Here is a 61754-nt window from a genome sequence, read left to right on the forward strand (position 1 = left end):
TTTTCCGACCCGTTTCCGGAGCGATTAGCCCACTGTGTCTAGATAAACCAAAATGACAAGTTCTCATCCCATTGAATCGAATGGCTTTTATCTTCCATCTTTCAGTCTACATGTAAGTACGTTAATCTTCTAACCTATCGGCCGTATAGAATGTATATATGGTTCGTTTAGGACGAAAAATTTTATAAACCTAGTATATTTGACGAATTCATTGTAGTCATGCCTTAACCGTTTTGTTAAGAAAGCTTTGATTTTAAAGCACAGCTCGGTGTTTGGTGCTTGGTGATATGCTCTAAAAAGTTTATAACCTGACCTATCTATGACATCTTTATAATCCTTAAAGAAAAATTTCATTCACTTTTATCATGGCAGTTTTATATGTAGAGCGCATTCTGTTTCTAAAGTATTTTTACTAGCATGTGTTTGAGTTTTAAAATATTGAAATGCAATACATATCTACCCTTCTTTGAAGAACTTAAGCAGCATTTTCAGACGTCTTGGGCTTTCTAAAGGTGTAGTAAGCATATTCTTCCCTACAAACCCTAATAATTTCAGGCTGAAGAAGCTTGCAATATAACTATAGCCTATTAGATGTCGTCTGCTGGATTGCAATATGGAATTGTTGCGCAATCCACCAGTGTATACCCTATGATCTTCGCGAAAATCGGTCTAAAAAGCCATTCATCATTGATGGTTTGCCTGAGAAAGTTTGCCGGACAAAAGAGATAAGCCAGTGGTAACTCGCGTTCCCTGCAACATTAACCTCCATTATTTGCAGTGTCGGCGGTCGTCTCTAGATGGTTCACCTAAGACATTCGTCGAAGATAGACGGTGCCTTTAGGTCTGTGGGACCGAACACAACAAATGAGCTGACGATGATCAACATGCATCTCCAAGCAACCAAACATTTACTTACGTCTTTACTTAATAAAAGTGTCTCCGGTTGGTTATTTGAACAGAAATATATTGAAATCATATGTAATTTCGCACACAGTTTAGTAGCAAGTACTGAAATCTATCAGGATTTAGTAAATTATACAGAACCCACAACATTGAATGATTGGAGTCTTTGAACACGAATATAGGGTTATCGATCATTTCCTTAAGCACCGATGGCATAAAACCGATCGTTTCTTGAAGTATTTTGCAACGTATTGGCGGCAAATATCTTAAAGGTTAACAGAATATTCTAGAACAGAGTACTAACACAGAAAAAAAACATTCGATAAAGCATATTTATTCGACCATTGTTCAATTGCGTGTCTTCTTAATGAAGAGCAATGCAAATATTAAAGTTTTGAAAAGAAGTATTAAGTTGAATTTACTAAAGTCGCACATGTGTTTGTCAAAACGAAGCGTACAAGCAATTATTTCGATTAAAAAATTTATATAAACAAATACACCTTAATGGAAGATGAAGGCTCCTCAAAGTTCAACTTCGTAGTAATACATGGACATCAACATATGTATTACAGTCTGATCTGTTGTATGAACAATTATTAGTAGGTTTTACTTTATTTAATAGTATTTTCGTATAGTAAATACTGTCAGGTTATAAATACAACGACAAATAATGGGGTTTGTTTTATCGAAAGCTTCTTGCGCCACTGTGTCGTTTCCGTTCAAAGCGTTTCGACCTCTTTACTCTGGTTGCGGTAAATTAATGGTTACGATTATTTTCACTACCTCTTGTTTTTGTTAATATACAGCGTACGATGGTCTACATTCGCGATTCTTGATTGGTTTCGCCCCGCTTTGAGACAAAGGCTTTTATCTATTTTAGGTACAAATTGCATGGTTTTATGACTGAGATGACTAAGCATCCACCCAGAGACCTCTGTCTGAGACGTGCCCCTCAGACTAAATTGAAAGCTTGTTTCCGGCAGATAATCACACTCCGTCGTACACGGAACAAATACAAATTTAATTATACGCTTGCCGATAGGTGGGCAGATGTTTTGCAAACCAGACAATTAACCATCCAAGTGTAAAGATTTTTTTCCCATTTTTTTTGCACTTTAATCTCTAATAAAACCCTATTTGTACGCATAAGGGTTTTTATTTTTATTTTTGCAACGCTTCCAGTTCTTCTAACTGTCTGAACAAGCTCTCTGCGCCATCTCTTCGGTAAAATATCATTTCGAGGAGGTCTGGGCAGGGTGGGTCCTGCTAGAGGATTATCTGGGATTTTTTCAACAGACCTATGAAATCGCATGGCAACCGCATGCCGTGGTAACACGTAGATCGCAACAAAGCACATAAAAATCCTGTTACTAATAGGCTGCCTAGTTTCGAGCTAAGTAATTTCTCGCTCGGCCTTATTTACGTAACAGGGAGCACTTGTCACATTCAAGGCTAATAGAAAGCTTTACATGTAAAAGTGAAAATTATGTGTACCACTTAGTGACGGGCAGTCTATTGTAAAAATATATTGTGAATCACACGGGTTCAAAACAGAAATCATCAGCATAACTTCTTAAAGTACACGTTTTTCATGTACTGTCTCTATTATAAAGCACGGAAATTTACAAATGACTGTAGAGGAGTTTATTAAATTACCATATATTAATATCTAATTTTTGCCTATCTCTGTAAACATGATTCACTATATGGGTTAATTAAAAAAAGCGACGTAGATGTGTCACTTCATTGGTTGATAAATCGGCTGTAGTATAGGTAACGCAATATACTTTTTATTATATTTTATTTATTCGATTACAACTCATCAACAGTAATGTTTAATTTATTTATCATGACATAACTTGTCAGAACTGAGGTAAGTTTGGAGAACTTTTAAAAAGTGAACTAGTAGTTGGGTCTCTAATAAGCAACCGAGTCTGTTTTCCTATTCAATGTACGAATTGGTAATAACATTGACCCTTTAATTCTTTATCTATTGATAAATTATTTATTTTTTATTATTAATTGAGAGATAAGACTTGAAAAAGCATATATATATATATATATATATATATATATATATATATATATAGGGATCCATACGAAAGTCCAATTCTTCTAATATACATGCAATGTATTTACGACTGTTATGAAAAGGCAGCTAATTCAATTGAAAATGTTTTGTTCCTATAATTATTTTATTGGACATCCTTGTGTTATTATCGTTGGATTGTATCGAGATAATTTTAACACTAATTTTTACTAGGCAACACCTATTTACAATTCGTCATCGGTAAAGATCCTCGGCAAAAAAATTACAACGGGAGCATCCACTTCGTTTTCTAAAATTTACGACACACAAACGTATGATCCGTTCGAAATAATACTATCCAACCCCCATAACCGAGAGTGATTTAGCGGATAATAAATCTACACTACTGAGACGCGAGTTTGGAGCGGCAATCTCAGCTCAAACATAGAGAAAAAAATGCTCGGTTTGTCCTAAATAGTTGGGTGACAGGTCTCTGGTATGTCGGAACACGAATCAGTAAAGGGAATTTGTTTTTAACTGGATTCCTAGCTACCTTCATTAAGGCAGCCATTTTGGCAGAGCATATCGAGCAAATAACACCTTTTCCACTATTTTCTTTGACCTTTTCAACATAACGATCGTCGTTTACCTTCTACTATCATTCCATCTATAGCGTCCATTGTCGGACTTCTTCTCGTTGTCATAAGACAATGACAAAGTCAAACTGGTATATGTGCTCAGACCTTGTGAAACATAGAACTCACACAGTGTAAAGGGGGGCATCAAGCATTAGACATCGATTTGTAAAGGTCGTATATAACTAGAACAGTGCAAATAATATGTGTACGATTTAGCAATCCGTCCGAATGCTGGATTGGAAATCTCCCATTTGACAAAAAAAAAATACAGCCAACGATTTGCAATAGTCTTCATTATATCTATGTGTATATTATCAGAAGACCATTTCGCTTTTTCTATATATATTTTTTTGAAGAGATTATATTGATTATGCTTCCTAATAGGCAACATACCTACCTATGTACTCGGCACGCACACTTTCTAGAAAATAAAGAGTCAAAACAAAGTTGCTCATTTTTTATTGTATTTGTATATTAAAAAAAATCGCAAGAGACTTGCTTAACCGGAAAAAAAATTACATAGACACTTTTGATACTCTTCTGATATGTTAATCGCAGAGATTCGTTAGGCAATGTATGCGTGGATATTTTCAACTAACGACCTTTTGCTAATTTTAATCGTTAAATAGTTTAAAACATTTTAACAAGATTGTATTGTTCGATTTTACAGCCGTCTTGAATCAACCGTTTTTTAAGGCTTGTTTTTTTGGTAAGCAAACATTTTTCTACTTTATGACGTAATACTCTTATTACGGGTACCTACCTCAAACTGTCTCACAGCAAAGGAACTTTGCCGCTTGCCAGCAACGTTTACTGCGATCACCCTCCTTTTATGAACTCTAGGATATAGGATTCTTTTAAAATTGGAATCGTTCTTCCTTTAGGTGGAAATTGGTTAAAAATGCACGGCCCCACACCTGTATCATTGTCTGCCCAAATAATAATCATTATCGTGGGGCTGCAAAGCTTATCAGAATCCATATAATACCTTTTTCAAGCTGGCGAAAAATTTGTTTCAATTTAGTCGATAACAACTGTCGATAGAAGGATCACCACATCGAACATTGTCTGTATCCCTTTTCGACACAGGGGTGACTGATCCACTCGGAAAGGTTAGTACTTCCACGACGATGTGAGTCACTAAAGCGTAAGTATTACAGTTATACAATATGCGTGAGTGCTCAATAGCGACACGGTCTGTTGAGGTCGACCGCGTTCCGTCCGACTCACTTCTACCTGCTCCAAACGCGACGGCGATGAGCGGCAGGCATTTTGCCTATAGCCACACCCAGAATAATGAAGTCCGGTGGAGATAAGCAAGGGCGGGAATCAATCAATCGAGATAGCTAGTAGCCTAGAAAAGCCTCGAACCAAGTCCCACTGCATGAAAGAAAGATGCTGCAGCAGAACCATTAATTCACTTTACCCTCGATACTAATTCTTCTAGCTGCTACAGTTAATCGAGTAAGTCGCATGGGAAAATGCGGAAAACAGAAGATTACAAAGCACCCTTTGCTCTTTCTCCTTGTCGAGAGTTCCGATTGTCGCAAGCGGCGGCAACAAAACTACGCAAAAGATCAATGCTTTTTTAGCCCTTCATCCTGCAACTCATTGTAGTGTTAATGGTATCGTCGCTGTCTTTAATGCCGAAGTCGTTGATACACTCGTCTGCTTTTTTCCTTGAATTTGAGCGCGGAAAGAAAATTAGGAAAGTCATGACATCGCTTCCGATTGCAACGTATCGTAAGCAATTTCTATTCTTTATTCAGATTCGTTTCACAACAAACAGCCGTCCCGCATCGACGTCGATAGGGTGTTTTCCTTGACGCTTACCCTTTTCTGCTTACCTGCCCTTTTTTCTTGTCCGTTTCTTCTAATAGCTGCTGTTGGCTTAATGCGATTTGACTACATGTCTGTGTAATTGTAGAGAGAGGGGGGCATTGAACGGATAGGATAGAACGCTTCGGGTGGTAAGAAGAGGGAAGGCTCGACCTTCTACTTATACCGAGTGAAAAACAGAGTAAACCATTTCAGGAGGTATCTCCCACTATTCACCAATTGCCTTTTTTTTTTTTTATTGCATCTGCTTTTATTGTGTCCCTCTGCGCAATCTTGTGCCCGTTTTGCTTCGACTGTATCCGGCGTCCTATGCTACTATTTTCAATATTTGTCATCTACCGTTCGCTGGAGCTGTTCTTGTTCTAAAATGCTCATCTTGTACTTTTTCTTCCTCGTGTCCAGAACTTCAGTGAGCGGCCAGAAAGGGGAGGATGGAAAAAATGGCAAAGTCAAGCGGAATGAACAGACTTACGATATATGAGTGCACTTGCAAAACCTCCCCCTTTAGTCTGTCAGTAGTGACGGCAGAAGCCGCAAAAGCTACAAATAGAAGGACGATTACGTGGCTCAATTGCTCGGCTCCTAATGCAACCGGCGTAGTTGTTACTTCCCTTTAGATGGTGAAACCACCGGCGTCATGATTTGTGCTACCGGAATCCAAAGACAGCTCCACAAAATTCAATCTCAGCTTGAAGCTTACGCCCGCTACACTGCCTTCTTCTAGCCCCATCCTACCCCCGCTACAGTTTACGCTTATCAGCCCTTTTACTTTACAGGCTATAGCTGCTTTATGATATCCTTTTACTCCTGAACCCGTTTAGGAGGACAGATGCCTTCCTATCTGTAAATGGGTAATTATCGCCGTTTCGCTGGCCGTTCTCTTCTGCTTCTGCTAACTTCTATTCCTTCTAAAATGCAACGTGCCAGTGTTTGGCGGTCCAGCCATCACTCTCTCTTTTTTAAGAAAAAATGTACCTAGTTCAATAGAAAACAGAGAAGTCGTAGTCGAGAACGGGGTCTCTTGGTAGCAGGTACAATCGGCAGCCGACGAATACTCTCAGGAGTGTTCACGCCGTTATCGGCGACAGGTAAGCGAGATGTACCACCAGCTGCATCTCTCTTTTTTATTCTATCCTTTCGTGGATCGCGTTGCTATCGCCATCGTCCCCGTTCTCGCTGCTACTAAATCTATAAAAGTTGCCACCGTCCGAGCTGGGGGCCAACAGACGTAAACGGAAGGCTGGCCAGCTGGTGAGATCACGGCGGCATCAACATCCTACGGCCAAAGGATAAAGTCGATGTGGTGCGTTAGCAGCGCAATCCATCGGAACTGCGAACTATCATGTAAAGTCGAGCGAACATGAGGAAAAATACCTCGAGTCGATAGAACGTCTCCGGAGATTTGTTGTCCACTCGTCGCTTTCGATTACACGATGGTGCCGGCAGTTTAAATCCAAGTTGGAGATAGTGTTATTCCATAATACGAAGGCACAAAGACTGTGATAAGAATAGAATCTTTCTATCAAACTTAGGGCAATTTAACTGGGCCGCATACAGGTCGCAGGCAGGAGGGCAGGCAGGCAATTTAATATAAATTATTCGAAACAATTTTGAATAAAGTACTAATACGGCTGGAAGCCTTTTTTATTCCTTCTAAAGAATTGTTGTTGAAAAATTTACTCTGAAGTTCGAACTCCAAAGGGTGGTACGTCGAATGTAAATGGTATTCGTAGCATACATAGTGCTAACGTGTGATTTCACGCTCAAATTGAGTATCTTTTTGTTTTAATTGGAGTAAATACCTGGATGATGTCTTGACTGAAGAATAAAAAGGAGTTTCGAGAAACACCCTTCGCTAGGGTTGTGAGTGTCGATTTTATATATATGTATATTTTTATATGTATATCGTTGACGACCCTCACCTGTAACATTGGCTTTAGGCATTTTTACCTGTCGGATGATGTCAACAAACATAGCTACTGGAACTAGTTTACGGAATGACCTTATATTATTACTAATCGACTTTAATTGTATAACTTTGTCTGTTTTAGTTCAATACGCGACGTACTTACTATAGAACTCAACTCTGTGCTACAAGTAACTAAAACTACCATTAATTATGATATCTTTTCCTGTTTCTGAGCGCTTCACAACGTTTCGCCGCTCGTTGTTGTAAGTCAGCCATCTAACGCAGCACTATTATGCTAAACTTTTTCGTTCTCTCATCAAAGCCGAAGCTGAAGGCGCCAGCGTCAAGAGCTGTTCCTAGCAGCCCGACGCTTTTTCGGTCAGTAAGATAGAACGTCCGTGTGCGACGTTTGGGTAGCTGGGCGATGATGTCCGCTGTCTTTGTCGCCCTCGCCGATCTGGTCGCCCCTAGCAACGCTGAGTGTCACAAGCCAGTAGTGCGTCTCTGGGAACAACATCACAGCGATAGTGTATAATCACAGAACAGAACAAGTGAGAGCGCCTCAGATAAATTGGCCCCGATGCAGCCGCACTGAAACAGCGAGTATTAGGAACGTTCTATAAGAAATTCTCCTATTCCAGACAGCGAGTGACTGACAGACGTCCAACAGACGATGACGTAGTCGGACTGATCTTCATTGACTTTCAGTGTATCGAGAAGATTTACATCGGTGATACCCTGTGTTCTGCAAACGCATAAAACAAAAATAACATCGTGGAATAATGCAGTATTATGCTCCAACCGCCCCCCTGTTAGTCGTATCGTTGCTACCAATTGGTAAGTTGGATCATACGAACGTATCCCCCTTTCTGTTTGAACGCATTCGCAGCTTCTCAACAGGATTTCGAACCCCACCGAAAATAATTGAGCCACTGTTGCTTAATGTAGGATCGAATGGCTCAGTTCATAAAATTCACGTGGATAAAACTCATCTGACAGCGGCGCAATGAAATTGACGGCGCTTGTTTTGTTGCGAGCACGTGCGATCGATGATGAGATTCGGATGCAAAAGAAAACATTTGCATCTGATCAGAGATATTTCATATAGGGCTATCCTGCTGGTATTATTAACCCTGATATAATCATTAATAAGAGCTATCTCTTATTAGTTTATGGTTCGAATTCGTCTGTAGAGTTATAAATTGTTGAAATACGTTGCCAGTATGAGCCTGTTGAAACGTTCGAAAAAAGTAATGGCTGTAAAATGTTTCGTTCCATGCACAAGATACCTTTCATAGAGACAACGAGACTGTAGTTCGGCAAGTGTTTGCGCTATTTAATGGTTTGGGGGGAATGTCACCTGCTAGGTAGTACAACATGCAGAACGAGCTCTTCTGTCTTCTGATTCTTGAAACATCAAGTTGAAAATACGGCGCCTAGCGGAGACTTGTGCATAACTCAATGCACGTATTGGCAATTCTCGTCAGCTAAATTTATTTGCTTAATGTACAGTTATCAAAGTTCAAGGGCTATAAATAGCTGGGCAGTTGCACGACTGAGGTTAGAAACGAACCTTAGTATTCGCTTAAAAATGTGTACTTTATGGACTCCCAATAACCAGGAAGCTATTTCATTTCTTTTTGCAAGTACTCGTAACTCAACGCACCAGTACTATATAAACATATATAACAAGTGGTGAATGGGTAGCGAAAGAGGTCACAGACGTAGAACGCTGCATGTAGATATACCAATACAGTGCTGAGGCCGAAGGTTTCTCGATCCATATAGAATACTTCGATTATTCGAAATATGTCGCTTTTCTTTGTAGGCATACCCGATGGGCTGCTAGAATTCCTTCACCTAAAGTCACGGCACGCATTTCTAACCCGATGACACAGAAGCGACAATTTACTTCGGTCTCAACAGATCGTATCCCCTTCCCCCTACCATATAGGGTGATCAGATGTTATAGAAAAATGGTTAGCATTTTTTCATAGATCTGTTTCTTGTCTCGTAGCAAGTTATCTGTCAAATTATGGCTCCCGTAGCGTTTTTATCATGTGTACATTATATACTTCATGATATCACCCTACTGGCCTGATATACCTAGTCGAACTTGGACATCTCACGAGCACGCACAACTCGGCCAGTCATTTATCTTCTTCCACACAAATGTGCTTTATCTTCGTTTTCACCTCATGTGTATATATGTGCATATTCTTTACATCATGCGGCAGGTCCGCCCGTGTCCTGCCTGAGCTGAGACGTCATCTTTAGCGCGTGTAGGTTCTATCCTAACGGGATTAATTCCTGTGTAGTTATAAGGCTATATGGGTGTGGGGTGGGACAAAGCGATTGGGACAGTACACATCAGTGCCTGTTTCTCTAACACTCAGCTATATCTTTCTGACAAATAAAGCAGACCACCGGAAGGTAATCGAACAGTGATGAGCAGACCCGAAGAGTGATCAAGTACGTTGGTTTATGGCCGGCAATCGTTGTCATGGCTATGATCAGCAGATAGCCTGCTAAAATTCACGAGAGTCAGAGGGGCCCAGGAGACCGGGCAAAATACCAGAGGACCAAACCACTTTTTTGGTACCGGCACTACTTATATTGGCTAACGACTAACTACTAGTCGGGCTTAATTAATGGTAATAGCGCAACAGGTGCCCTGACGACCGCTACTAATTAAATTGGCTATGCGGGCGGTATGTGTATTAGCATTATTGTCTAAACTCAGCAAGATTTGCCCCGCGAATCGCCAGAATTGCCATAGGCATCAAAAGGACTACGCGCCAAAAAAAATTATAGGACGGTCATGGGAGAGATGTCATCAGGCTTTTAGAAAATAACCTCTAATAACGATGCAAGTGCCGTCCACGAATGGCCTGGGTAATAAGCTAGCGGATCAGACTAGGGTATCAGGAAGCCAGCAGTTGGTCAGCGGGTGAATCTCAAGCGAGTTCGGAAAAAGATGACGGAACTGATTTGGATCTTGCATTTGTAAGTAAACCACCTTTTCCTACCTAACAGGCAGACAATCAGCCGCGGATGTGATCAATGTTCCACGCCCTCACCATTCTCCCCCTAACCTTCCCCGACTTGCACTGCGCGATATATTTTAGTAGCTGCTCCAAAAATGTTCGATGGGTGTGGGCTCTGTTCCGCTGGGATCTTCTGCTAATGATGGCGGGGATCAGAGAGTGGTAAAAAAAAGTCTCATATAGTGCATGGGCTGGGTCAGTAAGCACGTCAGAAACGTCGTGGCATATATCTACGTGTGTATAAGCAAAATGAGAAAGAACCTGATTACATTCCGGAAAATCTTTGCGCTGAACGTCATTGTTCTAAATGTTTAAAAAAAAAAAAAAAAAATTCCCGTTGACTAGGTCTAGTTGGCCATATGAAAGAGTCATCTCCCATTGCCAGACATGAGACACTGAAGCCAATCAAATTAACTAATTTGGTTCTCAAACATTTTAGGGGTTTTAATTCGTTCAGCGTTTTACCGGCTTATAAGGTAGCAAAAAGTGTTTGTTGACTAGGTGTTATGGCTTGTTTTCTATGGAAAACGTTCAATGCAATATACAATCAGCAAGCAGATTTGTGAAAAAAATTAATGCTATATAATTTGAATCACGCTTTTCGCTGCTATGCAAACAGAAAAAAAAACATATAGGCCTCCACGACTCTATTTTGCTTTGTCCTTAAACTAAGTCCAGTACTAATATATGATTAATCAGCGCGTCTAAGTCCATGATATCGTTCTTGTCGTATGTTTTAGCTTCGGCGATCAAATGCTACCAGTGTTCAACAAGCGAGGATCCCAAGGGTAAAGATCTTTGCGGAGCTTACCGGTATTTCGATACGTCAAAGAACACACCTGTTGACTGTCTTGGAGAGCAAGCCGTTGCACTTGGCACGTTCTGTTATAAACGACTACAGCAAAGTCCTCGTGGATTTATTTGTAAGTTATTGCTCATATTCTGAACACTGTATCTATATTGTACTATTTATGCACCAAAACTGCTATAGAGTCACTTTTTTCGAACAAGTTTTACCGCAAAATGGCCAAACGCCTCTTTTTTTTTTGATGATAATTTACACACTCGCCTATAACACCATTTTATTTTTGTTCTACTTTCTTTACGGGTGTCTCCTTCAGAGGCCCATTCAAGTCAGGGACCGCTCTAACTCCTTACCGAAGATGAGATTTAAGGCGTCTTTCTTTGCTGGCAGACTTTGATACGTTGTCCTTGCCCTTTTCATTTGCGGACCGATTGAGTAAGCGATTTAAGTAAGCCAGCGATTCTCCATTGCGATTGGGGCTCAAACGGATATCCGCATTTACACCTTTTCAATGCCACGCCTTTCGAGACCGTTTTTCAACGTCAAGGTAGTTCGTATCCGTTGGTCGCGGGCACCTGATAGGGCCACAAGACATGGTTGGAAGAACAAGACACCCTGAGAGGCGGCAGAAGCGAAGAAAGGCCAGTAACCCACCCTGGTCTTTTTCACTGCCCGATAATCAAATTTCTCTTCTTCTTGCGCCTCATATCACGGTTGGGAAAGAGCTACGAAACTAATAGCCTTTCTTTTCATCGTTGTTTTTATTCAGTATGCTTTCTAAGTTCGCGTTCATTTAACGAGATAAGTACGTTTCCTTGATTTGTAACCGGGAAGCAGTTGCAGTATTGTCCCTTTGAGTTTCCTCTTTTGCACCAATTATACCTTATTTAAATAGTGCTCCGAGGGGTACCTTCAGATGCAGCTGAAGCCTCTGTATGTTACTAAGTTTTAAAAAAGCAATTTATCCATTAATTAACCGAAGAGCGTTTGTCGTGAAAAGTTCACGCCAATAAAAAAAGCATTTATTGGTCGCACGGAAGAAGTCTGGAAATCACTAACGAAGGAGACGTACGCAGATAGGAAAATACATACTACTCTTAAAATAAAGCGGAGCAGCAGTTGCATTTATTCGATATAAAGTTCTTCATTTACAGCCGAAGTTATATGGTCGTTAGCGTACTTGTTTTAGTATAGAATACGATAAACAACCTTTAATCGGTTAAATATTTCAGGGGACGGTCGATGGAGAAGCGTAGAACGACGCTGCGCACAAGTTTCTGAGCGCGGCATCAACTGGGGCTGCGATTGGGGTTACGATCTCCAAGGAGTTTATTGGGAGGAGTGTTACTGTGCTGAAGATGGATGCAATGGATCTCCTACACTCATGAGCACCGCTCGAATACTATTTTCCTTATGTCTACTACCGCTGCTGTGGTTGGCGATTCAGCCGATGTAGATAGCATGTTAGCTCTCATAGATAGCTAGCTATAATACTGTACATGGAGCATATGTATAACCAATACTTAGGATTGTGTAATACTGTGCTATATATATACATACATATGCGTAGGCCGCTATTGTGGTGAAGATCTTTAAGTGATTTGACAATGCAGCTCCACGAACCAAGAGTTGCCGTTAGAAAGGTTTGAGGTTGTCAGTAAACTAAACATTAACCAACAAATAAGAATATTTAGGATGCCAATATTATGCATTCTGCTATGCAATTCAGACTGTCAAAATTTCGGAAATCAAACCCAACTTTCGTGAGCACATGAACAGGGAACATCTTATTTCATGAATATCTGTGTTTTTATTTGCAAAGTTTATTTATTTATTTATTTATTTATTGTACATATAGAAAATTAAATTGATTCAATTTGATGTGAGTTGTAACGCATACTAACCGCTAGTCGTATATCTGGGATGCTAATGATGGGATTCTCTCAACATACGATGAAATGGCACCTTTCGAAGGTTTGCTTCGCGGCTGGACTAACGGGACAACGTGTTCGCGGGACATGGCCTAAGATTAAGCATGAGTGCCAGTACAACGTGGTCATACTTCTCCTGAGATCAGAATGCTATTGAAATTCTGTCTATCATCCGTATCTGTGAAAAGATCAGCCTGAGATAGTGGATTCTTAGGGTCCGTCTGACAAGCGCATTGCCACACCACTGATACAAGCTGACCGAATTTGATCGAGCCCTATTCTGAGCAACTTAAGCAAATAAGCACTCGGTCGGATCGGAACTACGGCTTGCATACGCCAGCTTGTCATAAGCCAACACGCTAAATTGGAACGAACAGCTCTTTCAGTATCGCTTTTTAGTCGCAAAAAGTTGTTCGGATGACCTTTAATAACTTATTCGTAAAGTTTGCACACTTTTTTGAGGGAAAGAACTTGACTCCAACCTAGTGAGATCTGGAACTCGCCGTGAGCGTACGTTTACTTGAGGATATAATCATCATCTAGATTGCTATAACAATTTTGTTGTTACATTACATAACGTTACATCATGCATAACAGTACATACTTTTCAAGTCGTATCGACATATAATAAGTTATTTTTATATGTATTTTTTATTGTTTGAAAAGTAAAGTTTCATGATCCACACTTCTACTCAAACTAAAGTGTTATATGTGCTGCACGTATATGTCAGTGCTAAGCTTTCCTTATTTCCACCTAATGAATCTTTTTAGTTAAACAAAGTTACGAAATTTGTTTAATCTGAGAAATCGATTATTTGAAGAAGAACGCGACCATTTGCGTTCGTTACCATAACTTCAGTTGAATTACACCTATTGAAAAATCATTAACACGATAGGAAACTATGATTCTAAAATCAACGATTTTTTTTATAGAATGCTCCGGAAGTGTGCCGATGACATGGCCTCTGTAACAACCGTGTCCGAACGTATAGATGTCCATACACGTCCAATCCCCGCATGTCTACCCAACCAGCAGATATAAATTTCAGCATCAGGATTAAGCGAGTTTTTCGATCTATTTCTTACGTCTGGCCGAACAGTTTAAGTATACGTGAAATTCTCGTTGCAAAATATGCTTTAAATCGGTAGTTTTCACATTGCCCAAGTCATGAGCGACCGTGAGCGCCGCATCAGTATTTGTCCCAGACTTTTCACGCTACTCTGCTGCAACAATCGGTTCAACAAAATCCTAGTGATATGTCTTCAGAATCAGAATTCAAGCACACTGATGTCCTGAGATTTCGTTGAAAATCCTCGGTGTGACCACTATCACAGTTAGTCTTCCCAACTGAGCCACAGAGTTCCTATCTATCATAGTTTTTATGAAAAGACACTTATACGGTCCTTGCTACGATTACGTCATACGTTGCTGGCATAATGTAGTTGGAGGTATAGAGATCAATTCGTTATACAGCATAGAAGAGCTAGAAAAAGTACCGATTAAACTGATTTTGCTCGTTTGAGGTGATTGATAGCGTTGCGATCATATCGAATGTTTCCGTTTAGTTCCTAAACGGAAAACGCCTTAATATTAGCACTGTTAGTTTCTTGACAATGATAATAACAATAACTGAGCAGATCGATCAGAGCGACCTAGACCCAGACAGAGTGACCCATAGAACTGCTGGGACAGATTATTGTTGTACAATTACAAAACATACATATAGACAAGTTAAGCGACCCTGATTTTATATATATATATATACATCGAGTTTATAAAATCTCAAAAGAGGACCAAGTTAAGGCAGTGTTTTTTAAATGGCGTAATACATTTTTATAAGTATAGTATAGAGTACATCATAAATAAAATGAGTAACGTGTGGTAACAAGGAGAAATATTCGCTCTCGTAGTACAGGCTCTTATGTCGAGGTATCGTTATCTCATACGTGGCTCACGTATTTCACACTGTAAAAATTTGTAATTTTAAATGTCCGTTGTCCAAAATTTTCCAAAAATGTTCGACAAAAGAATAAATTTTGTTGTTTATAAAAGTTCTCGCTTTTCCGCAGCCGAAGAATGTGGCTATACTAGTAATGTAAATAAACCCTCTTTTTCATAGGCGTTCAGAAGCACGAGTTATACTCGAAGCGCCATCGTGATTGAGTCTATACTAAAAATACGAGATATGTTAGATACGGCAACGCTCGACTCGTGCACTCACAATCAGAGACGTCATTTAGAGCCTTCGGTACTGTAATTTAAAGAAAAAAACACAATATGTATAAAGTATCATTCAAATATTTATTTCTACTAGTAATTTACTTAATACAAGTACAATAATTATATATATATATAATTATTTTACTTGTATATTGTATATATATGTATTTACATATTATTAGACACTGAGAAGCCGCCTGTTGTTTTTATTCTATAAAGGTGACATTAAAGGAGTTACCTCTAATAGTTGATGTCAGCCATGAATCGATATGATCAACTTTAGGGTTTGTTCATGTTACGTCATACGTTCTGTTAAGGGCATCCCTGTTCTGCCTTATGTGTCAGCCAAGCACAATACTGTATATTCTACTTACATAAGTTGAAGATAAAGTTTGTATGGCGGCTGTTTCGCAGCTGGTGTAGTTTATTTTATGTTTTACATGAAAAAATGTCTAACATGTGGCTTTGTCGTTAGACGTTACGCATGAAACTGTGAAGAGCTAGGAGAATGCTACGATTCTTGCTCTAAATACGGTGGACCAAATTACTTTCTCAATAAAAGTTAACGGTGAGCGCAATGAAAAGGAGTAACTGGGTCACAGAAAATCTTTCAAGGTTATTTGTTCTTTCACTATTTGCCATCTCTCTAACTGTTTTTGATTTTGTAATGACTTCAGATATAGGTATGGCAATAGGCCGCTTTTCCACCTGGTTTCATTCTTTTAAGTTTCGTCTCACGTCCTCTTGTGGTCCTTGAGTGAATTTTGGTGGTGCCCAGAATCGACGCGCTTACACATTGTTGATGTTATCGCCAGATGGTAACCTATCGAACAGCATAGTCGAGTTGGCAGGTTTGGCAGTGGTACGTAGTTGTTTAGGAGCGGTATGTCTTACTGCCGAATCCCGAATCTTCCACAATCAAGATAAGAAAGATAAAAGCAGGAGGAGCTGCCAATAGAGTATCTTCCCCGCACATTCTCCTCGAAATCGTTTGATCAAGCTCTGACAAACCCGTCTTAGACACAATTAGATGAGAGCTAAAAGACGGGTGACATGAAAGAAAAACAAATAACACATATACATGCACATACACACACTCACTCAAAACACGATATTGGCAACAGATTTCTAAACAGCTAGCACATGAAAAGGTGTAGCCGTAAAGGATAAAAGCACCATTCTACTTTCTAATAAAGATGTGCGTTTACATTATCTGATGAGTGTCAGGCTTGACATGGAACCCTTAGCCATAGCTGCGATAGCTGCTATAATTAGCAGGACCAGAGGTGAAGCGGCTGTTGAGTTATGTCCGGCATTACACCCATCTTTCGAGTTGCACGTGCATGTCTCAACAAAAACATCAAACGTTCCCCTCCGCATGAGACAATAATTCTCGTCGCCGTGACCCTCTCCGGGCTCGCCCAAATACGCACAGGACCTGATGACGCGCCAGTTCCCGTTTACCTGTAATTTACAACATCTCGTTATGAATGAAGACGTTTTTGTGCTAATTTAGGTCGACAGTCAATTCGTGTTATCATATTATTTTTTAAGCCGACTATTTAGCGCTAACAAAATTTCAGAATTTTTGAGTGTCGAAAAATAAGAAGCCTATATAAACGGTCTCGATTTTTGTTATTCAAACGATCGTACTTTAATGTCTACTAAACAATGTTAGTGAACATTCACTATATTCAAGTTATAATACATATTAAAATAAAATTACTACTGCTTTGAACAATGTGGTTTTTTGGGGCACAAGTAAGTGTGTGTAGCGCAGAAAGAAAACAATACTTGTTTCAGCAAGAACAGCAAGTTTTCAATTTTGCATGAGCATGGAACAAGTAAATAGACTTATTATCTCGGTTGTTGACCCTTTTCAATCCTCAACAATCGGAACCTGCGCCGAAGATCGAATTATGAAGGCTGCCTTTCTTCGCAGTGTTTAGAAAAATTCATTTTATTTAAGCGCCTGGTTATCTGGACATATACTATGCATAACTTTTCAGACGTTTCTATCTAATCCACCATATACTTTCGTATGAAGTCGATAAAAATACACTTTATTTTTAATCAGATATATCATGCTAATACAGATCTATATCTGCATTTTCGCCCGAAAGCATATCCTCGAGTCACTCATCTGATCAGATCACTAGATGATAGACTGCTAGGTTATAGCAAAGTTATTCAGTTTCTAACGATGTTTAACTTCCGTATAGATCACTCGCACAACGTTAAGGACGAGGCGCAGCGTCATGATATAGTTTCAGGTTCTAAAAAATCTATGGCAAAAGAGAGCATGTACTTTCTCTAACACTTATCACATTAAATAGCATCATCCTAGAATAGTGTGATCTGGACGGATAATTTATATCTCTTTGAGTGCCTCGACGCGGTAATCGGAACTCACAGGTGCGGTGTGACACAGTCCGAACACTTGTTGGTATGAAATCTGTAACTGATAATGCTAAAAGAAGGATTTGTTTATCATAAAGGGATCTCAGCAGAATTCACACCTCTGAGATGTTTGTACTAGATGCTTATAAATAATCACCGTGTGAAACCTAACTTTTCTTGGCCACACGATCTGTGAAGCATAGCAAGACCTGTAGCACAAGCAGCGTCGATAATACCCATGAAGACGAAGAAAGATGCGGGAAAATATGAGTGTGACCTTCGAGGGCGCTTATTGTAAGGCTGAATGCAAAGTTATAACATTAGAAACCCTGAACTTCTGCTGCATACTAATTTCGCTTAATTTTAAATATAATAACAATTAAAAAAATAGCTACATCTATCAGCAGACCTTTAACTACCTCCAAGACGTCGACCTAAGCGCAGTAAGTCTACATCTGTTCGACCAATATGCTGTGCATCAAATAGTCACGTGCGGTACGACACGTGCATACATTTATAAAAAAGGGCACATGATCAGAACAATGATTCTTTTAAAGCATGTGGAAAAAAAAGACGTTCGCAACGATGGGAGCAACTGCTCGGTGTTTGCCCGTATCCGTTGAAATGAAGCTACAGGGAATTTATTCTGTATTGAAGCATCGCAGCGCCTGTGTTAGCGAGCTGCAAATTTTCTAGCAGCAAATGCAAGTTCGTCTGGCAGGCAGCCTTTTTAACTAACAATCTGCAAACAATTTCCTTAGTGGCATCACGGATTCTAGTAAAAAAGAAGCAAACAAACAATGTATATGGGGTAGGATACTACAAAGCTAACAAATTCTTACCCACAATAGAGAGGGAGTCGATGTCAGGTCGCGTAATTACCAAATCGGAAAGACGGATACGACATGCGGTGTTTAACAGTTAGTCCTAGGATCTTTTTTCGGCATTAATGAAACGCAGTAAACAATTGTTAAGTGCAGGTAACGTTTGATTGTAATTGCTAGAAATCCGCTTCAAACGTTCCACGTATAAGGCTCCTATCTTAATTTTATGTGTCAATTCAGGTGCGGCAGTATTTTCAGTGCTGATCCTAATTATCGTATGCCTTAATTAAAATAGGCTACGATTTTTTAGATTTTTTTTTAAATCGCGGATTTCAAGTTAGGCTTACGTAATTACTTTATCTTCCGGGACTGCGTAATAAATCGCAACAATCAATCCATATGTGTAGACCAAAGTTACAAATGGTGCACTATGACCCTGTTGACTAACAACATAACCGCCTTAAGGCAATTGCCTACGAAACGACCGACGATTTAGCTAAACCGGCATTGGCCATTTTAGTTTTTTACGTAAGAGTTTCAGGAGCAAAGGCAAAATTTCTAACAGCGACGGCCGCAGCTACAGAAATAAAACCAGATCGCCCAGTTCAGCTCTACTAAGCTTTGCCTCTTTCCGAAACACCAGTTTTTACCGTTCTCTAGAACGGAATCAATATTAACAACGGTTGTTAGCCATTTCAGGAAACTGTATCTGGACTATATGATACAAATCGGTGCTAGATAAACATAAGTCTTCTTTTGGACCTGTAGAGAAAATACGTACACGATCGGCTATCGTTAACTCATTTTATCCCTTCAGGCCGCAGATTTCTTTGCTTACTGCTAGGTAAACAATTAGGTTAATCCTCGCAATTCTGCCGCCATCCTTATTCCTTCTTTTCCTAAACACAATTCTCGCGCTACGTACGAAGCAGTAGACCCGTTCGCCAAGCAAACAGCTTTGAAGATCCGGCTGATCATTCCAGTAACCTGAAACGGATCTCTAGTGAAATACTGCTATAAGTCTGCCGGGCTAACGAAGGTCAGTTTCCGCACAAATCAGTATTCTATTTTGGCCATCAAAAACCTCTTGCGCGATACATACAGAATTACTTTTCACAAATAACAGACAAAATTTAAACAGAAAAGCTGCATTCAGAAAGCGAATTAGGTATCCGGCTGAGAACTGCATTGAACGATATTTGTGTTACGCTTTGGTTTCAAATCGCTTGCACTCGAAATATAAGTAATGTTAAAGTAAGCAACGGGCAACTTCTTGTGAAGCAAAAGGTGGCCAGCTTTTTAGTACGACCCGAAAGCTTCTCATATCATTTTGGCGATCTGCAGAAAAAGCACCGACGAATCACTTCATACGCATCAGCTGCCTAGATAACACGTCTAGCCATAGAAGCTTCTGTAACAGTAACAGCAGTTCTACTGGAATAAATAGTTTGAGTTTGGTGTTTGGTACTGCAGTCAAGCATCGCTTCCGAGGGCTGACCTTCAGCACGACACAAAGTCTATTCCCAGAGTCAAACTTAGACTACGACATACTTCTACACTTAGTAAGTGAATACGTTATCATTGTAGGATCTAAAGGACCAAAGCAGGCCTACTAAAGCGTAGCTGCCTTCAGCTGGCAGCGGGCAAGCAAAGCCACCACATACGGCGTATGTTTTCATTGACTCATACGGCCGGATGAAACAAAGGAAGCCATTTGAGGTTGGTTATGATCGTCTCAATCGTCTATTAGCTCAAAGTCCAGAGCATCCGACGAAATGGACGTTGCAGTATCTCAGCATCGGTTAGCAGTGGTACCATTATATATGCATTTCACCGTCCATCGCCCCACACAATTTTTGCTTCGCTTTGCATAACGCTGCGTAGCGTTGTAGGTGGTGACGATGGTCATACAGCCACCATCTGAGATCCAGTCGAATGGGAACTGATTGTGGACAAGCCTACGAGGACGTTTCGGCGACAGACATAGGCGACTAGGACAAGTAAAGATCATAAAATTTTATATTGCTTACCCACCTCGTGGGGGTTCTCGGCGTAGCCAAATACTGCCGACGTGTCCCTTCCTTTGTTCAGTTTCATAAGTTCCGCTCTACGCAAGCTGCTACGGGTGTCTGAATGTTAATGCCTATCCGGTATGAGGGCAACAAAGAAAACTCACTAATGCTAATGCTAACTAATCTCACTAAATGCTCGCTCGATAGCAACATGGACAAGTGCTTGGCCTAAACAACAATGATCGTTTAGAGCATGTGGGCGTCGTACTTACATAATGTCGGTGCTCGTGTGCAAAAGCTAACAAAGGACATGCCAGCAAGAGGCTGGCAGACGATGCCGCGTGTACGCGCATAGGCACAAATAAAAATATAGGTTTACAGGTATTCTTCATAGATACTAGCAACTAGTACGTAGATGGATATCTGTAAGAGCTAATTTTTACTTGACTTAGAAGTCCCTTCGTAAAGAAGCAAGATAAGTTAGAAATTAATTAAATTAAAGCGGAAAAAAATTAGGGAACACAACGCAATTTAAGGACATCGCATCGATTATGATCGCGCAGTGCACATAGACTAAACATAGCAATGTAAACACAAAAGCATTTCGATATTTTTGAGAATTGAATGTATTTAGAACCCGTTTAATTATTCCTTTTTCGTTAAAAAATAATTTAATAGAGATGTGATCATTTTAGAACTCGTGTTCCCTTGTGGAATACATCCAACCTAAGAAGAGTAATTTTGAAATTAAGCTAATTATGCATACAACCGGTTTAGTCCTTTAGATCTACTAGTTGTTTGCCGTAAAAGACTGCCATAAAAAGGTGTGCAAACATCTAGTCTGTTCCATAAGGTCACTTTGTGAACTGAACAAAAAATCTACAAGATTTTTGCCACCATGCTCAGAAACTTCCATTCGTTTACAGTTGGAACCAAATACATACTCCTTTGGAATGAGTCTAATTTTCCCATGATAAGTCACTCAGTACATAGCTAGCTAAGCAGCCTTTCCGTAAACGGTTCTGTAAACCATTCTTCTCTTCCGCTTTTCTTCCTTCTGATCCTTTGCTTTGCGACCTTTTCTACTAGTATCGTACGTCAAACAGGCAATATCAGTTGCCACAATCTGTTGTATGATTGGTCAACTATGGTTATCTTGACACTCGACTCGTATCGTGATTATCAAGTATTTATGGAAACACTCAGCAGATGGCCTAATTAATTTCTGTCAGAAATTAGTAAATCAGTCACATCTTTAACCTTTCCGGCCCAAAATCATGACAGTGTAATATCTACTTTCATCGAAGTTCGGTCTAATACTCTTATGATAGCCATTTAATAAGCACTAAATGATTCAATCAGGGTACTCGTCGATCAGATAATGGCGCCCAGCCACCGCATACGGATGCCGTAAACGTTGCGAACTCATGTAATATTATCTTCATATAACCGTCTTATTGTGTGTATTGTTATATATTGCGTTTCGATATCCTCGATGCCAACAGATGGTAACATAAGGCTTGACATGTCGTCTGTTTGCCATCAGAGTTGGCATCGCTCGATCATGGATGGAAACGTCGATTAGGGATCGCAGCAGATTTCATGCATATCCTATACGAGCTAATTTATACCACGCTATGCTGCAATACTGAAATAAGTAATGAAAATATAGTAAGACAGTGAACAGTTTTCGTAGAATCAAAAGGATAATCGAGGTGCGGAAAAACATACTGAAAGTTGTATCGATGATACAAGCACCCCATACATGATTAGTAAGTGCATAGACCTACCTTTTGCCGTATTTTCCGGCACATTGTAGCAACTAATGTGGGCATATGCGACAGCGTTCGTCGGTTACACTCAGTAATTGGAAGTGTCGTGTTGTCAAATGGGTCGGCACACAAAGGATCTGCGTGACTCTTGCATTCCCAGCATTTGATTGACAGTGCTAAAACAGAATGTAAATTATTATTAATATGGTATCACGATAGGCAGTACACCGGCAATAAAAAAAAAACTGCCGAGAAAACGACCACAGAAACATGTAGAACTTTTGAATATTGTCAACCAACACGCTTGTCTGGTCTACATGGTCATAAAATACCATAGTTGATTATACACTATGGTATTTAATGAGCTGTCAGCTCCTCAAGCGTTCATCGGAATCGAAAATCTTGTTAGTGGGCCAGAGCACAGATCAATAACTCGAGTGTTATTTAATCATACGCGCGCATCCGAGTTTTAATTTCTGGGGGGTAAAAGCCCCTGAGCTTGTTCGACTAAAACTTGCATACACGTTAACGGTCGTGCTAATAAGTTACATAGCCGTTTGTTCGTACGGCATAGTAAATAAGGGATTATGATCTAAGATGAAAAGCCACATCGCCCATTTGCATGTAATGCGATTTTATCGTGCAAACAACAATGTACTATCGACGTTGATGCGTGAAGAGTTTTCTCTGTGTTTCAGTTAATGAATAAAAACGGTCAGCGAAAATGGGCACGAATTCGAGTTAACAAAGGATAAATAGGAAACTGGAAACAACTTCGGTGGCAAACGACAAAAATGTCACAAAAACAAAACATAGGCAAAAAATGTCCGCATGACAATATTTTTGAAGGTTCCGGTTCGAGCCAACCAGGACCAAAGTCAACAAACAAGTAAACAGATAGGAAGTGGCAGACGATCCTATTAAAATATCCGGATGTGTTTGGGTAATTGGCTCTATCAAGAGACAACAAGTAACAAAAAAAAACTGGAAGTAGATGAATATCGGAGTAAGAGGAATACGATAAAAACACAATTAGTAATGGAAGGCAATATTTTTAGTTTACAATGATGTCACGGAGTTGAGTAACGTTTTAATATAAAACTTAATTAAACAAGCGCGTTATACAATAGGTTATACATTGACGATGTTTTGCCATTTTAGATATTTTAGTTAGGTTTTAAGAATTTTCGAGCTCCAATAGAATAGCCCTTAGAGATCCGTTTTAAAATTCTCCTAGAAACGTTCTGAATAAATTTTTCCTATAAACGTTCTGAAAATAGCAGAAAGCACAAGGCTCAGTAGAGTTGAGACAGTGAGCAGAAGGGTAAACTACGCATAGAAGGCTTACAAATACGTCGTACGGGAATTCGAAGCAGTTGCAGTGCACTGGGATATGAAGTATAGGCAGCATAAGCGTACATAAGGCAAAACGAAAGTCGACATAGGGAAAATTAGAAAACGACGTTTATGCAATTGGCCAGTGAAGTTACTTAAGCAAAGAAGTAGATTTTAGAAAATGGGACGCGATTATCGTACGCGAAAAGTGACTTCGCCAACGGTCGATTTTTTTGCAAGAAGGAAAAAAACGAAAAAAAAAATGGGAGGCAAACATGACGAAAGAAAAGATTTTTACCACTACGTTAATAACTGTTAGTAATGGCAGCAAAACTACGCCAACTATAACTCGATATTTTATATGTGTTTCCATTCTCTAAGTGCGTTAGTTTTGTGTTCACATTTTGATACTAGGTTAACTTCATCAATTGAATTCGCTTTTAAGGTAAAGAAAGTCAGATATATAGCTACACAGATAGCCTTCTATCTTAAAATAGTAATTTATGATTATTAATTAATGATGCTCTCAACTGCAACGTCACAAATTATCTAAATGTTAAGCGTAGAGGCTCTAAGGGTGGCCAACATACCCACTTTACATACAGCTTATAGTATTTCTATACTCTTGTCGCCACTACAGTGCAGACTTTCAGCTTAGATGCACCATTATTAAGCTGACCCACTACCCGTTCTAGAAAAATCCGCAGTATACAAATCGCACAATAGCAATACAATCCAAGGGCAGCCCGTCTATTTATTAACAGGTGCCCTATGCAACAACTAAAGGTATGTCTGCCAGAAGTTGTCAAACCTGAAGATGGCCTAGTAGCCGTTGAATTGTAATAAATTCATGGCCACGTTGACGCCCAGGGCAACACGGGGAAAGCACTCGGCAGCAGTGTACGGTAGACTTATAAACATCGAGGAAGCAGTAGGACGCTTTTAAGAACATGCATCGGCCCGTGCTTGACTTCGCATCTGCGACAGTGCTACGCTACTACTGCTACTACGAAACGCCAATCGCTGGAAGCAGGTAAAATTCTGGTGACGCCTGTGGTGGGTGTTACGACAATGGCGATGACACGCTGCCGTGAACAGCGAGCCGACTAAACTACTCCTTTCTCAGTGGCATAATACTACATAACTTGGATAGCATAAAGAAGAGCAAGAAAGCGAGATTTCTCTTCGAATAGCAACAATCAAAGGAAGAATATGGCAGTAATGGTAACAGTAATAAGCATTAGAGCGGTAGGAACCAGTAGAAACTAAAGGGCTAAGCAAAGCTTTCCCACGAATGTTTCGAATATGTGTCTTCACGAAGTAGAATACGCAGTTTTGAGAAATCTGTATTTTTTTGTGATTTAGAGACTCCCGTCATGGGGGCGAGTGTGCGAGTGTGAAGAGGATGTCCTTTTGATTAATCAGGGAAAACAGCTCCAATGCGACAAAACTTCTGGTAAGGTTATTGAAGGCCAGCCGACACTACATTCCTGAATAAACTATATGCACGATAATAGGCTTATTTTTATGTGCTTAATCACTACACAATAGCGCAATACATTTGTTTCAACAATACAAAATTACCTAGAGGCGAGGGGAGCATATCGATATGGCGATGAGAGTTTGAATTTAGGCCGCAGCGATAGTCGTTACCGAAACTACGTAGTACAGCATATTATGCAACTCACAACCTAACCTAAAACAAGCACTATTATGATAAGCGCTTCCCAATCCTGTGATACCATAGCAGTGGCGCGCTTGCCTATTGAACCTAGAAACACAGGATCGTCTATCTAACAACTTCCTCTCAATATAAATTCACGCGGCTATAACGGTACATATCTGTATGGGCTAACTTGAACGAATATTTTCAAAACGTATATAATTTCTCTGGAATAAATGTGTTGCAGTTATACTGTAAATATCCAATTAAAGGAAGTTGACGCCCCATTGATTGTTATTATTTTGTTATTCGTATTGCCCCATCCAGCTCACTGACTTATACTAATTATATACTCAAGCTGCTGGCACACAATAAGTAATCCGGCATAATTTGTATAGCCATCTCAACTGTACTTGATCTAAAATATACTTCATTAATACACGTCCTTACGCTACAAATGATTTGGACATAAGAGGGAATGCCCACATGCTACGCAGGGTTGACACTTCTCCCCAGCGCCTTGCTAAACCATGCGGCAAAAGCCTTCCTGCCGTTTTGGTCAGACATGTGAGTCCACTTAAGAAAGCGACTAGAATAGAGATGAGGGTAAAATACACAACGGAGTTACTTTCGGCTTTGCAGTAACGGTCCTAGTCGTCTTAACATAGAATCTCGTCACCATTGTAGTTTTCCTATGCTGTACTGTATACATAACCGGGCTTATGCCCAAAGATTCCATAAAAAAAAGTTCTTTCCACTGCGTCGGCGCAAGATACGAAATAAAGAACACCTGTTTTGTGGCCATCAGGCTTACGCTGGCTGTATGGACGCATTTGAATTTTGCATCCACCAACTAGATGTCTCTTATTCTGCGCCATTAAACAAACCATTGACTACGAATGATCATGGCATGCATGGTATAAATACCGCACCAAAAAAACCCTTATCCGCGCTGTCCGTTGTTCGATTTTTAACTGCCCGTTATTTCCGACCCGTTCGCTTTTACAGCAACTCCAGTAGTCGTAAGTTGGGTCGGCCAGCTAACGAAGCTCTGCAGTAGTGCGATAGATTCTGGGCAGGTACGGTCAAACTACGCAACACGAACGAAGTGTTCGCTGATGTCGAACTAAAGGGTAATTCCCTTTTACAAAACATTTCTCAGAGCGCTCGCATCGGATATATGAATCGCCGGTCATATCGTAGTCCTCAAAATCAAAGTTCTAAGCTGACAAATCTACCATTTAATGTAAGCTCACGTGTTGAAAATTCCTCCATGTAAACTGCTTCATCGTCTGATCTTTACCATTTAATACACGTCTGACATGCAATGACCCTTATGTACTAATTTCATGGTGCTATCGATCCTTAATACGTTCAGTATTCACTAGATCTTTCCAACAGTCTTCTATCAGATGTTTTTGCTTGACAAATTTACCCTTTATTCGCATTACAAGCCATTATATAGAGTTTTCCTAACCAAAATTATATCGAAAGAATCCACTATGCGATACTATTTTAGCATACACAGTTTCATTGTTCCAGTTGCACAAGGTAGGCGCTCCGAATGAATACGTAAGAACGTTACCTCCAGACCTATCTGACTCATTAAAGATAGACGAATGCAAAAAAACTACTATAGAGTTTATGTGATTTTAACCCTTCATAGTCTGTTTGCAAGTGTTTATGGAGAGAACAATTCTCCAATTCAGTGTACTTGTATGGCTTTAAGCTATAATGAATTGCAGGCGCGAACTTTCGAAAATAGGCAGACCTTCGTGCCTTTTTCTAAAACTATACCTAGTAGCAGCTTAGCTGTCTCTCCCCTTTTGTGTTGGTCGTCATCGTCGCACTCAATGAGATGTTGGAGAAACTATGTTTAATGTATTGAGTCATCTGTCCGTTTGAAGTCAATGAAAAGCTCGACGTATTGAAGAGTCGTTAGGGGCACAAAGTTACACCAGTATATATATATATATATATATATACAAAGTACGACACCTAAATCTCAGCTTTTTTTTATGACTTGTTTTTCAAACTCTACGTAAATAATAACACTTATGTCTATCCAATATAACCGTCATTTAGTGCGATCGTACATCAATTCAAAACCGGAAGCGTTCGCTAGTCACTTTCATAATAATTCTTCTGTAATTCGCAGATTACTTTTAGTAACTATACGTCGAGCGATATTGGTGGGGCTAAACCCGTAAAACGGCCCTCAAAAAATGCTACATACAAAGAATTTTAGCACGAACTAAATTTTAGGCTGATAGCAGGCCACAAGTCTAAAAAATACGAAGGCTGCAAGCGGCCCAAAAAGGCGCAAAAACCTAAAAAGACGAAGCATTCGAACTTATTTGGAGACCCAATTGACAATCGATATTTTTCTCTTTAAAATTGCCAGTAATTTCTGTATAAAAACCGGGCACATCATCTTTTTCTTAAAATAAAATTGAATCTGTTTAACTTTGACGGTGGTAATAGAATTGCAAGAGCACCGAGACCCATCAATCAAAGCCTAACAAGCATGCCTTAAACAAGTATTGTTAATCGTCGATGATGATTTCTTCTACGCGCGATAGACAGCACGTCTAGTATTAACATATTTACAGTAGGTTTCAGCATGCATTGATGCACTGAGGTGCATCCGTTACTGACGATGTACCTGCAACAATGTATGACTAGATACAGAGATAGGACAGATGGTTGAAACACGAAGTAACCGAGTATGCGGTCTTGTTTAATAAACCGCTCCCAAAGCAATAACGTCACAGACTATCGTGGTCAGATAGAGTTACCTATTGTACGTACTAACACGGACGCACATGTGACACGACGCGAAAACACACGCACGGATGTATGTAGGTGCACGAGGAGGTCAAAGTAGAGAAAAGCTCATATTGCACCTAGTACGACATAGACGCATAAACACGCATGCACGTACCCGGAGGAATACATCCACAGATAGTTCATAGGCTGCTGCATCATCAACGGATAAGGTAGTACCGATTGTGACAGTAGAGGATAGGGGAGACGGACCGACCGCGGCGGCATCGGGGTCTAGCAGAGTTAATCATATTTTACTGCGGAAACATCTCGCAATGTTTCACCTTTATTTAGCTAATTACGATAGACGTGTCGAGTCCGGAGACCGCCAATATGAGCATAGGGCTTCCAGTTGTTCTTTTGCTACGCAAGCAACGAAGCAAGAAACAAAGCGATTCTTTTGTGACTCAACGCCACACATGCACCATCATTGCTGAGGATAAAACCGACAATCTGATACATCTGCAGCATGAATATGTATATGCTGTATCCGATATAACGGTAATATAGGCAATCGGTATCGTACTGTGGTTATCCCTTTAATTGGGCATGATAGCTGATGGTTGATAAAGTGAAAAGGTCGAAAAGAACTTTTGATTAAGGTTGATAACTGATAATAGATTAGAATATGAAGAGTCCGTCTATATAGACAAGTGTTACTTTTCCGAGCGAATCAATAGCAGTTTTTTCATGCGAAGTAGGATCTAGCTGTACAGTAGAAGAAATTTTTTTATTTTCTTCATTTTTAATAGGACCACCTTTAACGAGTATGGAACCGTTGAATATTTTTTTACACAAACCTTAGCAAATATGCTGTTCATTTTTGTAGCTAGCGTACGCCTCAGTACTTGGTGCTGATTGGTAGCACAAAGTGATTAGGAATATGGGGATGCTACGGGAAACAACCTTATTGTTAATAGAAGAACTCACTGCATAATAATGGCGCCCTGCATATCAACTCGCATACATCTCTGGACCAGGTGCCACACAAGCAGTCTATCTGGTTTCGGTAAATTGGTAACAACAAAATAGTAAATTCGTTGCACCAGGTCCTCAACATCAAAATAAAGGATTTCCATAATCCATAGGTCGTAGATGCTCAGCAAAAGAAACAACGGGTTCTATCCGAATTCCCAGAAACAAAGTAATCGATTCTTTACAGGTCTTTGACAAACGCAGATCAGGTACACATATCCTGTAGGTCTTCCCCAACAAAAGTGTAAAACCCCACGATACCAAATGTGCAACAAATCGCAAAAGATCTCCGGATACACACCATTCCCCAACGCCAGGTCAACAAATATTCGACACATGTATAAATACCCCAGTTTGCAGGTCCTAACGCAATTATAGCAAGTCGACTACAAGCCCATAGGCAAAATGTCTGGCCACCTGCCAACCACAAAACAATCGTCGCTAGGACCCGAGGCTACAAAATCTAGCAGCCAGCTGTGAGACCCAGCAGAAGGCCCCCACAGAACTGTAGAAACGGAGCAGCAGATGAGGAAAGAGCCAAAAAACTATAGATTAGGACACGCCGATTCCGGCGAGTTCAACAGCCTAATGTAAATATATCAGAGATATGCACAATTTGTACAATACATATAAAAAGGCTAGCGAGCATTAATGCGCTTCAAGGTACGCATGAGTTCCCTATACCTGTTTTCCCGACCTTAGTTTTTTCTTGTTGCAGGTGCATATAAGCTCGAAAATTGGCTCCCCTATTCTCCCTAGCTTGTAATATTCGTATGTGCTTTTTGTGATATTGCCATAGAAATCATACGCCTTCAAAGTCATTTATCACTTTCGATAATGGGTTGCTATTACCTAAGCAACCTCTGCAGTTATTTTTGTATTTAATGAGCTCAGCGAATGCCATTATAGTAAGTAATTCCCTTGTATAGTCTATATGTCGTCACTTTAAAGAAACCTAAATACCGAAACAGTAATCTTGCCGCTTTATGTGTTTGACAATGGTTTTAAAATTGAATTAAGGTGTTTTTTTTTTACAACTGGTGCAAATAATTGCATATTTGGTAAAATGTATAAAAAAAGCATGAGGCCGACGCTTTCGAGATGAATGTACAGCTCGGAAATGGTGGTTCTCTAACACCGAAGTGTCGCGGCTACTCCTGTGATTATTTTCGATTATGCGGAAAAAGGCCAGTCTGATCGATACGCTTACTTATTCGCCTTTCTGTTTTTTAGCTCAAGCTTGGACATATATGTGGCATATGACGAAGCAGATCCTATTTTGTTCATTAGAAAGCTTTTTATAACTCCCACTATATCGAACATATCAGCAAGATCTAGATCGTATTAATTTCTATCTTAAACGTAGCCTGACATTACACTTCAGAGACAAACATATGTTATAGTTCATATGTTTGTCTCTGAATTTCGATCGAATGTATTTTTCTCGGTGAACTTAAAATACGTAAAGTAACATTGCTAGCTCCTTTCTTGAATGAAAATCTTTCTTGAGAAAAAGATTAAATCCCTGTCTGATGAAATCAGGATAAAGGCAGGCAAGGGGTAATAGAGGTTGTCATCATAAACCCTTTGCCAACCTGTGCCTAATCATCTCAAACTCATATGCATTTTCACTGGTCGAAAATCATCATTTTCTCGAAAATGCATCTACTGAACTTTTTTTTTTTTTTAACTAATAAATATTCAATAGCTCCAACTATTCGCTCGCCGTACTGCTTCGTACAACTGAGCCTTCATTATAGGAAAACCGCAGTGTAACTAAAAAGTACAAAAGAAAACTCTTTGAATCAATAGTCGTTACTCGCTGTTATTACATTAATTAAAACAAACTTCTAGATAAACATAGCCATAAAAACAAATATAGAACTACACAAAAATTAAAAACACCTTTTTTTTATATAGTACTTTCAAAATTATCTAATATTTCATTTTAACACGCAACGACTAAGATGAAACGATAGTGTATTGAAATTTACATTTGTGTATAACTGTACAGATCACTATGAGATATTAAATGAAAGAGGCAAAGCGCCACATGTATACACTTTCTTAAACAGAGCACAGTCTGATTTTGTGTTTGTAAATGTGGTGTTTGAAAACCAATAAACGGCCTCTTTGCCCCAATAATGTTTAATAATAAGTAATATTATTCCCTTATTAAATGATATGCAATACCAATTGATGGGGTGTAATTATGCACGAAGCTGACAAACACAATTTGAGACTTCAATACGTTAAAGGCCTTCGTAAAAACGTAAAACGCAGCACATGCCTCTTACGAGAAAAAGAACGCTATCAATTTTCGAATGTATGGAGGTTGCGTGTGTGGACGAAGGACGAAGTGCGTGCACCCTACAGCTGCTGTAAAATAGTTCAAAAGGGCTCTTATGCCGGAAATTTTGGCCATTTCTGATAAGGAGTTGGCCAATGATTTAATGAAAGTTACAAACGAAAATAGATTCACGCGATTAATATAAGGCAAGCATATATCGAACTGCGGTCGGTGTTACATCTGAAACAACGAAGAGCCTGATTAGGACATGATCTAATTAACAGAAACTATCACGGCTAACATTTCTCATAGAATTTTAAGTGGTGTAGAGACAAAATGCTAAAGTTCTCGACCCTGCACAACAACAACAGGCCACGTTTATGCACTAAAATACAGTTTCTATTGTCTCTCATTGGTGAAAATTGTGAACTTTAATTACTACATTCAAAATCTTAGATTTATGAAACTAGAACATCGGCGAGTTGGTCATGTCTTCTAAGGCAAGTGTTCTTCTACGATGGATTTCGTTTATTTTTAACAATGATTCGGTAGTCTTGGCGTTGGATGTCCACAGCAAATCAGTCCGTCCCGCACTATTGAGACTAGTCCTACTAAAATTAAACCGGCGTCTTCTTCGGCGGCTTATTAATGGCATTCATTCTTTTAGGCAGCTGAATCACTGGTTATATTCTCTAACTAGCAGCCGGCCAGCTGATTCGCGCTATGTATATATGCTTATTCCATGATCATGTAAGATCTATCTTTTCCATGCAGTCGCATGATGTAATTTCGCGAGGTTTTTCGAACCTCCAGTCTGCATTATGTACTATACAAAGAACAGAAAATTCAAGATACTTGTGTGACAAGCCACTCGCCTGTGCCATCTGTCTAGCATCTGTGCACATAGTCGTATCATCCTATCAAATAACTAAGTGCACATGCTAAGTGCATGTGGGAATCGATAATGAGTGAATATTTTGAAAAACAATATTTTTTACATTATTAATTACATTTTTACATTGGGATTACCTTAAAAAACCCTTCTTCATATAAAAAAAAAATATGGCTCCGCATTACCTGGTTACGTTTCCCTTTATCATTGAAGATGATCTGCGTACAATAATGCTCATGGAAGCCATTTTGTATGTTGATGGATTACTGTACCTTCAATGCAGTGCTGCTGCCAATTTTACTAAAATAGCTAGGCTAGATCGAAACATACAAGAACGTAAGAGCTAAACATAACAATCCTCAAAGGTACAAAATAAAATTGAGCGATCCCCCGAAAGCAATAGATCGACTGCCAGAGGGCTAGAAAAAATTCAGCTGTACGCCACGCATGGCACACAAAGACGTATCTGGCAAGGCGACCATTTTTCGACGCTTTGCCATGATAGCGATATCAAAAGTGCATCTGTTCTGTGCGATTTAGGCCGTTAGGTCTTCGAGGTAAACTAATGGAGAAAGTATAAAATTGGACTTATTTTTGTGCTGAATTGTTTTGGACGTACCGAGATTTTAAGTAATAGCAATAATAATCTGGTAGAAACGCAAGTATTACAGCGTTAAAGCGAGCTGAGGGCTAAACATAGCATTTGATCAGTAATCTTCCCGCCTTCATTTTCAGTATTATATTTTTATTACTAAGAAACAATTTATTTGCTTTTTCATGCTTGTAACTATTGTTCGAATGGACAATGTATCCATCTTACCTATGGTGACGGCCTTAAACTTCAATGTTGACGCCCCAATTTCAACCCTGCCTCCAAACGCGATTACAGTACGTTCTTCGAACTGTCCCGTGTTCTTCAACACCACACAGCGTTACCTGTATTTCGACTTTTTTTTTTATGTCTTTAGACACTCGATCGGATGGTTTTAAACCTAAACTACAATGGATCCCAAGTGTTAGCTATCGCGGAAATGGAGTTACCTACCTTGAGTTATGACGGGGAGCTATGTTGTGTTTTCTTTCTCAAAATCGTAATGCTGAATGACTAGAGACTCCGCACCGATGGGGAACAAACTGTGCGACTATTGTAACTACAAATAAGCTAAAATCGAGATGTTAGTTGCTATTGTAACTGCTATTGTTATCATCGTAGTCATTATAAATGCAGTGATTATTATTATTATTATTCACAGAATAGGCACTCAAGATAACTGGCATTTAGACATCGATGCGAAGTTATGACTACGATATGATCTTCTATGCTTTGATATGGCATGTTCATGTTTAAAGAGTATGCACTTCCTACGATCAAAATTCCGCATGTTTGGCTATGTGGCAAAGTTAATTATTATAAAAAAAAATTAGATCAAATTATTTTTATAATTGGATTTTTGTAAAATACTATAATTTTCTACCTCACTTTAGTCAAAATATTCTGGTGCTACAAAAATTAATGCTAAGAAAAACCTTTTCGGCAAATAATAATATAATAATTGAGCCACCGCCGAAATTAATTTTTTTTAACCATAGATTGGATTAATACCAGCATATACGAAATCAAAAGGAAAATACAAACATGAGCCTCAGAACTCGTACCCTACAAATCAGAGGAGCCCTTACAAAGTCAATTTTTATAACCACAAAGGTCTCAACTGCTACATGACAATTCCCAAGATTATCGCAGTTTCAATAGAAAAATATTAAATACTAAAATGTATACTGTTGCAAATACAATAGCTGTGTGACGGGTTTGATTATCCGGCCTAGCTTTTGTCGTCGAGTACCGTTTCATATATGACGAAATACACTATTTACCAAAGAAAAGGGTTTCTTGGTCTTTTGAGCTTAATGGCATAAAGTGTTATAGCCTATGAAGTCCTGCTAACTCTATTTCATATACTTTTGGAACCTGCCTATAAGTGCCTGCTCACTGCCTACAACTCGTTGCAGTTTTTGTAGATCTCGTATAGGTTGTGTTTGGGATTGGGCTCGAATAAATGGCATTTTTCTAGGAAGTATCCGGTATATCGCCTGAATCGTACACGCAACGCTGATCCTCTCTTGGCCTTTTGAGCAACCGCACTGTTTATGTATGAATAATTGACATTTATTATATATTTGGGATTCCGGAGCTATTCTACATAGTGACGGTCGACGTGCCTTCAGCAGGAAGGAATCTTTTTTGTGTACCACTCGTCTTGTGGCTCACCGCAGAAATACACTATTTACATATAGGTGGTATAGATGCGTTGGCTAAAGCGACCAATGTTTTATTTCGTTCTCATTTCTAAAACAGTTTCAATCATCCTAACGTTCTTCATAAAGGTCATTTAACTTCCGTCAGTTTACTACGTCGTTGCTACGGTTTCTAACGCCGTTCCTCACAGACCTCACAAAACTCACGGAAGCGTGCGTCGATACTGGCGCAATAGCTGCGTCAAGCAACAGCCCAGCAATACGAGAAGGACGGCATAAAGGTCTGTACCATATTGGGTCCTAGATTTGACCGCTTTCCTCCCTTCCCGAAAACACACCTACTGATACGACATTGCGTCAACCGAGAGTTGTGAAAGGTTTTGTTCGATAGCAGTACTTATAGCTTTTCATAACAGTAACGGCTTCATAACGCGCTTCGAGGTAACGTACTATTTGCCCATCTGATTTTCAAAACGGGCTTTCAAGATTGGCCTCTAGGTGCAGTTGATGCTTTTGTAGGCCGATCGTACAGCATGTAGTGGTCAAGTGTTATTCTCCAATATTGTCGATTTGCAACTGAAATTCCCGGATTTTTTGGTCATGTGACGGGGAAAACCAACGAAGCCCACAAGAACTGCTGACAACGGAACCCTCCCAGTTTGATTTCGAATGAATTAGTTCAAAAAACCATTTTTGAGCCACTGCACCACATTGTATTGAGTTTACTGATACTAATGGTGAGACACGTGTCGATCGATGGTGCTAATATAATGTACGGAAACCTGATGATGATGCTGGTTTTCAGCTTAGCGGTAACTGCTGAAAGTCTAGATCAACCAAGGACACCTGTTAGCTTAAAAGAGGATAGGCGCAGAGTGTTCTATAACATTGCACATATGGTCAACTCCATTCAGGTATGATAATGATGATGGAGACAGTCTGAATTCGTTGGCATTCAAATCAGATTAACCAAACTCACATTGCGTTCAGGGTATTAACATACCCTTTTAAATATACCTCATGTTTTTTGGCATAGTCTAATAAATACACTTCAATGTATTTATTAGACTATGAGAAGTGTGCCGTGCTGATATCATATATGGAATAATAGTCTCCGTTCAGTTTAGGTCTCGAAAATATACCATTGGGCAACGTTACTATATAAAGCTGATGAGCCTGCATTGTATTATCGATAAACAGATGCGACGAAATCGAAAACAAGCTGGCCTAGTTTACACAAATTAACACAAAGCATGAGAGACGAAAGCACATGTTTTTCTTTTTAACCCGTCAATATTTGCCGCTCTCTTTATCGCGTTTGCCCACTTAAGACTTACCCTTAAGCACCCTGTGTTCCTATTGCTCACTTTTCCAAAGTCTCAATTTTGCACCTATAAAATAGATGATAGCATTCTTGTTGATGATATCAGAGCTATACATCATTGCAACGATAATGTGGTAAACGTACATTTTTTCGCCTGCCAAAAAATCACGGGACATCTTACACAATAAACACCACACGGTCCATACGTGACTATTAGTTATCCATATTATATGACAATGCCAATAAATTTTAGGACTGAATTTTTAGGAGAAATTTAGCTGAACGATTTAGGACTTAACTGATTCAAGCACCTTCGGTGACGCATAACTGTCTGTCCTGCACAGATGTTAACAAAAAAATTTTCTCAAAAAAGTTCAATGGCCATCTTACAGGCCAATTATTCGCAAAAAAAATTAATGACGAAAAAAATCAGCCATGACCACACGTACAAGCTCAGCCTAAATCAACAAAAAAAGGCAAAACTTCCCTATTATAGCTGATAATTTTTCGTGTTATCTCGTTCTAGTAGAGTTCAAAACAACTTTTTGCCAAGCCAATCCCTTAGTTCTACCTTCGATGCATCCTTCTACGCACTTCAGGAGGTGGACGAATTTCTGGGACGCAAGGCCAACGCTTTTGAGTCCGATGTCTCGTTCTTTTCCGATGGCTTCGCAGGGTTGACTCATCACGGCTTCCCTTGTGACTGTCTCCGACATTGTGGAGGAATGGCTAATTTCAGCGAGCTCCTCGATTATATTAGGCTGAAGGTTGACACGGGAGCCGACCTAACGCTGCTGCTTTTAGACCTCAAGGTTGGAGTTTTATTAAGCACGAAATTTCATTACTTGATGGTCAAGTGGACTATAATAGAATAATGCATATTCCAAACATCAAAAGCATAACGCACCCGATATTTACATTTCAAGCTTCTGTAGACTAAATATTCGATGCTATCCTTGACACATTCTATGCGGCAAGTAAAAACATCCTATCTACCATAGTTCGCACGGTGTTTTTAATAATTCTTAAATGGCCATCAGGTAAGCAAACTGAGTGAGAACGCCAAAGTAGCGGCGGGACGCAGCGTGATATCCACTATTGCGAGACATCTGTGGGAACCATCAACGTATCGGGTCAACGTTGTATTGTCCATTCCACGAGTTGAGGATCATCGAGTCATCGAAGGTTTCTACGACATTTGAGTTAAAATTCCTAAATAAGATTTGCTGCTCCGAAAAGCAGAATACGAGTTTTTTGATACTAGCCTAAATCTGCTCAATGATTCTTCAAAGCTTCAAGTTTTATCGTTGGTGTTACTGATAGCGGACAAAACCCCTTGATCTTTCCTAATACAGAAAAAGGAAATCTGAGCAATGCAGAATTTATTGCAGGTGTGTTAGATGGACTAGCAGCACCTTGGATGCAACACTACGTACAAAACTTGGGTTTCGATATCTCCACCGCCAAAGAACTGGAAAAAATACAGGAAATACTCGCTAACTATAGTATCTACGAGCATATATGGCAAGGCGAAGGGATAACAAATTGCGTTTCTACTCTTCACAGCAATGAAAACCTCAAAAAAGCCCTTACCCTACGGGACCTAGGAGGGTATCCTCAAAAAGTGAGCAGTTGTTAGCTTTCAAAGCTATCTTCGAATACATATGCCTTCCCTCTACTGATGGTTTATAGGTAAAACGGTTACCATTTTTTCCCTGTTTGCCTTTTGAATTGGTTGTAGGCCGAATGAATCCTCTGTTATTATTACGGACGCCAAAAGAACTCACAAACTAGGCCGCATATGTAAGCAAAATTTCAACTGTTAAGGGAACTCTCCACGTCAAGGTGCAATAACTCGATGTTATTTGTCAAGAATTAAGCCAACCATTGACTTCGTCCATTGAGCGATTTCTCTCACATTATTCGTGTATTGACTAACAGGTCTACGAATGGACTGTGGATCTTTCGTCGTTCCAAGCAGCAGCTCTCGACCTTGGCGTTGACGGCATCATTACCAACGTGCCAGAACGGCTTGATCAAGTTCTTAAGGAGAAGTTCGCCGATAAGTATCGTCTTGCCACGCGAAATGACAGCCCGTGGTTAAGGCATGCAGGTTTTGTTCGGCCTGAAACTTCTCGAAAGCCAATCGCATCTGTTTCTAAGAACCTTAAAGAAGTTGGAGAACAAAAACTCAACTTTTTCAAGAGTCTCTTTGGATAGATGATCAAAGATTATTCTTTTAGTATTCTGATTTGTAAACACGCATATATGATGGTGTAGTACTCCGAGAGACAATTCTGATATACACATTATACGAATCCAACGTTTCATATACAAAAGTTAATTCCCTTGAGTTAGAATGAACCTGATTGAATTCTCAGTTTATCCAAGCTAAGCAGTTTTCTCACCGAATTTTTATTTTTCTTTTATTATTTTTTTCAAGAAGAATAAAGAATCCCTCACCTGAGAAATCTCTTCATCAGTTTATTAGATTTGATAGCATGGTGCTTGAAGCTAAATTAAAACAGAATTATTGACCAACATCAGATCCATTATTCCTATTGTTAATTGTTGTGGCTGATTGCGATCTTACGTAATGTGACATTCCGGTTACTTTATTTGTTCATATATTTATAACAGAGAATGTACATCACCAATTATTTAAAAATGGACTGATTATTATGTATTTTGTTACCTATTTTTGGTGTTTTTTTTTGCCAGAAGATAAAATCCACGTTCTACTGAATAGATGGTCCTTTTGAATTGATGTCATATGTACCCAAATCACGAGAAATCGAAATCGAATTCTTTTTTTTGTAGCCTTTTTTTTTATATGGACATAACTTTCCTGCTTTTCGTGCACTTTTCATGGTAGGGGTAACCCATCGTTTAACTTAATTCTTATTAAGAGCTTCCAGCTATATGCATTGATTGAGATTTCCGAGTAATTCAGAGAGAACCAGCATTGTACTGAGGAAGTACAAAAGCTACTAGGTTAACGTGTGAGAAGCATACATAGCGAACATGTGGACAATAGTAACACGTGAAAACCGCACGATCTTTATTAAAAGTAATCAAAAGGTGCTACCACTTTAGTTATGCGCTTATTATCACCATACATTTACGAACGATAGATCAAAAATAAACCTAAACAATACCGTGGGAGTTATTATCAGAGGCGTCATAATTATGTACGATAATATATTTCTATATGAATTACGTTGAGCCCATTTGGGCAATAGCAGTCTAGGAACCGCAAAGGAACCGCCTTTTCTGCTGTAGCTGCTAAGCTGATATTATTAAAAAAAAAAGCAAATTCGAATCTTATAACCAATATTCGAGGTTCAAAAAAATATAGCAAGTGCATGATCTAATCGAATGAAGTCAATACAATGGTTAGCTACGTTTAACGAACGTTCTCATCTGATGCTTAAAATAGAGCGCAAAAAAATCCTGGATCGTGCAATCATTACTTATCGATATAGCTTCAGCTGCAATGTTTCACCATATCGTACTTTAACACGCTCTTCAGCGACACTTCTTGTGCCCGATTTATGATGACTGGCTTCAGATATGTCATTGTTAAAAAATGTAACATTTTTATGAACACCCTGTAGTGTTCGGCCTGATTAACAACACTATGAATAGTTGCTTACAAGACCACGACGCTTAAGGGAAACCTCAATCAAAGTGTGTTTTTAAATATGCACGAGGCGTTTTTGCAAAGTTTTGTAAATTAGGTGAAATTGTTTATATATATGTAACAAGTTCTGAAATGCTTTCAGTTTAACCGAGATACTATTGAAATCTGCAGACTAAAAGATGCTTAGTCTCTACGATGATTTGTAGTTTACACGCCAACGTTAAACAAACAAGTCGAGACCTTATATTTCAGGCTCTCAAATGAAACGCCTATATGGCAAGTTATTTCTGTGCAAAATAAATGTATGTATCGATTTTTTAATCCGTTTCGAAACTCACCGCTGCCTACGAGAATCGCGCCAATCGCTATTAATAGCGCGCCCTTCATCTTGTGCCGCGGTCGTCTCTGTACTGAAGTATACTCTAAGTGTCTGTGCGGCCGGTCCTTTTTGAGTCTACTAAAATACACACGACTTCAAACTGAAAATTCCTTGCCTTAGACGCGTTTCGTTTGCTTTTACTTGCTTAATCGTTACCAGCATGATCAGAACGAGAGACTATATGCAACTTTTTTTGGTGTGCCACCGTCCGAACGTTGTTGGTGCGGAAGGGCGTACTGCCCTTGCCGCTGACTCACTGACCTGCGCTAGCACTTGCCGACATACCTGGAACATCAAATTCTCAAAACACTAATCCCGGATCGAGTTGTCTCCTTCTTTATTTAGGAGATTATTTTAATGTCAGCGTTCTTGAAAACACATCCCTCCTTGATGAATAGTCGCAGTTAGCCCACAGTCGGGTTTACTTGGGCTCGTCGGCATACACTCGAACGTTCGTTTTTTACCGTTAGTAAAGTCGCGTCGCCAGTCGTGTTAATAAATTGCTAAGACAAAATTGTGCCTAAATCTGCGCCACGGGGCGGTATTGCGTGCTTGTGAACGTTCAACTATAGCTAATTTTCCACTCTTCGATTCTAGTTTTTATCAGATGAATGAACGAAAAAGGTAAAAAGAGCTTCGTCGTCGTCGGGCCACTTTACACTTTGCTCACACACAACAACCCGACGCAACTCTTCTCGTATTCGTTTATTCGTAGCTCGGTATCCCTCAGTTTTCTCTGTTTACAACGAGGGGCCGCCTTGCGCCAGTCAGTGCTGTTTTGTTCAATCGTTTGCTGTTGGTGTCGCTGCCGCTATGATTATAGCAAGACAGCCGGCATTTATTCAACGATCGCGTCGCGTAGAGGCTGATACCAGCCACGGCCCCTGCCGCTTCGGCTGATGCTGCTGTTTTTCTGTTGTGATGCTGGGCTGTGTGACGCGATGTGTTTGCTTCAAAGTACCCTCCGTTTTTCCTTGCTTTCTGCAGCCGGCCGCCCGTTTGTTCTTCGTCGACCTAGCTACCTCTAGATTCCGTCCTATCTGTCGTCCTACTGCAGACTCAGTTACATTTAACCAGCAGTCAAGCAGAAGAGGCTAAACAAACGTTCTATTGGCAGCTACGTTCGTCTGATGCGCAACGCCGCTGCTGACGTCAATGTGGTCTCTGCTACGTATAGTCGAAGTTGCGTAAAGCATCGAAGCGGACAGATCCACGTCTGATGCTTACAAGGGGGCGCAGCATCTTCGGCTAATACAAAACGCGCGTCATTTGTCGCTGTGTAGCGCATAGGGAACGCCGATAACAGAATTAAATGAAAAGAGACGACACTGGCGATAATGAAGTATTGCTTTTGAGCTATAAAAAGGTACTTGATGGTTGGAGCATTTACTATAATAAGTTCCGACGCGTACCAGGTTATTAATATGAGATATGTAACAGTTGTGCATAGACAGGTGCAGAGTTATGCGTTTTTGTATGTTCGATGTTCGACGTACTTCTTTTTCATCTTCAAGTTCTCAACGAAAAAACAAAAACATCAACAATCAAATATATACCAACACCCCCGTTCAGCAATGTTTCAATGCTCGTTTATCACAAAAGCTATTAGCAATTAAAAACAAAGTAGCTGCTTTTCTTTCTCTTCGTTATACGTTCTGTTCAGGCATATAATCGGGTAGACGTTTTACCGTGGCTCCAACCGAAAACCCGACAGGGGCGTCCACCGTGGCACATCTGACAACGGCACCATCTGATAGTTGGCTACTTTTCTCGACATTTCCGGTTAGGACGTTGCCATGGCGTCCGCCACAATGCACGATTATGCCTCTGTCGACGCACAGACGCAACAAAGCATCGTCTCACCGCACAAATAACCGTTTACCGTTTCTATTGCAGTAATCAACTCGCTGGAGAAGAAGACGTTTACTCGACAAGTCCTCTCTTTTTACCATTTAGAACGGGTTTTGCCCTCGTAGTTGCGTGCAAGATACTAACACAGCTATTCTATGTCGATAATGGAGCGAGCGTACACACACGTATGAGCAGAATAACGACGAGGGCAAATGCGTCTTCTAGTGTCGTTTATTTTTTCTAATCGCGCCCTGGGCCGACAAATTTGGATACTATAGGCGGTCAAAACAATGTCGATTCAACGAGAAAATCGATGCGACGTTTACTTGTTGACTGTCCCCAGCGCTGCCAAGGAGACGGATACGAAACAAACCGTTCGTTTGTCTAACAACATGTCCGTTGTCTTTGGGATGGCTACGATATTGTACATTGGAGAGGTTGGGGAAAAGCTGACAGCAAAACAGCAAAAAACATTTGTTACTTTTAGTTGAGACAGGCTATAAGAGCTAGTGAAAGCTATGTTTCAAACGTGCCCTTTTTATGAAGCTGGCCAGTGGAACAGTGTTCTGGGCAATTAACTAACGATGAGTTTTCACTAGCAAGCTGTGATAGGTAGAATTCTCGGTGGCCGGCGGTGGGCGCCTAACAGCCTGAGTACAACTACTACGTTTGAGCAACAATTGATCTTTTCAACATTTATTACAATATCCGTCCATACAATTGTGAGCTCTCTGCAAAGATTAAGTTTCTGCAACAATTTCCCAGAAGATAGCAGTAGCACAAAAATGAAAGATATTCCGAGCAGACGAGGCTGAGTTAACGCAATAATTCGTCCAGGATTCCAATTGCACCTTATATAACCTTCTGAGTCTTCGGGTGTTATTTAGCGCTTCTCAATAGCATACAGACCTTCATTTAAAGCTTTGAATATTTTCCAAAAGAGGGCATTTCTGCTGAATTATCAATCACCACGGTAACCAGGGTTTTATTGTATCGAACATTATTTTAATGCGAGAATCGTGAGGCCAATTAAAGAGACATGCATGCGTTTCAATACGGAACCAAAATAGAATAAGCATCAATAGAAATCGACCACAAGTGTACGACCATGAGAATATATGTCTTCTAAAAGATGCATGCTAAAAGCTAGCGAATAACAGCTAGGTAGATACACAAGTAACATGTGACAAGATAACCAAATTAGCGATACGCTATCAAAAAAAACTTACGATTCAGTCTGTAAGTGTTGAACGTAAGGTCGTTTTAAAAAGGCTTAGTTTATAAAGCATAATTAAAGGTTACCTTATATTTTGAACAGTAAAGCCGTAGGGTTTATTAATCCCATAATATGAATGTCTTTTGCTTAACAGGCTGGAAGTATCCCGTGGACCAGGATACAATGAACGGTATCTCTATGGGCCCGTCTTGTTTAACAATGATCGCGAATTCAGTTACCGTTTAACGTATAAAATCGCCTGATATATGAAATGTCCTTAACCTACATTTGACTTAAATATTTTCAAAATTACTACCAAAGCTTAAGAAGGATCACTCTTATATCTGCCCTAATATTTAGATAATTACCTAGACTTGCCTTGAAAAATATTTCGCTACTTACAGTGGATTCGAAGTTAAGCTTTTTCTGTCTTCAGTTTTACGTCCAGTTTAACCGTCTAGGATGAAGGGACCTACCAGAAACGAAGCATGTTTTCTCCATGTTTCAAATTTGGACTACCTAAAGCGTCCCGATTAGTTCAACAAATAAACTTCCTATCACTGCATGATTTGGGCTTTTACAGCTACAACAGATCTGTCAGCATCACACTCGCTGAATCAATAAGATAATCAGATCGGTTTGTACTCTGCGCGCAAATGCTTGCATCGGCAAATGAGAAAATAAATTTGAAAAAACCTCGCACTGGTACTCGCTGATAATTACCTAAAAGCATCGCACCCGAAACTTATCAACCAACTCACTATACTAAGTTATTCAACATCAATAACGTTGGCTAATGTGAAGTTAGACAAATTATCATGATATAATAAACAATTGATAGAAAATAATTACAAACAAATATGTTCACCTTTCAGCAGGAGAACACAGAACTTCGAAGTGAGAAGATATTCTCTGTACATAGGATTTAAACACTGCAAGCATATAATGTCGGTCTTGGACCACCTACCAAGAGCTATTATCATGCATATAATGCATTTGTCCTTGTGGAGCTAGAAATATGTATTAGTCTTAAAATGTAGAGTTATGTAAACATTATAATTTTTATATTTGTATAGTATATGAATTCTTACAGTAGAATCGCTTAAAGTTGTATTTTTTACTAAATTTTTAATGTAAACGTAGGATGTGATCAATACATTACAGCAATGTTTTTACTAAACGAAGAATAATTATTTACGCATCTAAATTAGTTTTGTCTCCTTAAAGGTAACTCTTTACTGTGCCTTAAAATACTTTTGAATGTGAAATTTGGAGCTTGTCACATCTCATTTCCTGTACATCATTTTTCATTTCACAAACTTAGAAACTCGGCAAAAAATCAGAAGTTAGATTGGTTCCATGCTCGGGTTTATACAAGATGATGATCATTTTAAGGCAAAAAGATCAATAATAGCGGCAAAATGTAGAATAGCAGATCGTTAGTTCAAAGCACCTATGAGCTGTTCCATATAATTGTGGCTTTATGCTATATATTAGCTTAGGCAATGTTCTTTCATTTCTGAGAATTGTTTTCGCTAATAAGTGTCCAAATTTCACAAAATCTGCTAATACTACTTATTTATTTCCAATTTTTCTCATCAGTTCATTGACCAAAGCTGTTAAAAGCTTTCTACTGCAATGCTAAACTTTAGTGTTCGCAAAACCGTTCTGAAAACAACGACACTTTTCAAAAATAAGCGGCTCCTCACAGTTTAGTCTCGTGGATGATATCGCAGAATACGAGTCACCATGAGCATCATTTGCGGGAAAACTTTGTTCGGAAGGGCCTAATCTTGTACTCTTGTATCCTGATTCTATGCGATTATTTTTTCCTTGCTAAATATTGTAACAGAAATTTGGTGCACGCCATCTTCGACATTTCCAAAGATGCTCCTTTTCTACTACGCCGTAAAAGCGGCTTGCGAAAACCAATAGTTAATATAGCTCGTTCTTTCCATGCAGCAACACAATACCTTACTAGGCCAGGCGCGATTACTTCCATTGACTTCTTTGAGACAGCAGATAAGCTCCTTTAATTCTGTCACCATTTAACATCAACTAGGGCGTTCAGATGCTTTCGAAGGAATAGTTGGATAAGATATATTCTCTTCGTTAACTGCAACAGGTGGAAAAAATCTAGTACCTTCCAGGCGTATATCTTTAGTAGAGTAACTTGTAATGAAGGACGAAGTGTGCCTTTCTACTGGTTAACATAGGTTATCCAATGTTTACTTTCAAATAGAACGAAGCTTGACATTCATTTCTAAAGCCAACAAAGCAAGTTAAAGGCGACCGAACTTTCGAATAATATAAAAACAATAAAAATAACTAAAAGGTTTCGGGTCTTTGCTGCACCAGTTTTTCGGCATAAGTTATAAAACATTTACGAGCTGCTAAATGAAACGCCTCATAAAAAGTTTTGTAGGTTAAGTATTTACCAACTAGACTTTCGTTGCCGGCCGAATTTCTGAAGGGGTAATAAATATTGACAACAATCAAATGCAGTTCGAAACAGAAACTCTGGTTTTAAGTGTCCCTTATCAAAATAGTATTTTTCTGGTAAACAAAATCATGTTACTCCCGGTGCCACATTTATTGAAAATCAATTAAGAAAAATCTGGTAGGCCGCAATAGCTTACATGTTAATTTCCATTAGAATTTTTAGCTTCTCAATTATCAACATTGCTTTACATAGTGGTATTAAACATAATGACAGAGAAAGCCTTAATATCGTCACGTGTCTATGCAAGTTCTGACCATCGTTTGTTTATGTTAACCTTCCAAAAGTTGCTAGCAACACACACTAACAAAAAATTTAAATTATATTGAAATGAAACATTCAAGAATAGAAAGAATTACTGAATCATTACTTAAAGAGAACATGTTGAAGCTAATAGTCAATTTTAACGCAAACAAAAATTGTTAAGTTGGCGAAGTTTCGGATTGAATAATTCGCAAAATAGGACCCCAGATATCAACTTCCTATTTAGTGCAAATGAACATATGAAGAGCTTCGAAGTAGTAGAAAGGCTAGACCAATCGCAGCAACAGTGACTGCGTAAAGCACTAATATTAGTGCCAATTGAATATGGATCTTACAAAATAAAAAAAAGCACTTGTATGCGAGAAAAGGTAATGCTTTGTTAAATAGAAAGCGGAGATTAATTCCAGAAGCGTTCAATGTTTAGGTGATCATATCATTAGTTTAAATTATAGTTTTTGTCATTAGTCAGTTCATTCTAATTCTATATCGTTTTCGTGAAAAGAATGTAAATGAAAAAAAGCTCATGTTCTCTTACATGTTATATTATTTCTAGTTGTTTCGTATCTAATTCGCTCACGACAAATAAATGTATGTTACCTGAATGAGAAATTAACTATATGTATCTTCTTCACGTACATGATTAAATAACCAATTCAAAATAATCATCTACAATAATAAAAATTTTCTGTTTATTTCTTTTCTACGCATTCAGCACCCTATATACATATATATATTAAAAGCTTCTTTAATATTTTCAGATGGAAAACAAAAGCATTCAAACGTAGCTGTCTGCAATAGAATAAAACATTTATTTCCACCTTCTATGTATTACAGATACTGCAAATAATATTTACAATTATTGGGAGAAACTTCCACTAAAAGATAACTGCCTTTCTAAGCGCACACTGCTCCCTTCTCTTCTAATGGAACAACGCGCAGGAATTTTGCCACAGCACGCTATGATTCTCGGAGTGCGTACAAAACGGTACGACGAATTCTTTGCGGTTAAGATGGAACCGCATTTTGCCATTGAGGTCTATATCCACTGATGTCTTCCACTACTCCCGTCGTAATCCACTAATCGAACATTTAGCATCGAATGCCGGATCCTATTGCCATGAAAGTGCCGAAAGTTCCGGCGGATTGGACCGTGCTCTTCCCAGCAACTTTGAGTAGCTCGACGCCTCGATAACCTCCGCGTAGAGCAGTGAAAGCTCCAAGCAATATGCCGAATCCACCGCCCACAAGCATGCCCATCTTCGCGCCCATCCAGATGCGATCCATGCACGATATCTGATGACCCCTAACGCCATTCTGTGGCACGGCTGGCATCTTATCGAATCTTCACGTAGAAGTCTTCAACCTATAAAACGAATTGTCCCGCTGTCGACTGTTCATATAAAGGGCGAAACAGCAAAGTTCTTAGTTCGAACAGTAAAAACTCCTTCACGTTAACTCAATATTTTGCAATCAAGTTGATCTCTCGCGCTAGGAGAGGACGTAAACAATCGAGTCCGGGCTTCGGCGGCTACTTGCAAACTGGCAGCCAAAGATGAGCCGAGTAGAAATGTAAGTAACAGCTATCTAGGACGCACGCATGAACAACATATCAAAAATGCTTTAACTATCCTAGCTACATATAATATATTGCTCTACACAGGATGTATTATATATTTTATTCGCTTCATGTTTATCAGTTCTGTGCCTTTCCTAGTCATTAGTAGCTTCGCGCGTAGCACTGATCATCTATCGAATAACTTTTATAAAGTTGAGTCGTCATTTTATAACTCCTATAGATCTTATTTTGCATGAATAGCTATAGACTGAAGTTTAGAGATTTTCCTCAAGATGATCGACTATCGACACATTAATCATTTTTCTAACGGATCTAGATTGACGTGTCGGTTTTGATGGCGGAGCAATACAGTTCATTGGAAACAGTGGAAAAAAGAAAGTTGTTCAACTTCTGACTAATGCCACGATTTGAAAAAAGAACTTAGTCTACTATTGAAAAAAAGAAGATAAAATACATACAAAATTTTATCTTTATTTTCGTTGGAGATTGTTTACGAAGTTCAGTAATCTAATAGCACTTAGCATACCTTAGTTATTTTTTCCACATTAAAGATTAAGCAAGGTTAAGATAGGTAAGAAAATGTTACTACCGAACTATTATGTTGTGGATATATGTGTCTTCTTTGATCAACTGTCAAGTTCACTTGCCGTCATCGTTCGTATGTAATGTTTACAGGTGTATATATATCTATAATGCTTGTGGTGTCCACTACCATTCGATCTACTGTCTTCTGCGAACCGTCGTGTTGCAACTAACGCCAGACGACCAATTTTATGAAGTAACTAACAGGTAATCGTGGGTTGCTGCGTACAATTAATTAATGGCTCGTATGCTGTCCTGCTCCGGACCTAACATCGGCTAGATCTGACTACTGGCAAGCGACTGCAACATTAATTAGTAAGCCGTTACCTTCACTCGTCCTCCGGTTAACTGCCTACTTACTCAGCTACCTGACCGAACGACAGGGATAACACGACATTTCCTGCTGCCTGTCACATGATTGTCGTGGTGCGTTGCAAGGTTCTTTCGATTCTTCAAGCTTTGTTACCCATTTTGCCGCACACATTTATCGATACGCATGCGGCTGTTTCTTTCTATGCTTCCGTAAAGTTATTATATTACATGAAAATTCCTTAGTCACCACTTTTTGTCACCAAAATTGGTGCATCATGACAATCTTCGTCCCTGTGCCATTTATCGGATTCGCCAGCAATAGACACTTTCAACACAGTCTCTAGCCAGATGCTCCACCCAAATCACGCTCATATGCCTCTTCCCGCGCCGTTCGAAGTAGACGACATCGTACAGCCGTCGAATAGGTGGGCAGACGGCCTTAGCCCCGCTAGCCTGCTTGTCCGCATTAGTGGCCTATTCTGCTGCCTGCCTGACTAATTCAATCCTTCATGTAGCACAAACAGCATTTGTTCACAAACTACACTGAGAAAGAGAAAGCGGCAACGGCAGACTCTAGCAAGCGCGTTGTGCCATCCCTGCGCCGGCTGTTGCTGCTGCTGCTGTGGCAGCAGCACCAGCGGCAGCACTTTTCTGTCTACCGTCACTGTGTGCATTTGTCTGTCTGTCTGTCGTGTCTATTATAGGCAACGACGGTGCTTTACTACTAACTGTATCTATCGTGTACGACTCCTAGACGCTACTGTTTATAGTGATCGTCGTCGTCGTCATCGTCGTCATGGTAGTGGTAGTGCGCTGGTGGCGATGACTGCGGCCGAGGCTCTGTTGCCGACTGTAGGTGTTATCGTGCTCGCAAACAATCGCTATTGCTTCTCTTTTTCTATGCTGGCTGTTCAGAGCCGTTGTCGATCTGCTGCGTGGCTGTTCTCAGGGAGGTGCTGCCGCTGCCGCCACCCTTAGCGGCCCAAAGAACAGGAACTCCAGCAGTGAAGAAGAAATCGAATCGATTTTCTATGCGCCGTGTGCCGTCGGTGAGCCCGCATCTGCTACTCCTTTCGTACAGCTGCAACTGTTGCTGATGTTGTTATCGTTATCGTTGTTATCACAGCCAACAGCAGTCTCAGTTCCTCTCTCAAGTGAACGGCATTTGTATAATGGAAACGTTCAGTATCTAATAATATAATAATAACAATAATAATAGCCATAATCAGCAGTGCTAGCACCGCAAGTGGCCGTTCGCCAGGAGACTGAGTGCAAGAGTAAGTGCATTCGTGCGTTCTAACAAACCGCCTGTACCCGAAGGAAAGTGCGCGTGCCACCAATGCAGTCGCGGCGGGGTCTACCGTGTACAAGAAATCAACAGATTCCGGCCGATAGCGTTCACGACCGTTCACCATTGCGGCCGGCACCGCCGTCTCTCGAGAGCTAAAGGAATCGTCGATCAGTTCGCTTGAATATTGTCTGTCAAAGCGAAGCGCCTTGTTTGTGTCCGATCTAGTCACTCTTGTATCGAATGGCTACGACAAAATGAAACACGAAGCCGGGCCAGAGGCAAAAAAGAAAGGAAGCACAGCAAAGGTGGACCCATAGATCGGACATCACACCAACCTTGTAACCGCTATCGCCCGCCACGGAGTGTTGTTGCGGAGCGCTCCGGAACATAATCATTATTATCTATTCTACCGCTATGATTACAATTATGGCCATGGTGCTGTGCGCGCATCGTCTTACCAACAGGACAGCATAAGAAGCGTTGGTAGGATCAGAATAGGCCAAGGAAACATTTCATACAGTGCGCTCGAAAATTCAATCGGCCTCAACAGCAATAGTAATGAAAGCTCATAGTGTACCGACACGACGGCGCAAGCTATCGTCACTGGCGTTGTGATGGCCTATGTCAACGTTGATCTATCGCCTGTTGCTGTGTTGTTGAAGTGTGGGAGACAAAAAGGGACGAAGCTAGCTATTACAGCATCCGCATTGTCACTGTTATCTAGCCACTTGAATTAATTGGTTTGTTTGATTATTGACACCGCTGTCGCTGCTGTGGCCACTGAATCTAGCATACGGTACCTGCACCAATTGTTTGTTGGTGTTGGACCTTTTCGCTCTTCTTCGTTGCCTTCATTATTATTGTCGTCAGCAGACATACGATAGCGATGCCACTCATCGTTGCAGTTTATTACCGCCGGTAGTATTGGTAGCGCTAGAGTCGCTGCACCAGTCACGATTTCGGTGATGGCGCCGAAAAACTTGTGAGGCCTTTGTAATAAAAGGAAAAAGTACGTTAGCTGACACAAGTGGTCATCGTAACCATCATTATTATCATCATTGTCATCGTGTTTTGTTTTCGTTGTTCATCATGACGTGCTGTAACAATATGTGCATCTAACTAGCTGGAAAGAACGAGGAATCATCAGATAACAACGATAATCATCTGTTGTTACATGAAGGTGAGAGCCGGTAATCAGGTGCTTCCCTAATCGAATTGAAAAGTGTTTATCAGATCATTTACAGGCATAAAGCGGTGTGGCTGTAAATGTGAAGGTTCTGCGTTCGATTTCCGCATGCGTTCGAAAGTACTGCGTGTGTTGCTATGTATTGTCAGGATGTGTTCTGGTAGTATAGGCTGTTAAGGTGGCGAAGGCCGCGGTGGTATCTTACGCCAGTGGTGCCAAATCAAACGGATAGGACAAGCACGGAGGGGTGGTAAAGTAACGCAAGACTGACAAGCACAACTTGCTATACGATCGCAACTTGTGTAAAGTAAGAAACCAATAAACAAGAGAGAGAGAAACTAAGAGAAAGAGATGCTTCCTCTGGAGAACACTAATACAAGGAACGATGGTGACCATCATTCTCAGGATTATGCATGGAACGCCCAATGCTGTTACCATCACGGCATCTGGTCAGTCGACTAACCAAAAGCGTTTTTTAGAGGTACGAAAGAAAATCAATTGATGCGAACAGCAGTAGCAGCATCAGGAAAGATACATGGACGAAGTTGAAAGTTCAGCTTGATTTTTCTTGTGAGTGAGTGAGTGACCGACCGATCGACCGTCCGAACAAGATAAATAGCTAGAAAAAAAATAAGTTGCACAACGAACACGGGTTTTACCTTCCATTGCGTGGATAACTTTATTTCTTTTTGGAGGGTTATAGTGGATTAGTAGTCTTACTCGTCCGTAGTTCCCCAAGCATATGCTGGCAACACAAAGTGATCTCTATAGCTCAATTATTGCTATTATTATTGGAAAAGCACTGAATATTAACACACGATATGAAGGGTAGATTGTTTTCGTAAATTTACACATCTCGGATAGTTTACATGCGCCCGCATTTATGTCGCATTATTATACGGTGTCAAGAGTGACGAAAGTCAGTGAGTGACACTGGCATACGCGTCGTTGTTAAATGAATCGAATGTTCAGTAAAGTAAAATCATATTGAGATCCTTATGTAGAACGATAATAACAGTACCATCGTGAGCTGCACTATTCTTTTCTAGTTCTAATATCCACTGCTCGCTGCTGATTATTACTGTGATCATGTATGTATGTAACGTCTCCCCGTCGTTTTCTATTATGGATCGAGCGCAGATATCGGAAAGAAATCATTATTTGTCATCGGTAATAGTTATGATAATCCATTGGAGGTAATAAGGTTTTATTTTTTCTCAGTCTGTTTTTACGGCTGCTGGTCTGTCTTATTCCGTGGTCGCGTTTGCAGAGATCTTCAGCCTGAAAGCCCTTACTAGTTTCCTCTAAAAACATAGAGAGCATACTCAGTAAACGGAAAGGTGTTCTCGCTGCATTGAGACCAACCACTCCGAGGTCGGATCAACACCATTGCGGAAACACAGAACGTCCACGACGCAAAACTTTCGTTTTAATGAAGGCGTCTAGCAGAAAAAACAATAATACCAGCGAAAAATTAAGAATCTACGAATGAAAATGTTTTAACCGACGATCAATAGAAGATTAAAAAATTACGGTTAAAAGAACAACAACAACAACAAAATGGCACGCGAACCCGTTGTTCTCAACGTCTACGATATGGTAAGTAGAGATAGTTCTATATTTAAAGTGTACATTCATGTAGATCCATTGATAACGAGAAGCCACATTAAATGAGATTCCGTTGCTTTTTTTGTTGGCAAACTGAGCAACGATTTAGCTTGCAGCGCCTTAACCTTATTTGCCGATCGAGAGACGTCAGTTGTGAGGGTTCCTTTTTCATTTATCACTAGATTATTCGAATATATGGCTTGTTATTCTAGCAGTATATCCTCTGTTCAATTTCTACAAAGTGGGGCTCTTCAAAACGAAATACTGGAACAGAATCGATCAGAGTCAGATTTTCCGATATGTTGTTCATTTGAGCTTCCAGAACGGCTTTTTATACTGTGAATCCATTAAGCGACAACTAAAACTTCAGCTTTCCGCCACGTCTGCTCCTGCCTGTAGAACGCCTGTCATAGGACGCACCCTAATTTGGGTTGTATCGCAGTATGCTCACCACGGTGCTTCATTAAGATGCGATTATTACTCTACAAGTAAATCTATTGGCATAACTAAAAAGAAATCGGACGCACATGGATAGGCATAGATTTACAGGAAAATGATTAATTTATTGGACATTGTAGTGCTCAACTATATATATATATATATACGCATATATACCGCTATTGTTAAATAGGTAAATGTCTTCCTCAGTCGCTACCTCTGGCATGATCACGCTTTGTATTATGCATTGTCAGTCATTATAGCACGTCCGTGTGATTTGTCTAGCAATGTGCGAAAAGCGTAGGCGTCAGTGTTATAGCGGCTGTGCAGGCTAGCACGAAAATGTTTTTGTGGCTGATACGTTCTTCGTTAATTGGCGGTACATCGTCACGTCTTCATTAGGGAGGAAAGACGTTAGCAGTTCCCCCAGGAGGAGGCCGTGTTGCCTTCGAAATATACCAACAGCCCACTTTACTGCACTGTATCGTCTCGTTGTACTGTCAGTGAAAAGCAACATTGGCTGTGTGGTTAGCTTTACCAACAGCTCTAATAGTATAGTTACTAATAGTAAAAATATGTATATAGTGCTTATATGCTGGATTATAAAGGTAAATGACAATAATACACGCGGATTTTGGTGTACATGTTTGATATGGCACTCATTAGGGATCATTAATATAGTTGTTGATCAGTCGCACTTAACTAATGTCAGTTGGTTAAAAATCGGAAAGGTGCACACGGCAGTGAGGGATATAGTTATACTCGTCTATGGTTCATATATAGACTGTACGTAAGTTAGTCAGGCTGTGCTTGGGTATTTCGCTATCGAAACGTCTTGGGAGCTATCAGGCGGACATGGTTTTGTAAACCGTAATGCATGATACTTTGAGTAGTTATTTATTAGGATTATTATACGTTTGAGCTTTACGATGTACTGAAAAAAGCAAAAATTCAATATTACCTCTTTATTAGTAAATATCATCTGTAGCTTTTTAGAGGAACGTTGACTTTGGTATTTTTTTGGTAATTTTGATTGTGGTGCGTTCGGGACACGTTCGCTGAAAACTAATTCACCATTTTTTTTTAGTGTTGCCTTTCGGTCACATTCTTATATTTGTTATCGATAAGCATCATTTCGTAATGATGCAATTTTACTTTTTCAAATCAATGATCAACTGTATCTTATGTTTGAGCTTTCCAGTCGAAAAACCATAGTAAAACGTCACAGGCTAAACACGGTCTGAACTTTATTTGAAGCTGATCGAAATAATCCGAAGTGTCACGAATTCTCTCGAGTGGTTCAAAATGGCTTAGACGAAACACTGAACCCAATATTCGTCGCATGTAGCTCTTCATAGTTGGATATGCATTGAATATTTTACCACACTTTTTGGCGGTGACGGATATGTCGTTCAACTACATAAGACAAGAAATTATTAACAGATGTTAATATAATGGTGATTATCATCAAAAGAGACACTTATAGTGACACTCTAGCTAGCTTGAGACTTCCAGAATTTTAGTGGTAATTTTTTCAACTAAATTTACAAAAAAAAGAAAAGTGTAAGTGCATTTTCCTTGCGTGCCATTGATTATGATTATGCGTCTCTTTAATGATTATTACTAATATATGATTGCTGTTTCCATTTTCGGATAAAATACAGTTGCATTTTTATTTCTATAGATAATATAAGCGAAATATTCGAAAAGCATACAACGAATCAAAGCAGGCGAAAAATCAAGTACACAAGGTACGACATGTCTTTCAGATATTTCTTTTAAAACACCTTTGGTTTAGGTACGATTTGAATGGTATGATGTACAGGGCTTTTTGTCGGACGCATTGTTAGCTATTTCGATGTCAAGCTGCAGCGTTCACAGAAGTATATATGTACACGTATATATACATTCTGTTTGGTTAACGTACCCTTTATGCGTTCTTTTCCTTCCAGTACTGGACAAACGAGTGGACGTCACACCTCGGTGTCGGAGTTTTTCATTCAGGCGTGGAGGTTTATGGGACAGAGTACGCCTATGGAGGACATCCATTTGCCTTCACTGGCATATTTGAGATAATACCGAAATTCGCTGAAGAGTTGGGTGATAACTTCAAATATAAGTAAGCTCTGATATGTTTTATGGAGTAGTGTCCTTATTTATAGACATTGAATGCAAAGCCAACACATCTGTATTTGAAAGAACTAACATCAATGCAACGAGTGAGAGCTGCGTTTAGTTTGTGCTGCAGTACCTATGCGCGAGGCGATTGCAATTGGCACCAACCTGAATGCATTACATAGTACACGGCACTAATCACTATAGAATGTTTTTTACTAAATCACATATATGCGGTTTTGAGCGTTTTTATGGCTAGATGAATTTAAAGCTACATATTACATATAATATAGGTAAAGAGGTTTGAAGATAGCAACTGTGCTAAAACATTTCGAATGCATTTATTCCGACTTGAGATAAAGCACCTTGATTTTCAAAATTTCTGAAAAAAAATGAGTTACCGAACGGAATAACCTAAAGACGGTTCTGTCGCTTTCGGTCTGAAAATTTCAACGCGAAAAATGCTCCACGTAATGATCGACCAACTGCGAAAAACGCTGATAGAATTATTTCAAAAGTTGAGAAAGATTGTCACGTGAGTAGCTGCGATATCGTTAAGAGACTAAACATCCATTACCAAAAATTTTTACACCATTTGAAAAAGCTGATTACAAAAAATAAAGCTCGATATTTGGGTATCATGTAAATTAACACAAAATAATTGACTCAGTCGTATTTCCATCTGTGAAACTTTAAAGTAATGTATCAAACTCGCACCATTTATAAAACCCTCGATAACGGGTGATAGAAAATAGATCACGTATGACAATAATGTGCAAATAAAAAAGTATGCTCCACAATCTGTGATAAAATCCAGACCAAAGAAGGCGACGCTATGTGTCTGGCAGAACTGAGAATAATTTGCTGCTGTGTTTCGGTTTCTACGGAACTTTCTTAGTGGTACTACTTTAATCTCAACGAAGGGATACAAAAATCATTCACTACAGTTTTCCATCATTCCGTAAGAAATCAAAAAGGTTTTACAATATGGACTTGCTAGAAAATGGCAGAAAACTACTGCTCAAAATAACGGTTATATAGCTTAGTAATATTATTTTAAAACATAAAAAATATCAGCTGCAATCTTAGCTTAAAGGTAGTTAACATTTTCGTGATAATCCTATATATATATATATATATATATATAGAATTATCGCGCTACCAACAGTACTCATATTGGCAAGGATTATTTCCCAATAACAGAAACGAGCTTACATATTGGCGTATAGATAATTACATATCAAATATGGTATCCTCAGGCAAATGTTTAAATAAAAGGTTATGTGATTTAGATTATTTATGTTTTATATCTCATTGATATAGGACGTCGATCGTTTTGGGCCAGACGGATTTTACTGAAGATGAAGTACGTAACCTAGTAGAAGGCATGGGTGATGATTTTCGGGGGGATCTCTACCATTTGATGAACAAGAACTGTAACCACTTTACCGGCGAACTTGGCAAGGTATGTATGTTTGTCAAGAAAGGTTTTGGCGGTAAATGGAAACTAAGGTTTTTTGACTCCACTGAGGACTATATTTAAATCAATTTTAGCTTTCTGCTTTCGAAGCAGAAAGAAATGGCTTTTACCCTAAGAAATCTAGCCATATTGTTGCTCAAATTTTACATTCTTATTTCAATAAATTAAGTTTACGTGCAGTTGTCCCATTTATATGGATGTAAACATCGGTGAAAATCAAGACAAGTATATCAGTCAGTAGAGGAACAGATTTTTGCTCAAAACAGGTAGTCATAAATCACTTATACAACTGTCTGAATTTATTATATGTGCTATGTATGTTAATGGGAAATGCCTATATTCGCATCATTGAACCCTCTGTGCATCATTGAACAGATTCTCTGCGGAAGTGAGATCCCGTCCTGGGTGAATCGTCTGGCGTATCTCAGTTCGCGGGTGCCGTTTCTGCAAAGGTGCATCCCTAAAGAGTGGCTGACCCCCGTGGCCCTACAACAAAGCATCGAGGGACACCAGCAAGGTACCACCACACAAACCCAACAACAACAACGTCGAGACCATTTCAATAGGACCACTCAAAGCCAAATGCTGGATATTCCGCACCGGCAGCGTCCCCGGGGCCCTCATCAACCCCCCAAGAAAAGACAAAGTGGACCACATCAGGGCAACAAGAACATGTGATATGTGTTTGGCCCTTGTGTATAAATGCTTTATGGTCTCTCTGGCCACAAGCACAGAGCCTGACAGAAAAGTGGAAAAACAAAGCTATTTAGGAAAACTCTTTATTTACATTGTATAGAATTCATTACATAGAACAATTCCACTGTAGAATACGAAATGCGCCTGTCGCTTGCCCTCCATGGCATGCCTGTACGTAATGATGTGTATACGACCTATTCTGATATATTGTTTGAAAATGTTCTATTTTAGTGTATGTACTTTTATTGTTATCGTTTTCAAACATGTGTATGGATTATTAGTTGGCGAGTAGTTACACTATAACCTGATATGAATTAATTTTTACGATAGAAAAAAGAATGTCTTAGAGGGTACGTTGTAACTAAGCGTCGATGAACGGATGATATGTCGTTTTTTTGGCGTTCTCTTGAAGCCGATCTATAGCAAGTTTATTTTCTTTGATTAGGAATTGTACAGTGCATTAATACTTCTCTTAGCAATTAGCTAGAATTACGTTTTCGTTGAACAAGAGCATTTCATAGAGGCTGCAATTCACCTAACGTTCAAGGTGTGACTTTCACACTGTTTTTGCTAGAAACAGTGTATTCCTACTCGAAACGAGAGTTTCGATTGTTTTTGTAAGGTATTTGACATGACTGTCCGCTATTGACTCTGCCATAAGCATATAACCTTGAATATAAGTACATAACTTTTCTATAGAGCATTTTATTGGCGATAATACCTTAGATTTCAATATAACACCCGTTGACAATTACCGCATGTGTACATACGAATGACTGACCTGCTAGTCGGCCCATCGATTATCATATCCTACGTATCTAACTGTACTTAGACACCGATCGATTTTCACGTGTATATATAGCACACTGGCAATGAAGACACCTTTGGATAATACCAAGTCCCTGTTTGTTGTGATAGTGTCCCATAACTCATACAGAAGGTGAGCTAATTACTTAGAAAAACAAATATTGCGACGTAAGGTCATCCCAGAAATATTTGTCTGTGTATATATCTCGAAAGGGTAATGTGTTCATTATTTATAATAGTAGCATCTTATTATGCTTACCCATGATTAAACGAATTAGTGGGTTGTTTTTTCCTGATGTGTGTTGTTTCGGTTCCGAGACACCACAGTTCGAAATATTAACTAGGGTACACGAAAGGTGTAAGCGTTACCACGACTGTCGAATGCGGTAGAATGGTGGATGAATACCACGGGCGTATTTAGCTACTGCCGCGAAAAGATTGGAATGACGTGTCAAAAAATTAATGCAATCTTGAGACGGGATGGATTCTGATGTATTAGGTAATTAAGGAATAAACATGAATCGAACTAAAGTAGGCAGTTGTTTCTTGCGTCTCTCTTTGTCTACACATTGAATGCGCGATCCACGCTATTAGTTCGGTGCTGGAATCTGTTGAAGCTCAATATTTCATTTTGCACAATACTCTTACATGTTCAAAGCCCATTGAATCATTCAATAGATGTTTTTTCAGTGAGAAAAGAGAATGGTTGTGCTTGCACGAACAACACGGAAACCAAACATTTTATTTTTGAAAGAATTTGAGAAACCAATTTGAATATGTTTTATTTAGCATAGCAGGTCCGTAGTGTTATGTAAAACATTATACAAAAGTTATGATGGCAACTTTTTCATTTATAGATATTTTTAGTTAGTTTATGTTATGCTGTTTGAAATTAAACCAACGGACTAGAAGTTAATGTGTGATTCGAGTATCACACAAAGCTATTCGTATCATTGGCTCATGCAAGATGTCTTAAGAAGAAAATGTTCGATGCTTTGTGTGCTCTAACAATTTGAAACCATATTGGTATTCTAGTAAAAGAACCGTTTTAGTCCATTAGTTGTCTCGCAACCACTGTAACCAGCGTAAGACTATTGTATGCTTCTTTGATATTTTCACCTGAGTATATATATATATATATATATATATATATATATATGTTTTTAGACATTTTCAAGCTGACAATCTTGTTTGAAAAGTAATATAATTTATCCATAATTGATGCCTTATACGACCAGGAAGCGACAAACTGATAAGATTTACTTACTTTACCGATGAATTGGTAGTCAACAACTGCCAACTAAGTGAACTGATGGGTAATATCTAATGGAAGACTAACCACAGTTATCTTCATGCAACAATTCTCTTTAGATGGAACCATAGTATCGCAAGCATCGTTGGTAGTTAACCTGCAACTTAAAAGCTTTGAACATCTAAATGGCAGAAGGTGGCACGCACAAATATGACTGTTCCTAAAAACCCCGGCTTCTAGCACGTTCTTTTATATAGCGTAGCTCTTCGTGTCATCAATTGAAAATTATTGCTGAATGCATGTATCTTTTGGTTTGTTTTTCAGAAGACTTCACTGTGATTAACATCCACGCAACATTCAACACAAAAACACGCTTCTTTTTGTCTAAATCCCTTATTATATAACGTCCTTTTAGTGAACTTTTTTTTTTTTTAATAATTATTAAAGATCTGTATGTTTTTTCTTTCTTGTTCATCTTGTGGTTTTTCCACTATGATGCAATTCTACCCCCATTTGCTTCTACAGGTTCAAATTCTCCTCTACATCCTACAGTACGGAGTCGAACGTCTTCGTTCACGAACTCGAGGGACTCCGGAGTTCCGCCTTCTCCCTCTTCGTTACCCCACCCTGCGCCGAATGAACGGCGGATCTGAATCAGCATACCCGTTGACGAACACGATGCGTGGCCGTCCTCCAGTCGGACACCAACAACACCTCGGCAGCGGCTGCTACAAGAAAGACGACTTACACAAATGCACCTCTATAACATTCTGCATACCTTAACAATCCTACTTATGACTCTGCCAAAAACGAGCTCCGCCACAGATTCCGCAAGTCGTCGTAGGTTTAGAATCACAAAAGCGATTTGCCGTTGTAGCACTTGGCTTACTCTGGATTACTTGGAAGGAGAGCGTTTTAAGGATTGTGTAACATAAAAGCTGGCTGTTTGACGACAGCTCGGTTCTGTAAATAAACAATTCTGTACACATTGTAGAAGGAAATGAGCTATAGGAAAGTACTATAATACTTGTGTAGAAGATACTCAGTTACATGGCGCCAATGGTCGTGGCTTTCAGTGTGAGTGGCATAGTTTGTTAGCTGGAGGTTCATAATGCCATGATATCGTCATAGTTAGACAAGTGACTGCCTTATTCTGGTTTATAAAAAAACAGCATGTAAACTGGAGAAAAAAGTAAAGTTGTGACAGCTATAATAGATAGCGCAGCATCCCGTGGTGATAACGTTAACCCTATATGGTAACACTGTCTTTACACAGGAGCCAAAAGCACAAGTAATGGAGTAACAGGTACTACGAATGTAACGTAGGTTAACAAAACGGATATCTGATGAACTTGATTAATTTTAGAAAGTCAATGCCAACCTGTAACTATACTTTGACCGTGTTTGCAAAATAAAAACATTGCTAATTAATTTTCGCTTCGACATGAGCTTCATCGACGATAAGCACCACACGTTCAATGAATCTCTAGCGAGCCTCTAGAACTCTGTGGAGTTGATTAATTCCAACAAATATCAACTTTACGCCGATTATGGTGCGTACTTTATTCATATATGTTTTGACCCATTTATTTTTCCCATTCTAGATACAAAGCGTCTTCCTCTTCATATATCTTTGAATAAAACATTTAATTCCTTTATGCTAGATTCTAATTTGTATAGGAGGATTGTCGCATACTTGGCAGACACCTTGCGTCTTTAGACAGAATCTTAAAAGTCTTTTCCGGGAATCTCACATGTGCATTTGCTAAAATTGCCAACTGCCCCTCAAACGCAATGTTCATTATATCGATATATCTTCCATACGTCACTTGCCTCGCAACGGCTGTCTTAGTTCTAAAACTTCTCATCTATGGAAGCAAACATTATAATATTCGTAAGATTTCTTGCCGAGTCACATCTTTTACGTCTCCGTTATTCGTAATGTTTTACGGCAGAATCGTTTATAGATAACCCAGCAAGTACGTTTATTCTATGATATTAACAAAACTATACGAGACTACGCATACCACACGCGTTAACTTCATTAAATTTCAAGGACGGACTTGTTTTTCATCCCGAATACGTGGAAAATCGAATGCAAAAGAGAACAATTTTCCGAGTTTTGTATACAAACAAATAGATACAATTTAACAAATTATATAAATACATATGTAAACGACCACATTTATTTATAGGGTGATCTATTAACTGGATAAAACTGCCTCTTGTGCGGTTCGGAAAGAGCGGCTATTTTAGCCCAAAATACACATACATATACATGGAAATCACGTAAAGAAGAGAGAATGTATAACCACTGGTTAGATGATAACACGTGTTACGTTTGATAAATAATATGCTTACTATCGTAAATGACTATAATATATATAAAACTATTGATATATATGACTATAATATATATATATATATAAAATTAGGAGAAAACAATTATATGTATATGTATGTATATATATGCAGACTCTCCACAAAGCGGATCGGGTAGTCTATATTTCCTTGAATCCCTCCGCTGCCATCATATTTCGAGCAATCACGACGTTCAGCAGCTAGAGACTGGCAAAATAACCGGGCATAAGGGTATTATATACCTACAACCGGTCAAAACCGGAAACACATTGATTGTAATTATATAATTTATACGTCCGTTTCTAT

General features: G+C 39.4%; 4 protein-coding genes across 13 annotated transcripts; 3 read left to right on the top strand and 1 right to left on the bottom strand.

The window, feature by feature from the left end:
* Positions 1-7640: 7640 nt before the first annotated feature.
* Positions 7641-12969, top strand: LOC111260968 (UPAR/Ly6 domain-containing protein crok; the record flags this gene model as incomplete). The annotated part of the gene is given in 3 exon segments (XM_022834095.2): positions 7641-8155; positions 11106-11288; positions 12403-12969. Coding segments are annotated over 3 exon segments (462 nt in total). The 3' UTR covers positions 12627-12969.
* A 2413-nt stretch (positions 12970-15382) lies between these two features.
* On the bottom strand, positions 15383-41091 carry LOC111260969 (UPAR/Ly6 domain-containing protein crok). 3 transcript variants are annotated; one of them, XM_022834098.2, is made up of 4 exons: positions 39873-41091; positions 22349-22506; positions 16531-16786; positions 15383-16145 (listed from the first exon to the last, which is right to left on the bottom strand). In XM_022834098.2, exons 1-3 carry the CDS (start codon positions 39919-39921, stop codon positions 16532-16534), a joined length of 462 nt encoding a protein of 153 aa, XP_022689833.1. In that variant the 5' UTR covers positions 39922-41091; the 3' UTR covers positions 15383-16145; position 16531. The 3 variants fall into 3 exon arrangements, with proteins under 3 accessions (XP_022689833.1, XP_022689832.1, XP_022689831.1); XM_022834097.2 differs by having other exon boundaries at positions 15383-16231; positions 39873-41085; XM_022834096.2 differs by having other exon boundaries at positions 15383-16786; positions 39873-41083.
* LOC111260966 (dermonecrotic toxin SdSicTox-betaIIB1bxiv) lies at positions 34830-39063 on the top strand. Of its 3 annotated transcripts, none has more exons than XM_086968521.1 (6): positions 34830-34848; positions 35373-35481; positions 36491-36703; positions 36932-37076; positions 37283-37515; positions 37833-39063. In XM_086968521.1, the coding sequence occupies exons 2-6, from the start codon at positions 35464-35466 to the stop codon at positions 38109-38111; spliced, it is 888 nt and encodes a 295-aa protein (XP_086824647.1). In that variant the 5' UTR covers positions 34830-34848; positions 35373-35463; the 3' UTR covers positions 38112-39063. The 3 variants fall into 3 exon arrangements, with proteins under 3 accessions (XP_086824647.1, XP_022689829.1, XP_022689828.1); XM_022834094.2 differs by lacking the exon at positions 34830-34848 and adding an exon at positions 34972-35008; XM_022834093.1 differs by lacking the exon at positions 34830-34848 and having other exon boundaries at positions 35015-35481.
* Positions 41092-47075: 5984 nt separating the features above from the next.
* On the top strand, positions 47076-60745 carry LOC111260970 (deubiquitinase DESI2). Of its 6 annotated transcripts, XM_022834103.2 has the most exons (6): positions 47076-51172; positions 51962-52290; positions 54690-54856; positions 56176-56317; positions 56708-56849; positions 59613-60745. In XM_022834103.2, the coding sequence occupies exons 2-6, from the start codon at positions 52252-52254 to the stop codon at positions 59738-59740; spliced, it is 618 nt and encodes a 205-aa protein (XP_022689838.1). In that variant the 5' UTR covers positions 47076-51172; positions 51962-52251; the 3' UTR covers positions 59741-60745. The 6 variants fall into 6 exon arrangements, with proteins under 6 accessions (XP_022689838.1, XP_022689834.1, XP_022689835.1 ...); XM_022834099.2 differs by lacking the exon at positions 59613-60745 and having other exon boundaries at positions 56708-58366; XM_022834100.2 differs by lacking the exon at positions 59613-60745 and having other exon boundaries at positions 47076-51140; positions 56708-58366.
* Positions 60746-61754: the final 1009 nt, after the last annotated feature.

The sequence above is a fragment of the Varroa jacobsoni genome, unplaced genomic scaffold, assembly GCF_002532875.2.
Source record: "Varroa jacobsoni isolate VJ856 unplaced genomic scaffold, vjacob_1.0 scaffold_498, whole genome shotgun sequence".
Lineage (NCBI taxonomy): Eukaryota > Metazoa > Arthropoda > Arachnida > Mesostigmata > Varroidae > Varroa > Varroa jacobsoni.

Excerpts from the sequence above, each read along its gene's own strand:
- LOC111260969 (XM_022834098.2), bottom strand. The coding sequence starts at position 39,921 with ATGAAGGGCGCGCTATTAATAGCGATTGGCGCGATTCTCGTAGGCAGC. Across the intron at positions 22,507-39,872 it reads CGCGATTCTCGTAGGCAGCG|CACTGTCAATCAAATGCTGG; the intron begins GTGAGTTTCGAA and ends ATTCTGTTTTAG. Across the intron at positions 16,787-22,348 it reads GCCGGAAAATACGGCAAAAG|GTAAACGGGAACTGGCGCGT; the intron begins GTAGGTCTATGC and ends TGTAAATTACAG.
- LOC111260970 (XM_022834099.2), top strand. The coding sequence starts at position 52,252 with ATGGCACGCGAACCCGTTGTTCTCAACGTCTACGATATG. Across the intron at positions 52,291-54,689 it reads TTCTCAACGTCTACGATATG|TACTGGACAAACGAGTGGAC; the intron begins GTAAGTAGAGAT and ends TTTTCCTTCCAG. Across the intron at positions 56,318-56,707 it reads TTACCGGCGAACTTGGCAAG|ATTCTCTGCGGAAGTGAGAT; the intron begins GTATGTATGTTT and ends ATCATTGAACAG.
- LOC111260966 (XM_022834093.1), top strand. The coding sequence starts at position 35,302 with ATGGTGAGACACGTGTCGATCGATGGTGCTAATATAATGTACGGAAAC. Across the intron at positions 35,482-36,490 it reads ATATGGTCAACTCCATTCAG|GAGGTGGACGAATTTCTGGG; the intron begins GTATGATAATGA and ends TACGCACTTCAG. Across the intron at positions 37,516-37,832 it reads TAGGAGGGTATCCTCAAAAA|GTCTACGAATGGACTGTGGA; the intron begins GTGAGCAGTTGT and ends ATTGACTAACAG.